This window comes from Salvia miltiorrhiza, chromosome 7 (genome assembly GCF_028751815.1).
Source record: "Salvia miltiorrhiza cultivar Shanhuang (shh) chromosome 7, IMPLAD_Smil_shh, whole genome shotgun sequence".
NCBI classification, from domain to species: domain Eukaryota; kingdom Viridiplantae; phylum Streptophyta; class Magnoliopsida; order Lamiales; family Lamiaceae; genus Salvia; species Salvia miltiorrhiza.
Genome location: NC_080393.1, coordinates 2,174,455 through 2,246,154, shown reverse-complemented (window position 1 = coordinate 2,246,154; position 71,700 = coordinate 2,174,455). Strand labels below are relative to the sequence as shown.

Sequence of the window (71,700 nt, the reverse complement as noted above, 5' to 3'; positions counted from 1 at the left end):
GCAATTTATTGTTGATGACATCACATATTGGTTCTTTGTTAACCTCGATTATCCTGCTATCTTTTCCAACTTATTTCACGTAATCTCTTATTCTAGTATCCTCATTTTCTTAATTCAGATATGTGGTAACAGAGAGAAGTACACTACACTACTGCATTTGTTACAGTCTGATGCACCTCAATCTGCCATAATTTTTCTTGGAGAGCAGGTTAGTGTCTCTTAGCCCTTTCAAGTATAAATTTAACCGATATCATTAAAGTATTTACTTTGGTTAGGATTTCTAGCATTGCATAATCCGAAGAAGTGCTGTCTTTGCATGATACATGTTATTAGTTACATGACCATGGTTATAGATGCCTTCTCTCAAGATAAACATGGATAGATGTCATGTTATCTGGTGTTTCTGATCAGGGATCAAAATAAAATTGCATCTCTCCGCCTTATACTTTACGTGTGTACCTGCCCAAAGTAGTTCCACCGGTTTGTTCATGGTCACCCAAAATATAGAACTCAATACTTGTTTGTGAGGTTGAACCTTCCGTGAATTTTTTTCTTCTTAAATAACTCAGTGTGCCATTACCTTGCCCATCTTCAAATGCTATGTACTGATCATATGTTAAAACTCTCAAGTACTGCAAGTAGGTTCTTTCTAACGGTCCACTATCTAGTCTAGATGAAATTAGTCAACCTCCTCTACATAGCAATAAATATTAAAATATACAGGCTTTGATCATATAGATTGCTCTTGATTTTGATGATATCAATGCCAATGATGGCTTTACTGCATCTTGCTTGCAATATGCAGTCTGAGAAGTCAAAGAAAGCTGGAAATGCTCCACCTACAACTCTTCTAATTGAGTTTCTAAAATCATCATATGGAGGATGCCTAGAGTTAGTTCTGTTAGAGGAAGACATCAATTTTAACCAGCGAGCTACATCCATAACTGTAAGTTCATCCATATCTCAGTTAAGGAAAGGACATTTGAGATCAATCCCTGTGCTGACTGCTATCTTACTGATTGTTTCTGCATTTTGAAAATAGGACCTTAAGCAATCCGGAGGTTATCTTCTTGTTGCAACAGATATAGCTGGTAGAGGAGTTGACCTGCCTGAAACAACCCATATATACAACTTTGATATCCCAAAAGATGCAATTAATTATCTTCATCGGGCAGGAAGAACAGGTAGGAAGCCTTTTTCAGACAGTAAATGTTATGTCACCAGCATTATATCAGCAGAAGAACGCTTTGTCTTGCAGAGATTTGAGAATGAATTACACTTTCAATGTGAAGAATTGTTCTTTTAGAAATAGTTGTCTATTCTCACATTGTACACAATTGTATTCTTTTTTTAGCTTCTAGTTGTATACACTTTCTGTTTCTTTCTCTCATTTATATCTCAATTTTTTCAAGAACATATTACAACAAGGATAACAAGGATTGAGTTCCTTCAGTTATCTAAGAAAACACAGTATGCTCTACATACACTTTTGGCTAGCTGCCTGATGTTCAATGATATTTTTATCAATTCATGTCGCGAATAACTTTTGTCCAGATTGTTCCTGATAATAATAGTTGATTATATATGACTGAACTTCTTACAAGCCACATATCAGCTAGGCTTCTGTCAGTTTTTTTAAGCCTTTTCCTTATGGTGAATATTTATTGATCAGATATAATTTATGTAATAATGGTGAGAGATCATTGAGACTTTGAAACAGTTGTAGAACTCTACATTATAGGAACAAATAAACAAAATGGAAATGTAGCTCTGCTGAAATCTGAATTCTGAGGATGAATACTTGCTTTGGCACTCTTCTTATATGACAGTATTCACCCCGTCTGAAGAGAGACAAAATTGTTATATCACTGTTCCATCTTTGATTATTGCGTTTTTCAATATTATGGTAACTCCCGATCGGATGTAAAATCCTTCTGAAGTTCTGTCAGCCTCTTGTACACCCTGCAAATAATCAAGATGTGGTGAGTGCTTGGTCAAGAACGTCAATACCTGCTGGTAAGTATTCTGAGAAAAAACTTACATCTGAATTTTCAATGACTACGTTTTTCCCAATTCTAGCATTCTTGTCAATGATGCATTCTCTGCATATGCAAAAGGGAGAAATGTGAGAACGAAAATAGTGTGAAAGAACTTTTGAGGATTTACTCATAAATAAAATTGTCTGTACTTGATTCTTGTATTCTCTCCAATTCCTAAAGGTACTTTCCCCTTTGATAAGGCAGAGGCAATTTCTGAATCAGTTTCATAGAAGTCAGCCCCCAGCATCACCGTATCCTGCAATAACCTCAAAGCTTAGCAAACACTTCATATGGGGACAAAATTACCAAAATCTTAAACAGGTTACATATGCAATTGATTTTTTTTCCCCGGCTTCATTTATTTATTCTTCAGAGTTAATTTTGGGAAGGCTGGCCTGCTAACTACTGTTGATTGCTGTTTTCTGATGTTACCTATGGGTAAATATGGTAGAAACCATGTTACCTTCAAGGGTCCTCAAATTGCCAAGTAATATAAACATCTAAAGTATTTTCTACACTGCCTGGAGGTTTCGATAATCTTTCATCATTGATACCACTGTCACATATGGTCTAGATGTGCATTAAAAAGGACACCTTGCACCCTTATATATGTGTTGCTGCTCTCTCTCTCTGTATATATATATATATATGAAGTTGAACTTCTCCAGACTCTCTGTATCTGACTTGAATATGAAAGACTGCTGTAAGAGTAGCGTAACAAGCCTGCCAGGTGTTCTGCTAGTCTAACCGAGGTCATTGGTGAAAACCAGAGATTATCAAGAGCTTGAATCAATTCCTATTCGACTTTTAGGATAGAACCATATCAAAAGACTAGGTAGAGTTGTACTTAAGGAAATTCACTTAGGGCCCGTTTGTTTGGCATGGATTCTGTGACTATGGAGAAAATGACTAAGAGGAGGAGAAAATGAGTGGGCTTAAAGTTATTCGGCCCTTTTCAATATTCTTATATTTTTTAATTGAGATTCTATATAATTTTGTTAGTATTTTCTAAACACATGAAAATAAATCTCTTCGATTCATTTTCCTTGGAATCTTATTTCCTAACAACTTTACTTTCCTTCCAAATAAACGAAAATTTAGAATACTATTCAGAAAAGTGTTGAAAATTCAGAAAAAGAGCACTTCTAGCAAACCTTTAGGTGGGCATTGGAGTTTATGCGTGAACGGATACCAATAACACTGTGCTCGATTAAGCAACTGGTCAAGAAACTACCATGTGAAATTATAGAATCAACAATCTGCAAAACAAAAATAAGCTTCTTGAAGATGATAAGACAGAAGAATCTCCATGGGGTGGCATTTGAAAGTGATGTGATATGCATTTTTAAGATTCTCAGTAATGCTAAAAGTGTGATAACCTTGCTGTCATCTATCTTTGATGGTGGCAAGTTTCTTCTAGATGTGTAGATTGGCTTTGTAGCATCATAGAAGCTGAATCTTGGTGGCTGAAATGACAAAGCAATGCAAGAGAAAAACATCAATATTATTTACAAATGAACCGTGAAAGTTTCTATCGTTCATCCTATCATCACCTGCTTCCAAAAGAGAGCTTAAGTGATGATAGCATCTTAAAAGAGTGAAACTTTGCACTATAGGAACCGTACCTGTTCTGTAAGGGCTAGGTTTGCTTCAAAAAAGGAACGTATTGTCCCAATATCTTCCCAGTAGTCGTTAAATAGATAAGCCTGCAGAAATTTTCAGTATGTCAAAAACATGTAGTTGTGAAATTGTACTCTTGAAGAAGTTATCATGTCTTGGTGAAAAATCTTTAGAAAACCTGAATATGGAACTCTTTAGCTGATGCAGGGATTATTTCTGAACCAAAGTCATTCGCAGTAGGGAAACGCCATCTCAAGAAACAGAACAAAAGACATTTACTAAGTCTTCACATATTAGATAACACAGATATTTGTATTCGAGTGGGTTTTATATTTACCTTAAAAGATTGAGAAGTATTTCCTTCTTGAAGACATAAACTCCCATTGAAGCTATATAAGGCTTCTTTTCTGCTTCTTCTTGCGAGAGTCCAAGAACTGTTGTGTCTACTGCCTGAAATATACCACTGTAATTGCTTCCATCCTCAATTTAGAAAACAGTTGCTGGGAGTAAGTATGTATATCCACAATTACCATTGCCTTCAACTCATTTCCTCGTGGTTTTTCACTGAATGAGAGGACCCTCCCTTTATTGTCAATTTTCATCAAACCAAAATCTGAGGCGCGGCTATTATGAAAAGAGATAAATTTCATGAAATATTTATGTGTTTGTATACAAGGAAACACCAAAGCTGACAGCTACGATCTAATACTGTGCTTATTATTTTTATACTTTCAATAGCTAGACATGAAGGACTTGTTTCTGTGTGAACAAATGCAATCACCCTTTCCATATTTATGTTATCTTTTATCTTACTATTCTCTGCATTTACCTGCATCTTTCTTATGCTATTCTTTGCACAATAAATGCTAATTCACAATCAATTTATAGTGATAATAAGACTTGCTGACAGGGCATAATGCTTAAAATCCACTCTCTTGTTGCAAAACTGATATACCTTTCATCTATAGGTAAAGATGATAAAGTAATATCTGCTCCACTTTGGCGGTGAGACTGCAGAAAACAAAATCTTATGTATTGTTAATGCTATGAATACATAGATTTGAACTGCAATAATCTTGCACTTAATCGTTCTATTGTAACTTACCTGAACAAAGTCCATATAGTCCATCCTGTACAAGTGATCGCCAGATAGAATGAGAACATCTTCAATATCTTTACTTCTTGGATCCTGTGGTGCATGGAATTGGACTCTTCTTAACGTCATACATTTGCACGCTAATATGTTTCTATGTTTACATGGACTTGGTTGTCTTTGCATCCGATCTAATGCTCTATTTACATTATTGTCACAAAGCAGAAATCTCATACCTCAAAAAGCCAGTGGAATTGCCGCACAGCATCTGCTGTGCCTTGAAACCAATTTTTACCTGCCTGTCCTGGAGTTTGAGTGGCAGCTAAAACCTGCCATAGTAAGTACTCATCAGCATTATAACCGATCGAATTCATGTGCATTTTTCTTCCGAAACATCTCTCTCTAGTGTTGGAACATTTACCTCAACATAGCCATCTCCAAACGAGACACCACTTCCGAAATTATAAGCTCGTGCAAGATGCCTGTTGAGTGATGCTGAGTTGAATTGAGTGAGAATGTACACTTTGTTGATCCCACTGTTGATGCAGTTACTCATTGGCACGTCGATCAGCCTATACGCTCCTCCCATGGGAACCTGAATCATCAATGAGCAGCATAAGCCATCTAAACTATTTTATGACTTGAAACTATGCATTATCATAACTATTGATAGTTATTTATTTGACTATAGATGCAGTAGAATTCATTGTTGAGGTGCAGAATGGTGTACTCACAGCTGGCTTGGCACGGCGCTTTGTGAGTGGGAACAAACGAGTCCCTGCTCCTCCTCCGAGAATGATGGCAACGACAGTCCTCGGATCCCTCTTCTCCATCTCCAGGTCCCTCAACTGTGGGCACCAAAATCATGGTATTACTCATAAATCAGTCCCATTAACCACTTTCTTCAACAATAATGTATTCCTTGAACTGTATCTTGAGGCTTTACAGGAGGATACAGTTTCATCGCGTTATTCGATCAAAACCAAGAATCTCACCTTGGCCTCACCTGCCAAGTCAGCTATGAGTGTGTTGCAGACATGGCTCCTAATAGCATTCTCACTCTTCCTCTGCTGAATTGGTGCAAACTTGAGCTTCTGTCCCATGAGCTCTCCATTGCCGAACTTCACTAGCCTCCCGCTTCGAGCGTAAGATCTTGCGGGGCGGCGCAGCTGCCCCGTGGCAGACAGGGCGACGCGGCCGTCGGCAGTGACTGCCATTTTAACAGGCTAGTTTCTGCAGTGGAGGTGAGGTTTTCATGTATATATGAAGAAAGAAGAAAAGGAAAGAAGAAGAGTCTTTTGTTTGTGTGTTATATTGCTTACATGGATTGCATGCCATTGATGCAGTTTATCCATATTCAATTGCGTCCACCAATTTTTTCTTTTGTATTCATGTGAATCTTGCCAAAAGAATTTGGAAGTTTCCTAATTTTGGGTTAATATTTAATTTAATTGTGTTCGTGTTGTTTGTAAATTGCATATGTAGTATATAAGTTATGAAATAATAATCTGTAGTTTAATTTAATATACCAATTGTAAGTTTTGAGGAGGATATTTAGGTCGACCAGAACGAAGAACATCAATAGGGTATATGCTGTTTCTTTAACATATTCGTATACTTTCTTTAAAAATGTTTTTATTTCCTCTTATATAAATCTTTATAATTAGGTTTTATATTAAACAATTTATTATACTTCTTTCGTCTACCAAAAGTGTGTTGCGATTTGGGGATACCATTGAATAAATGGTCGTGAAATGTGTAAAAAGTAGTGAAAGAGATTCTCGAAAATTGATTTATTAAACAATTTTTAAATGATTTGTTAGATGATTTTTTTTGTAACTATTGAATATGAAAGAAGTTGAAAATATATAGGTATATGTACCAAACTAATAACACCTTACTTATTATGGACGAATTGAAATAATTATAAAATATGCTTTTCGCGAAAAAAAAAAGAGTAAGTGATTATAAATGCATCACTTGTTATTTGAATACAACATAATACTATTTATATAAAGTTGTAAATTTAAATTAAAAAAATGCAATAATAGTACAACATTACAACGATCAACAAACAAACCTAAATAGTGTGCGTGTATTGACCTAGTAGTAAGTGATTAATATCTAAGGTCTGAGGTCCTGGATTCGAATTCACCGTTATGCAGTCTTTATATTTCTTTATTTACTTGTATATAATTTATATATATATATATATATAGGAGGGCTAAAATAAAAACATTTCTTAAAATATAAAATATAAACAATTTCAGCCCTTAATTGATCAAGATCTACGATTGATTCGTAATCCTGTTGGATGAATTCGTGGTCCTGAGTTTTGGGAAAAATATATTTATGTTTTTATATATATATAAACATATTTTTCCCAAAGCACAAACAATATAACAAATTAACAAATAGAAACAAGCCAACATCAACAATTCAACATGATGCTAAAAATACAAATCTTGATTCTAACTCCAAATCTCAATGGTCTATATTACACACAACACAATATAATAAGAAATATGGAAATAGTCAAATCAATAAATTTATGCTAATTCATCCGACCGCGATATCGTTTCCGTCATTTTGGTTTGTTCACGATATCATTTTTACTTCCATTTATAGAAGTATGGTCCGCGATATTATTTTCACTTCCAGTTGACTTTCACTCATAATAATAGTGGGACCCAAACTCCACTCGCTACAATATTCATTACTATCTACTACTCCCTCTGTCCCATTGGGCTTGTCCCATTTGGTTTCGGCACGGTTATTAAGGAGAATATTATTAGTGTTTTAAATGTGTAGGTAATAAAAGTATAAAATTGATAAAGTAGGAGATGGAAGGTGATAAAGTAGAAGAGAAAATGTAATAAAGTAATAAAGTATAAGAGAAGATGATAAAATAGGAAAGAGAATGTAAAAAAATGATAAAGTATGAGAGAGAATGTAATTAAGAATTTTTATTGTTTAGTTAATTGTTACCATTTATAGAAATGGGACAAGATCGTGGGACAAACAAAAAATGAATACGGGACAAGATCAATGGAACGGAGGGAGTATTATTCACCATTTTTCTTAAAATCCGCACCGTCCACAATATGAAAACGATATCACGGACGGATGGAGTATAAGATTACATAACAATCAAAAATTCAGAAGTCCAAAACATCATAAATTCATGCTAATGCACTATTGACTAGGAACACCTCCACTCATCTTTTAAGACCAAGCTCAAGTTGAACCAAAATCGTTAATTTTCTTATTTTTAAAGTCTAAGGAAAATATTTAGCGCACGTGTATGATTTAAGTTTATATTATTTAATAACATTAAATTACTCATTCATTTCAAATTTCTTTTTTGACTCAATTTTAGGTATACCTTCTTCATTTAGAAGAAATTTATCTTATAAGTTAAATCTCAACCAATCCTCAACACATCATAAAGCCTCCATCGTATTATGAGTTAACGACTTCTAAATTGAGATAAAACACGACCCCTACCTATTAATATAAGACAACAACTATATACATCCTTGATTATGTTTAATTCGTCTATGAAAACCTTGCTATTTTGTTATTTCTTTAATGCATCCCTACAATTCCAAAACTAATCAGTAATCACCATAATATAAGATAACAAAGATGATGATGTCAATGCACACTCCAAAAAAATAACATGCTGAATATAATTATTGTTGGTAGATTGTTGCCCACCATAAATTCAATTGAAATGCTCCTAGTAAACAATAATAGACAAACCTATACTTTTTTTGTTTCTAATTTTTTTTATTCATTTTGTCTACTCTAAATTATATAGAAATTTTTTTATTATAATTTTTTCTATTGATACAATTTATCAAATTTTCATAATTTTTACCGTGTAGTTCTTATTTATATATACATATGTATTTTAGTACTATATATATTTCAGTAGAAATTTTGTATAAATTATTTTAGTATAATGTGTATATATTATATCACCTTTAATATAGATTTGGACGAAATTAAAAGTTAGGGCAAATTTTAGAATGGGCTAAAGTTTTTATGTATTTATATTACAACTTTATATAGTTGAAAAAAATACCAAAATTTACTAATAGTTTGTAGATTTACAGTCAATTAACGCTTCAAAAAAATATGTTGTGAAATGTAAATCAGTAAAAAGTAATTAAAAGTTTCAAAAACCCTTTCAAGACTAATAGAAAATTTGAAAAAAAAAATATCTAGATATTTTGGTGGAAATTTTAAATAAATAATAATAATTATTTGATAAAAAAGTTTTGTCAAGATCTTGATCATTCAATTGATACACATTCGATTATAAGATGAAACAATTTCATCTTCATTTTAATGATACTATAGCTATTTTATACTCCCTCCGTCCCAGCCAAGACGCTACATTTGCTTTTCGGCACAGGATTTAAGGAGTTGTAGATTAATGTTTTAAGTGTGTAATAATAAAGTGATAAAGTAGGAGAGAGAAAGTAATAAAGTGATAAAGTAAGAAACAAAAGGTAATAAAGTGATAAAGTAGGAGAGAAGGTAATAAAAAAAATACTTAATTAGTGTTAATTAAATGTTTAAAATTCATTATTTTTGCCAAATATAGAAATGTAGCATCTTTGTTGGGACGGCCCGAAAAGGAATATGTAGTATCTTGGGCGGGACGAAGGAAGTATAATAATATAAGTAGCTTATAGAATTTTATTTTTTAAATATAATATACTAAAAAATATAATTTTTTAAACTATTTTAATTAAGTAATGAGTCTAATCTATACTAATAGTAACTACAAAGCAATACTTCTGAGCACAAAAATAGTAATTACAACATCATAGTAAATCACTTGAAGTGAGCATTTAATATAAATGAAGAAATTTATTCTATTATGAAATAATGTGATTTTAGAATTATCTTTTAAATGGAAATGTATTGGTTGTTCTGGGTGTACTACTGTGCTAGTATTACTCCCGTAGACACTTGCAGTAGTTGTGTCTTGAAATGGAAAAGGGCAAACGAATCGAGACCCGATTGCTGGAAGCCATGATTCAGCTGATACAGTCTTGATGTCAAAATCATCGGTAGCCGAGTTCTCGATAGTTGCAGTGAAGACCATGCAAAGGTATCAAGACTCGAACTTGAATATCCAGAGGTTGAGGCTAAAGGCCATCTATAACCAAGCAAAGATATCAAGATCATGCTTATCTCGGGCCAAAGGCCATATATAACCAAGCATTCTAATACATAACACCAAATGAGGGCGAACTTCATAGATACGATAACGGTATTAATAAAATAATAATAAAATAAATAATTCATTGAAAGATAGCTTTAAATTCATATATGTGCTTTTGAATGGAGGTAGTAAATTTGAAGCAATATGCTTTAAATTTACATGTTTCAAAAAAAAAAAAAAACACGAGGGTCCAAATATGGCTCACGAACCTTGAAATTTAAAATAATTGGTCTATTTCTACAAATTCGAAAAAAATTGACCTATTTTAACCACCCTAAAATAGTGGCCTAAAACAATCTAAGTACGACATCAATGTCGACCAAAGCAAATCAAACTTACCAAATATTAAAATTGCTCGTAGGACTTGTTTTCACCTCTTCAAACACTCATGAAAATAAAAGCAAAAATATAAGTTAATCTTAAGGCGAAAATCAGGTGAAAATTAGTTTTGATCTTTGTACATTCGATGTAATGTTCTTACTTTCTCATGATAACCCAAACTCTATGCATGTTCTTCATTGCAAATGCATGGTTTTGCTCTTGCATGGATTGCATGCATCAAACCTTTCTTTTTTGGCTTTGAGCTTTTGTGGTTCGGGTTTAGAATGGTTGGTCTGGAATTTTTTTAGAGTTCTGATGCGCTAGGCTCTGGTTCCGGAACAATCTAGCTCTTTCGATGGTTTCTTTTCTTGAGTGGGTTGTGTTTATCAATTGCTCGTTCTCTTTGCTTCGTTCGTTTGTAATAGACAGATACTGTTTTTTCTTTACCGGTGTTATCTCAACGAGTTTTTCAACGAAAATACTTTGATAAGGCTCGATCTTTAGTTAGCGTTTTTGTGCAATCAATAGGTTGTTAATTAGTTTTTCTTTTTCTTTTTTTTATTCAATAAAATTTTAATTAATGTCATTTGTACGTATTTGCTAAATTTATAATTTGAAAGCACATAACAACAAAAGTATACAATAATAGGTATCAGTAATGAAGAAAAAACTGTTTCTTTAAAAAAAATGAAGAAAAAACTGTTGACAAATGTAAGATAACCAAGTTAATTAATGCATGAAATAACTATCTTTATTGATTAGTTAAACTTGAAGTAAAAATTGTAATTACTCCTAAATTGATGACAACGTTGAAAACGAGGAGCAAACTGTATTATTTACGTTCTCAGCAGCCTAATGTCAACTTAGACTTTTATATATATATATACAGGGACGGAGTCAGGAATTTAGTTCGGGGGGGCTGAACCTGTACAGATCGACCGCCCCCGAGATTTTTTTTTTGGGCATTCAGTATATTTAAGGTATTTTTTTATTAAAATACGAGCATAATACTAATAATAACGAACAATATTTTCATAGATTATATAGTTTCAATATATCACAAAACTTTTTTTGGAAATTCCGTATATTTAAGACATTTTTTATTAAAAGGCAAGCATAATAATAATAATAACAAACAACATGTCCATAGATTATATATTTTCTATATATTACAAATTAGTTTCAATACATTATAATTTTTTTTAGCATTTCATACATATTAGGCATTTTTTTATTAAAAGACAAGTATAATAGTAATAATAACAAACAATATTTCATAGATCATATAGTTTTAAAAAACAAAATTATCCTTAAATTAAGTATATATGAGAGAATATAATAACCAAATACTCTTTTATAAAACAAAATTATTTTATAATAGGTATAACCGTATAAACATATATCTATATATTTTTTAAAATTATAAAAATAAAAATAAAAAAACTCAAAATTTGGGAGGGGGCTCTAGCCCCCGGCTCCGTCCCTGTATATATATATTATTACAGTCTCAAAATCAAGTGTTTAACTGCATATATTTGTAGGCATCGATAGTTTTCTTGCGCATTGTTGATTTGTTATTTATATATTTGGAAGGTTTCTTCTATACATAATGTTAAAATCAATTTGGGAAAATAGATTGCAACCAGTCAAAGCTAGGAATTCAATAATCAATAATACTATACGACTAATGAAATTATTATTTATAATATTTTTTGTAAATAAAGAAAATATATATAATGAAGTCTAATTTAAGAAGAAAAGTCTTGCCCATTTTTATCTAAATGTGTAATTTATTAATTTTTGTCATATATATATATATATATATATATATATATATATATTTTTATCTAGACCTAGAAATTATTTAAGAAAATCACGTCACCATTGATATCAACGCGACCTTCCCATAAATTTCTACGAAAGCTCGTAATGGAAATGAAACAGCCGACCAAGTCAACAAAATTCTACTATATGTATTACACAAATCTAGAGATAATATTCCAATCAAATTAATTAAATAATCCGAGCTTACTACTAAAAGATAATTATGGCATCTATTATTCCATCTTTGCTGTTTCTCTCTCTACTCTCTCACTCCCTTCTACTCGGCAAATGCAATGGTGAGTAACTGCCCATTTGATTCATCTCAATTCTTGCATGATCATGTTTGTTTGATTTTAATTCTTGAATCATTAAAGATGGATATATGAAGTGTGTTGAATAGATATAATTAATTGATTTCTCAAACTTTTGTTTGTGCGTTTGGGACCCATATGTGGAGATAAATTAATTCATTTTCTTTCAAGATAGATTAAGTAGTATATATATATATATATATATATATATATATATATATATATATATATTATTCTTTTCATGTCAATATATCCTGGTTTTGAAACACCTCACTTAATTTGGTAGAAAGATTTGATATGAGAGAGAGAGAGAGATTTCATGAGAGTCTATGTGATGGTTGAGCTAAGATTTGAGAATTACTTTTAGATTAAATATATTTCAATCTTTATTCATTTGATTAATTTTATTTCAATCTTTAGAAATTATCAAGTCTATTTTTAATATTTTCGAGCTCATCTCCGAAGATTGGATCGTGATGTGGCACACAACACGATTCAATCGTTGGAGATGAATTTTAATGATAAAATAAATAAAAATTGAAAGGTTGAGATAAAAATGATACTACATATTCTAACGATTGGGATAGAATCGATAAAATGAGTGAAAATTAGAATGGATATAATTAACATTCTCAAAATTAAAATAAAAAATTACTATAATTATCATTTCAAACTTTTAAGACTCCCCTCTCTCTCTCTCTCTCTCTCAAACTTTGAGTGCTTTAGTATAGGATTCACGATTTTTAGGCTTATACCTAATCACAATTTCTTTTAATATCACTCATAATTAAATAAAATATTAAATTCCTATTATTTGTGGTGCAAAAAGAGTTTTTTTGTGTGTGTGTGTGTTGTTGTTGAAATTAAAAGAGGTGTTGTTTGAAATATCTGGGTTTGAACCTTGAGAGTTGTATGCACGTAAACTGCAATTGAAAATTGACATATAGTTTATGATTCCTTTGTATATTTATTACCAGTTGCATTTTCTACTTAATCACTGCATCTCTCAATTCTCATCACTTATTATTTTGTTTATCACACTAAATCATATATGCATTAATGTTTCTGGGTAACGCAGAGGATGATGATCTTCTCAAAGGGATCCAACAATACAGGGCCAACTTGAACCTCACAGCTCTGGCCACCACCACCGTCGCCGAATGCATCGCCGATGAAATCGCAGATACTTATCAGAACCAAAGCTGCACCAACGCAACGACTTTCAACGCGACGGCTTTCAACGCTACGACCTTTCCCAGCTATGCCGCCATCATGTCGAAATGCGTTCTGAATGCCACCAACGCCTCCGGCAGCAGCCAGATCTTACCCACCTGTATCCCCAACCAGCAGAATCTCGTGGTCTCCGATTTCACGTCAAAATACGCGACTTACCTCAACTCTACCGGCTACTCCAGCATCGGGGTTGGTTCTGAAGATGACTGGCTTGTCGTTCTCCTCACCAACATCACCGGTATTTCCCCCAACGGGGCTTCCGGCCTTACCCTGGCCGCCATAGGCCCCGTCGTGCTTCCACTGCTCTGCCTTTTCATGTTAGTTTAAACTAGAGTGATTGGTGGACATCAATCTCACTGCATCTAAACCTCTACACAATGGCAAAATAAGCAATGATACTACTAATAAATTCCTGCAGAAGCAATAGCTAACATTTATTCATTACAAAACAACAGATTATACTGGAAACCTAGAAAAGCAATACATGTAATGCATCTTGATGTATACAGATTTGATAACACAACAATATTCAGTTTATATACCAAATTTTCATGACAATATCTATATAACTTTTAGATTTGACTGTTCATCGAAAAGAAAAATCAATGACTGAATCGAAAAGGACTCCGAACTAATCACAATGAAACAATATGAGCAGGACATTTATCATACAAAACTTATCCTAAAAATACATTGCTTTATTTTCCCAACAATGCATCTAATCATTTATACGCCTTCAAACGACAAACAACAGATCCAGAACACAATCTCCGAGATTGAAGACGAAGATAAAACCAAGTATATTGACAAGAAACATTGGGTGGGGGCTTACATTGGTTGCAGCAGCTAACTCAGACTAGGACAATAGAGTCATGTCCGCACCATCAGATAAGAAGTTTCCTTAATGTTATTGAAATCGGATTCTGTCATGTTGGTACAATAAACTAGGATCAACTTGTATGTCAAAGTTGAGAATTTGGACGTTTTCAATCTATTACACTCGACAATATTTTTCTATATTATAGACCCTAAAAGTCTCATTTGTTTCATATTATTGTACTTACCACGGTGAACATCTCACTGATTCACCAAGATTTCTTCAAGAACTCTTTAAGTTGGGTCTCGTCAACATAAACCTCCTTAGTGCGATCATTAGGACCCATGTGCTCTTCGTAATCTTCTCCTTTATCATCAATAGCAGTGCTGAGGTCAGGACTGTTTTCAGCATTTGTGCCTGCAGCCCTTTGAAGAAGCCGAGTATCCCTTCTCTTTCCCAGATAGAACAGAGAGTTCCAGTGATGGAGTTACGGGGCCTCGATTGACGCTTACCATCTTCACTCTCATCTGATTTTGCTGACTGAATCACCACTTTACACCTGTGCATTATCCAGATGAGATCTATGTTTGTAAAGAAGCAGTAGCATCACAAACTAAAATAGATAATAATCTATGAAATAGGAGGTCCTTGCATTAACGTTCATGATTGCAAGCCCCACGGAGGAGGTTAAAAAGTGTTTACTGATGAGGAGGAACGGAGTTACGAAGACAGACATTTACCTTATAGCTGGATACGTTAAACAGGTAGCAATACACTTCGAGACTGCACCGTAAGCAAAAGCGGAGAAAGCAGAAATAGCTTCTGGAGATGACACATCATCCCTTTGTTTCTCCATATTACTCTTTAGAAGCCTATTTTTTAACTGATCAAATACTGTATACTGCATCGCATTGCAATTAGCATAAGAATTTGTTTGACCTGTATAACAAATATTACAAAGCGACAGTTCGAAGAGAAAGCAGAGATACCTGTATAGACGGATTTGCAGTAAGTAGAAGGGAAACTCCTAGACCTTCAAATGCATCACTAAAAGTGCCCTCTGAGAGAGATTGCCACAAGCCTTTTGATTTTCCAAAATCACTTGTTTGCATTCTTGAAGATGCTGTATCAAGAGGCTGTAAAACTAAAATTAGGATGTTGGGATAGACTACAGGATTCAGACTGGTGCTGTTGACAAAGAACATATTGATCCTCAACAAGCAGGGTCATACAAAGAACATATTGATCCTCAACAAGCAGGGTCATACAAAGAGTTTAATAAACCAGCAATTTTGTAGTATGCATTTACAATCTATACCCTGCTGTCAATATAACAACAATATCATTATAAAAGACAGTTAGCTCCAACATTCAATACAAAATCTGAACGTGAAGCTGTGACTTGCCTGTGTCGCTATGGCTGTGCATGTACCAGCAGCAGCGGCAATTAATAAGTTAGCGGCAGTTCCTATGGATTTAGATTTGCTTTCTCTCAAGTACAGCCTCTTGAAAAAGCTATACCCATAGAAGTAGATAAATTGTGAAATGAAGGACTGCAAGTTCTTCGTGCCCAGCCCCTGGTACAATGACAGTACTTGACCTTTGGATATTGCTTCCCACAGAACATCTGAAATATTCCTGTTATCACAGGAGAAACAATTCATAATGCCCTTTTGAGAACTGACACTATATGCATCATGTAATTAGTTACATCATGTTGCTCAGCCAGATACTGGAAAAGACGAGATAACAAGATTTTAAAGATGGGCCATGATCTTCATGCACCAAAAGCATTCAAGTCTGGCAAAAGGTGTGTTTAGATCACGCTAGAAAAAATGCCAAAAGGACATATCTTACACGAGTTTAACAATATAACACAAGAATGCATCTCCCAGGGATTGTCTGAGACTCTCTGTGCTTGTGAGTGGTACATATATGCGTGTGTGTGTATCAATCTCAAGAAAATGATGTCGCATAAGACACCAAGAATGTGGAAGCTAGGAGATCAAGTACTCAAAGTACTCTTCTCATCAGAAGCTCATGCACTTGTTGTTACCATGTCTATACTTGTTAGCACAGACAAAGCATTGCAGCTGAAGTGTCAAGAGCCAAGTGTTGGACACAAGACACTCCTTAGGAATAATATTCCATATTTAGCATCAGTTGAGTCACAAATTTATCTTCTTGATTGAGGTCCTGCATTTATCTAACAAAGTCATTCTAATTGTCATGTGTATATATTATTAGTTAAACATGCATTGAGTTATACCCCAAGTAAAATGCATTTGTAGAACCAATATAACATTAAAACTTCTATTACCTCCTACTTCATTGGCTTTAGTGAATTGCTTTATTTTAGCATTTGTTGTTTGTATGTGATGGTAACTTTGTAGTCTAATAATCAACTAATCATACGCAAATTAACAAAATATTTGTAAAACAACCAAAGTTCATAACTTTATTGTCTTATTTTATCGAATCTGTAACGTAGTTAAGTTCGCATCTTTTTTAGTTCTCAAACACTGATTGTGAATAAATTTTATAGCCAAAATGCAGTTTTTTTTTTTAGAATTACAAGAGCCTATTTTAATTTCTAAGATTTCAATAATTATTCCGCATACCAATAAGTCTTGCATCTATTTTCCTCCCAATCATTCAAATCTCTCGATACATTCAAGATTGAACTTACAGGCAAACAACGGTCCAGCATAAGGATCAAATGAATTCGACACTGCTATTATAAATAATTCAGAAGGTCGCATCAACCAGCATGATCCATAAACGTTCACTTAAAAACAAGATCAATTTTTTTTTAAAAAGAAGAACTAGACATTCAAAAACACCACGTCAAAGTACGAATTAACACGGAAAACACACACACACACACCAACCTGTATCTTTGGTGGTGATGAGCTCGATTCTCAGCTTGATACCTAGTTTTACATGTGTCGAGCGGATACAAGATGGTGGTGCTGACCAGTGCACCTACCGCACCCGATGTCGCCTCCACTAACGACTCCATATCAATCGCCATCGGTTAATCCCAACCTTCTGAGTTTTCCACACACAACAACCAACAAGAAACAAAAATGAAGGAATTAAATCACTAGAAATTAACAGTTCTGAAAAATCAGATCACTTGTTCCGCCTATCAGGCAAAATTCTCCGGACGAATAGTAAGGTGAAAAACAAACCTCGAGTGTTCCGCGAACAGCGGCGATGGATAGATTCGCCGGCGGCGGCGGCGGCGGCGGAGAATGATGAGAGAGGTGGTGTGATCGCGGTCAGAGCTGAGCTGTCTATTAAATCGTATTGGGATTTGGAAAGTCTAGTATGGGATATTGCCGTCTAATCCCCTACTGCTTTAATATTGCTATTTTTTATTTTTTTAGAGTCTATTTTATTATTTTTATTCTTTTAATATAGAGGTTTTTCTCCCCTAAAAGAAGCATAGAGGTTTTTCTTCTTAGGATATTTTTTTTTTATTGTCTTAAAATGATTTATATTTTATGTGTATTTTGGACGAAATTTTAAATATGATTTTAATATATATATATATATATATATATGGATGACCAATTAATGCTTTTTTATATGGATGATCATGTATATATGATTTAATATGCTTTTTTACGGTAATGAAAAATCAATTTGCACCCCTTGATCTTAATTAAATGGATGATCATGATTCATGATTGATTTCCATACAAATTAATTCTTTTTTATATGGGTTAAGTTAAAATAAAAATTCATTTTAAGATATAAATTAGAAACAATTTTCAATTCTTAAATTATTTAATTTTACGGTAGATTGATCACTTTATTAGATAGATTTATGGTATTGGAAGCAAATTTATTACTATCTTTTTAAACATTATCTTAGCAGAATTAATATTCAAAAAATCAACAGTAAACATTGATTTCATTATATTTTGCATTTATTAGGAAATTAACAAAGTGTTATCTAACGAGTTGTTGTTGTTGTTGTTGTTATTATTATTATTATTATTTTTGAGGAAAAAGGAGGATATCTAACGAGACGTTCATAATATGTAATCATTTGATAAATTATATGTCAGTTTTTATATTTTTCTTAGTCAAATATATTAGTCTTATCAATCTAATATTTTTTCATATCAATATGATGCATAAATGCCTAAAAGATATGATGTGTAAGTGTAATTTTCCTATAATAATGAATTTAGTTTCCATTGTCAGTCTTTCTTAATGATTACCAATTTAGGAATTTATATTAACTACCTTCAAATCCAGATTAAGTAATAATGTCCAATGCCATTATCTTCATTACATTGTATATTCATATATGACATTTCAAATAACATATTTGAGTGAATCATGTATATATATATACACAGAGAAAATGGATCCAATGAAAATAAATAGATTTCGTGAAAGAATAAAAATATATGAACAAATTAATGAAATTGGATGTTTAAATAAAACTTGTTCAAATTTTTCGTTCTAGTTGAAACGCGAAACACGTTTATTCCTAGAGTCCACTAATAAATCTAATAATATAGGTTAAGTTGTATTTAGAAAAAGTAGGCAAATAGGCAAATGTGATTGAACTAATTAACGACATAAAATATGAGATTTAGCTAATTAACACAAATTTGTAATACCCCATGCTCAAGTTAGATTTCAAGAAATCCCTACAAAAGAAAGGGAAAACACAGGTCACAAAACACACACACAAATGCAAGTAAATTATTCGTTCCTTTGCAATACCTTCTTAAGTGATTCAGACTGACTCGTTGCGTTGGTTGAAAAGTGAAATACCGTCTTACCAATTGAACTGCATTTCGTCGTCAAACTTATGTATAATCTGTTGTAACGGAAGAAAAGAATATATCGAGCCGAAACACTTACCTCTTTATGGAATAACATTCAACGATGGAACCGCAATAACCAAAAAAATGGATCATAGAGTTAATTGGCATTTCTGTTTATTTTCAATTGTTGCTATTTTTGATGAGATTGGAAGTGTGAATTGAAGTATAAGTTTTTATGTGAAGGTATATTGGGGGAGTGGTGCAGAGAAGCAGATGGCATAAATTAATATTTGGCGTTGCATTATCCAAATTAAATTGTGTCCACCAGTTTTTGGTGTCAATTCATTTTCTTGAATCATAAAAAAATTCATGCTTTTCGTTCTAAGAAATTATCAAAATTACAATGAAAACTTAATATAAATATGTAACTAAAATTTTACAAGTTCACATTTCATAAATTTGATTTTAATTTTATCAAATTATGATATGTAAAAAATTAAAATTGTGGAACGAAATAACTAAGTTACAATATTGGGCTTCTAAAAATATCTTGACAGCCCACATCTAAAATTATAATACTGGGCTTGAAATGATCTGTAGGGATTGGGCCTAAGCCCATGAATATAGAGAATCTAATGATAGATTCTAAATTACGTTGACAAATTGCTGAAAAAATCACAACGGCTCCTTCCTCAAATATTTTCAAAAGTATATGGATCAAAATGAAAATAACTAAAACTATCGGGGTCGAAGCTGTATTTAGCTCACTATGTTCTTCCATTATTTTATTTTTCAAACCTTCTTTTTCCCTCCTCTGTCTTCACTTTCTTCACTGAAATGAATTGGAAGTCATAAACAAGCCCTAATTTTTTCTCTCTCACTACACTAGTATCCTTGGTTTCTCTCGCTCTTCAATCCGTATCTCTCCGGCGATGCAGGATTTCATCGGCTCTGTTCGCCGATCTCTGGTTTTCAAACCTCCCGGCGAAGAATCGGCCGGGTTTGGGGGAATTGTCGAGAAATTGGGGTCGAGCATCCGGAAATCTCGAATCGGTATTTTCGCTAAGCCTCCGGTTCACGCACTGCCGCCAATTGCGACGCCGCCGCGGAGAAACGCGAGAGCGGAGCCGTCGGTGGAGGAGGAGCAACTGCCGCCGATGGAAGGATCGACTGAGGATGAGCCGCCGATAACTCGGGGCAGAGAGGACAGAATGCTGACGCCAAAATCTATGAAAGAGGAAGAATCGAAGAAGAGGAAGGAGGTCAGTGTGCCGCCACTGATCCGGTGGAGGAAGGGGGAATTGATAGGGTGCGGTGCGTTTGGGAGGGTTCACATGGGAATGAACCTCGATTCCGGGGAGCTACTTGCCGTGAAAGAGGTTGATTCCGTTCACTCCTTCACATTTTCGTGATTGTTTGTTTTTTTACTGGGATTTAATGTGTTGATTGGTGTCCTTATGCTTGTTGTTGTATCTTCACGAATGCAGGTTTCAATTGCGGCAAATAGCGCTTCAAAGAAGACACAAGTAATGTCGCTCTCATGAGCTGATTTTAGTCTTGATGTTCAACTATTTTTGTGTATTTCAATTGATTCTAATTCGATTGGAAAATTGAATTTAATGGATCATTGGTCTACTGATTTTTTCAGGAATATATAGGGGAGCTTGAGAAAGAAGTCAATCTATTGAAAAATCTCTCACATCCAAACATTGTGGTGAGGCAACACATCTTCTGCATTTTGATTGATCAGTGGGTTCAGCTCAACCTATGATCTAATTGCATTTTGTTTTGTTGCTCAGAGATATTTGGGAACTGCTAGAGAGGAGGATTCGCTTAATATATTACTGGAATTTGTGCCTGGTGGATCCATTTCATCTCTCTTGGGAAAATTTGGGTCTTTCCCGGAATCTGTAAGTTATTATGTATCTCTGCGTATAATATCTTGAAAGGACTGAGATTTTAGTTGATTTGCTTTCTAGACACCTACATCAGAGTTCTTGAATTAGTCATGTTGATTTTTGTGTAGCTTTATGCTGTCAACTTCTTGAATTTTATGCATCAAAGCTATAATTTATCATACTTCTCTTATCCTCTTTGTTTAGTAAGGGCTATCAATTTGCTAGGAACTTAAAAAGTTGTGGAGCCTCATAATAATGTCCACAGTATTCTAACTTCTACTTTCATTGTGCATTCAGGTTATCAGAAGGTACACAAACCAATTGTTGTTAGGACTAGAGTACCTGCACAAAAATAAAATTATGCACAGGGATATCAAGGTAATTTTCCTCATATTATGTAAGCATGTGTTTCTGAAAGACCTCGACTCCTAATTCAAGCAATTATAATCTTATCAGGGAGCAAATATACTTGTTGATAACAAAGGATGCATTAAACTTGCTGATTTTGGAGCATCCAAGAAAGTTGAAGCATTGGTATTCTTTCTTTATTTTATAGAAAATAATCTCTTTTATTTCATGTTACTGGAAGCTATATTTGAACTAACAATTATTGTGATTGAAGGCCACAATGACTGGGGCCAAGTCAATGAAGGGTACTCCATATTGGATGGCTCCTGAAGTTATTGTTCAGAGTGGTCACAGCTAGTGAGTAGAAAACACGTTTCTCTTAAGTATTAATTTTTTTTCATCTATGGGGACAAAATCATTTCGATTCCTATTTCTCCTTAGCAGATATTGTATCAAAAGCGCTTCTTGTACAAAGTGTGTTGCTGTTGCTTGTTCTTAGAGAACCTTCTCTACCCAAGAAACATCATTTTTTTTCCTTTTTTGGCCATGTAGATTTTGTAATTTTACCACTTGAAGTCAAGCTAAGCTCTTCTCTCTGGATAAAACCTTGCAGCTCGGCAGATATATGGAGTGTTGGATGCACAGTTATTGAAATGGCCACTGGAAAGGCTCCTTGGAGCCAGCAGTATCAGGAGGTGTCTATTTGTATAATATAAAACATGATGTTATTAAATTTAAACTCAACTATTTCGATTGTTATGGGTTCTAACTTTTGCGATCGTTTCAGGTTGCTGCTCTCTTTTATGTTGGGACTACTAAATCTCATCCACCAATACCAGATCATCTTTCTCCTGAGGCAAAAGACTTCTTGTTAAAATGTTTACAAAAGTATGTCTGGTGTATTCTTGCGTTTACTATTGCCTATTTTCATTTTCCTGCAATTGGCAATGAAGAAAAATCAAACTGAGTGTGGGGTTCTTTTATTCTATGTCATTTCCCTTTACTTGATTATTCATATTTGATTTCATAAATATTTGTAGGGAGCCAGACCTGAGGGCAACTGCATCAGAGTTGCTAAAGGTAGTATGCTTTCTGTGTGAGTCATGCGCCTGGAATATACACGACAAGTTTTCATGCTTCTGTGAAACTCCATATTTTTCATTCCATACTTGAATTGAGATCTCGTGATTGTTAATATGACACAGTTCTTTGCTTGTAATCTTCAGCATCCATTTGTAATTCGAGAAAGTCAGGACTCCCATCTTGTTCTTCGCTCTTCGCATCTGGTTAGAAAATGCTTGTCTCTTGCTATATATGTTCTTCACAGTTTTGGTGTATTCTATATTATAAGCTAGATATCTAAATCAACAGGAAAGTTCTGGAAAACGGATGGCAGCACTTGGGGTTGAAATTAAGAAGTCGTAAGTATTCCTTTGGGAGAATTTCTGTTATATCTTGTTAATAATAATAATTTAATTTTAAAACTTGAGGATGTATTCCTGCTGCAGAATGAACCTAGAGGCAAGGAGGTCATGCAATGGTCTGAAGGACGTTGGTGATTTGGGCGGTGCCTGTTGCTCAACCGTCAATTCTGAGCAGTACTCAGGAGGATCTTTGTGGCGTCCTGTCAATTTTGAGGATGATGATATGTGTCGAATTGATGACAATGATGATCTTGCATTTGGCACATCCACGAAATTCAGACATAGTCTCCTTTCTAGTGATTGTAATCAGGTTAAGAAGTAGGATATAAGATCGTCTTGAATTCCATATATTCTCCTAAATGTGAAGTTGATGTTTTCACCCATGAACGATGCACAATTGATTTTCTGCCTGGTCTTCTTCGTACAGAGTTTTAATCCAATGTGTGAACCCAATGATGATTGGGCCTGCAAGTTTGATGAAAGTCCTGAATTGACCAAAAGTGGAATGGAGATTCTTCCTAGTCAAATTGTTGAGCCTGGAAACAGATCTTTAGGTTCTGTTGAGGTGGACTGTGGCTTTACATTTCCAAGGCAGTCGGGGTCTGAAGATGACGATGAATTAACTGAAGCAAAGATCAGAGCTTTCCTGGATGAAAAGGTATTTACTGATGAAATTGTGCTCTTACAACTCAGCCTGCCCAAGAAAATATGAATCTGAGTGTCACAGATTGTCCAATTTGCCTAGTTTGATTTTGGCATCTCCTTTCTGTACACCAAAAACTAGAAAACTTCATTTTTATCCCCCTCTCCCCTCCCTCCCACCCTCTTATTTTCTCGGAACGAGGAGCAGATTCTTATATGAATTTCTACTGTATCTGCAGGCTCTGGAACTGAATAAGCTGCAAACACCTCTTTATGCATTCTACAATTCTTTGAATGTTGCTGGTCCTCCAAGTCCTGCTGGTGGTGGTATTGGCAACAAGGAAAATGTTTCAAGTATCTGCAATCTACCTCCTAAAAGTAGGTCGCCTAATAAGATGGCTAGTAGGAGATTTTCTACTGCGCTTGATGTTGAGTACAGCTTGAGTCCACGGAATTTCTCCAGACGTGCATCAAATATTGGTGATGTAAACTTTCGAACTTCTCAGGGTGCCAAAGAGCTGCCCTTTGATTATCAACCGGAGCCACTTACTCCAAGGTATGTAATATTCTTTAGCATTGTTATTCTCAACTTTCTTTTTCTCCTTCCAATTTCGATACTAAGAAACAATGTCTACGTGTAGCTCTAAGTTCAGTGATATACAAAGGAAATGGAAAGAGGAACTTGATGAAGAGCTTGAAAGAACCAGAGGCAAGTTGCATTTAGTTTCCTGTGTATATTAGAACTGCAAGTACACCTCTTCTAATGTGGGAGTCATTATCTTTGAGTTGTGTGGGGAAGCAATCTCTCAGAATGTGAAATGCGTTTTCTTTAAGATTTTACTTTTCCAAATTTTATTAGTGTAGTTGCTCTTCTTCAGCACAGTTGTCTAGTTGAAAAATTGGTGTGCTAAGAAGAGCTACAGTTAGGTGCTGCCAGATGACAACTGAAATCAAATGTGCTTGTTCTCAGTGCCACAAAATATTGTTTACAAGTCGATACTGATCACAGTTACTTCCTTCTGAATCTAAATTACCTGTCTTCTATAATTAAGTAGCTCATGTAGCCATGCTCTCTTTGAAGCTATATACTAGTTTTGGTGACTTGGTGTCAACGATCAGTTCAGTAACTCAGTAAAACAAGTCAGCAGTCACGTGCTTCTAGTACTAAATTGCTCATGTTTTACATGCCGTTTCTTGTATTCTTACCTCCTTGATTATACCACTGACCCGTGGTCTATCACATTTTCTACAGAACTCATGCGTCAAGCAGGCACGACCAAGACATCATCACCCAAGGATCGATTTATGAACCGACAAAAAGATCGGTTAAAGTTTGCATCTCCTGGGAAATAAATGTAAGTTTTTCGATAGTCAAGAGAGCATGTTCGAGTTGCTACCATCTCTCCTTCTCTCAAGCATATTTGCAGTTGGGGAGACGTTGAGAAAATGGCATGTCTGCCTGCCCTAGGATACATAGATCTCTTTTGGCATGAGTTTGAAAATGTCTAAAAAGAGATAACTATGCCTCTTAGTAAAAAAAAAAAAATCAAAGTCAAGGCACGCTACTTTATGGTAAAAACTATATCATCTCCTTGTTTATTGCCATATTTGTGCATAGAGCTGGCATCTTTGGAAAAAATTTACACTATCATCATACTACTATCATGTACGAACACTTGTGGTTCATCTGTCTCAACATATATATGAAATAACATGTCATTTGTGGTTCTTCTCTCTCTCTCTCTCCTTCAAGCTTGAGGTGTTGTCTTTATCTTGTTGCAGAAAACAAGAATTACAGAAGAAAGATTTGAACGAGGCAATTGTGAGTTTGTGATTTTTCATGTTTATTTTTTTACAGAATGAATGAATGGGCAATGTGTACTTTCTCACTATCCAATATATATGATCTGATTTTGGCTTGAATCTATTACTTATGAGTTATGATGTTTCTCCCAAATCAACCAACTACATAGCTTGAATTTCTAGGTATTTTTTCCTTTTGCCATTTTTTTTTCAAAATCTTCAAATTTTGAGATTCCAGCACTTGTTTCTACTAGCTAAAATAGCTAGAAGTTATAGTTTGTGCTTTGGAAAATGCCAACATTTAATTTGAATTTCCTTAGTTTGATTTTGATTTAGTGGGCTTTATTGATGTTACAAGATTAGGAAGTCAAGTCTCGAAATGGGCCGTAATTTTGCAATGGTCCTCTGTTCAGCCCAATATGTTGGGCTTATCATTTGGACCAAATGTTGTTGCAAGTATTTTGAATTCAAGCCCGGTTACTATTAATCTGTCTACCTTAGCCCAAAGGGTTATTATTCATTGAACATGGAAACAATCTTCCTACTTATTTTGTTTTCCATTTCTGGCCATCAATAAAAAAAAATAATGATAGGCTCATGGATTTCTTGATATAAATCCCACCAGCCCCCAATTGCACGATCTCGAGAAATATTGATTTCAAGTCTTATTCATTCATTTACTTTACCATGATTGATGCATGTGAAGCCAAAATTGGGTGTTTGGCTGAGCTTATAAGCTCTTCAAAACAGCTTATAAGTCGTTTGAACTCATTTAACGTGTTTGGCAAAATAAGTTTATTAACAGCTTATAAGCTCCAAGAGTTTATAAATTCTTCAGAAAATAAGTTTCTATATCCCAACTTATTTTTTCCATAATCTCATGTGTAACAATTATTTTATAATATTATTCAATTATAATTATAATTTGTATGTTCATCATATACACTCTCTTCGATTTTCACCCTTTAACTAAAAATTCTTTTTCTCTAAAAAAAAAACTAAAAATTCTTTCTAGACCTTATATAAATTGTTAAAGTGTTTGGATAATTGGTCTATATGAAACTACATCTTATAAGCTTCCGTTTAAAATAAGCATAGTTAAACGCTCTCTAAATTAAATGTGCTAAGAGGAATCTATAGTAAAGGATTATGGCGGCGATGAGGAGGAGTAAATCATGGGATCTCTAAGATCATCACACGTGTTCGTCCACAGGGCTGAGGGTTGGTGCCGATCACATCAGCGCTGAGGGTAATAAAGTAATTCTAAAATAAGCCGTGTTGGGAACATCATGTGTAACAGGGCTGTAACACAGGAATGAAGCGGAGACGTGCGGATATGACAGGACTGACCTTTGACTTCGGCCATTGCTGAAGAAAACGACAAAAAAACCCGACAACTGCTGATAATTACTGACGCGTAGGTTTTCAGGGGCTGTTAGCTAGTACATGAGGGACGCGTGCTTTGTATAGGAAAAGACTGAAATACCCCCGATATGATCCCCTATATATATCCCTTCTATTTGTATTTCGGATTCAGGCAATCATAATCAATACAACCGTTTATCTTTCCTTATTCCCATCTCTCTCGGGTATCTGCGAACATGTGATTAACTCCATCATAAACCGTAGAATCTAAGCCTATTTTTCTGAACTCATCAAGCGGCATTCCAAGATTTACAAGATCTAATTATGCAAGACAAAGCCTAGTTTTCAAAATACTAGATTATGGCCTATTGAGGAAACATACACAAAACAAGCGAAAACAACAAGGGAAAATGATGAGATATTTTCCACTCGATAGACAAAATATTCTTGGGTTGAATTGTGTGTTTGAATTCAAAGAAACGCATGATGTTGGCAGACGGGAACGTCACTCAATCAACGCCCCTAAACCCTCTCTCTCTCTCATGTTTCCCAACAAATGTACACGATAAAACCATATATTTCGACACGAATGATGGCCAAGATTCTTGAGATTTGTAGGTAGTTGGTGCAAAGTCAAAAGAATATATATGTGTTTGTTGGGAAATTGATGCATCCTTTGAATATGGAGAGAGAGAGAGAGAGAGGCATTAAGGAAAAGTTGGCTTCTATAGTGTGTGATAGATTTGGATTGGTAATGGTGGTTTAGGTTTAGTTTTAGGTTTTCCTCATGGATGTTCAATGAAGTGCATGAAGAGAAGGTTGTGAAAGATGAGGTGTGCAATTCTTTTTTTCTTTTTAATTCTTTTTTCCTCTCTTGCCTCTTTTTTTCAACACTAGGGCAAGCTTTTTATTGGTTGTGGGATGACATGGATTTTAACCAATCTTAGTTGGGTCCATTTTATATTGTGTTACAAGCAAAAAAAGTTGAATAGAGAGACCAAAGCATCATGTATCATGTATGAATCTTGAAATTGATTGAATAGAAAGATCAAAATTGGAGAACTATTAGTTAGATAGGGAAAAAGGGTTTAAAAAAGAAGTATATATATATCATTATAGTAACTTTGTGCATATGTCAGAAATTGCATTAATGTACAAAATGACTTATTGTTTTCAAGAAAGATTATGTACAACACATGGATCTAGATCTTGTTTCTACTCAAGCCATGAATGTGGTTTCTAGGGCCTATTCGATTATTACCCTTTTGCTTTTAAAGCATTTTCCACTTTGTCAAATTTGGGTGGTATGATCTTGATGAACAAATTCCTCTCATTAAAGCAAATCTCCTTCAATCTCTTTCAAATCCAACATATAGTGAGCAATCCCTTTCTTTTTGTCATTCTCAAAGACAAAATAAAAAGAAAGTTTTATTTCTTAGAGAACAAGTGATGAGCCTCTCTTGCCTTTGCCCCATCTACATTATAGATCCAAATGGATAAGCATTAGCATTCTAGTGGACATAAGTGAAAACCACCTAATGCATAAAAATAAGCACATGCACAAACATACATCAATTGTACAAATAAAAGAGAGACAAATAATAATAAAAGAAAACCCTTTTTCTAATTTTCAAATAATAATCAAAGATAAGTCAACATGATGCATCCCAACTTTAAAATTATTAGTTTTTTCTCATTTTACTATGTCACCTATTTTTCGATCAAATTTAATGCTAGAGTGGCCATCTGAAACGATGATATCTTGCAAATCGACACTGTTTTAGTAATCATCAGATTTGAACACGTAGGATTTTCGACAGTCAGCACTATATTTGACCGAAAACTGTGAAATCATTTCTCTACTCACGCTACACTTTACAGGATTTTTTAAAACACGCGTCGTCCCATACTATGCATATTTTTATGGGACGGAGGGAATATAAAGAAAGTATATCATATGTATGTATTAATATAAGATCTAGAAAATGGGGATATAAAATAAGGTTCACTAATTGGAGAAGCAAAAAGATGAGGTTTTGAGAGATGTAAGAAATTTGAGAAAATTGTGAGACCACCACTCATTTGTTTTATTCTTTTACAGGCAGGAGAGATTTTGTTGGCTCAGAGAATTTTCTGCAAGGATTATACGCAATAAAGCATAATCTTTCTTGTTTTGTCTGCCATTGCGCATGTCAATTCATCTATACTATCTCCTACAATTTCGCACAAATCATTTTTTCTTGCAAGTCAAAATTGATATCAACAATTCAATTTCTTTCCCTTGTCTCTTGGGGAGAGGCTATGGATACATCTAATCACCTAAATAATTAATTATTTATCACTCCAAAAGTAAGTGGATTATTTAATCGTTACCTCAATTATATATAAATTTATATAGGGTTAGGTTACAATGAAAAATGACCATCTTCGTGAGAAATGAGAATAACGACAGTATATAGTCTTGAATAAGCTGCTTGTAATACATGAATAGTCGCATGTTCTAGGATTCGAACCACCCAAGTTTGAATGGTTATTCATGCATTACCAGCAACTTATACAACCCTAGATATATATTGATTTATTCATATCAATTTCTCATTCTCACAATATATGATCGTTCTCATTGAAACCATTTCCGATGTATAATTAAATGAAATATGTCTTCTTGCCTGCAGTGTCTTTTTTTTTTTCTTTGGATACAGCTTTTGCTTTGTTTTGTATGTGCAACTTGTAATACATATATACCTCATAGTATTGCTTTTACAGTTATTTGTAGATATATGTTACTTTTGAATATGTAAATTTCTGAAATGTTATGGAGAATAAATAAATAATAATAAAAATAAAAAGATAATACGTGAGTTATAAAATTAAATACTCAAGCTCAACTTGGCATTTGGCATTTTGTTTTTGAGAACTAAGGTTCAACTTGCTTTCGAAATAATATAAATTGTGTTTAATTTCTTTTTCTACCAAGCTCATGTTTGGTCTCTAAAATTTATAATCGTATTGCTTAATAGTCAACTTATATTATTAATCAACCTCAAAATAATTATCTCCAAAAAGGAAAATCCTCTCTAATTTTTCTTAGTCACAACACACTATTATACAAATATCTGTTGCATGTATATATATATATATATATAGCATTAATGGTTTCGCATGTAATCCACCTAATATTTATCCAAAGCTTATTTTACACGTGTGCAACCGTACAACAAAGAGTTAAGGGGGCCTCCTACTCCAATAAAATTCGACAATACTTTGTCTATAATTTTAAAACACACACACACGCACTTATATTATATTATATAATATATAATATAAGTATAATGTGTGTGTGTGTGTGTGAATATTGAATGTTGTTTTCAGAAGCTCATCTATTTGGGCCTTTTAGTGGGGTCCAAGGAAATTTGATCACTTTGTATAGACAAATTGCTAACACCTTTTTTAAGTGTCAATTGCCATCAAGGCAAATGTTCGGTATTTCGAAAAACAAAATAAAAAGTTTTTATTTCTTTATAGATTCAGATCCATACTTTATGTTAATGTTTCCTTAATGACATATTCCCTCCGTCCCATATGGGCTGATTGGGATTTTTACAAAGATTAAAAAAAATTATTGGAAATGAAAATATATAAGTAAACTTCCTAATATGTTCATATTTATTATTTAATGATATATTAAAGATAGAGTAAATTAAAGAATTAAATAGGGATACAATAGTAAATGAATAAAAAACATTACTTTTTATATAAATAGGCCTATATAATTGGGACATCCGAAAAAGGAAAACAAGCATATATATAGGACAGAGGGAGTATGTATATACTCTTGCGTATCTGCATATTTTTTGATACGTTCCTTAAATTTATATACATTTCCTTATCCTTAGACACTATCTCATAAATAATTTTTACAATTTTATCATTATAACTTGTAGTACTGTTTACCTATAATTTATTTAACAATACACTTTATGTGAGACCATTTTCTTCACTATCAATACTCTAAACAATCTTTCATTAAAATTCGTCTTAGAAACACCTATGTATAATATATTTATGGGGGATGGAGGAGGTATATATTTATAGAGAGACAGAAATGATCAATTGAGAATTCACAAGTAATGTGAAAATTGAGAATTCGTCTGAGCAGTCGCAAACGAGTCATTTCATTTTGATGAACAATCGCAATCATTTTTATGAATAAACATTTTAGTCCGAGATTCGAATCCTGAAAAAAGACAAGATATTTTACATATTAAATAGATACGTCTTTTATCGATTATATATTAGTTTATTCGTAAATGACGTTGTTCATAATCAGAGGTGGATCCACTTTGGAGTATGCGGTGCAGCTGCATCCCCCCCCCCCAAAAAAAAATAGTAATATTAATATTAATATGTAAATATTTTTAATTTAATTTTTGCATTCCAATTAAAATATAATTTCAAAGAAAAATATAAAGTTAACTTAAAAATAAATCTTAAACTTCAAAATTAAATAATGTTTGGAATATATTATTTTATCATCAAATATTTTTATATTTATGATTATATAATTATTTATCACATTCTTAATTTGAAAATTTTGAATCCGCCATTGTCTATAACAAGTATTATTAGAGTGCTGACCTAATGCTTTAATGTTCCTCTTTTTATGCCGGTCAAACTCCATCATTTGATTTCTCTAATCAAAGTCTTCAATCATGAGAATTTAAAAGTTTGGATTGAAAACAAAAATGGGTTGCAATAAAAATTGGAAAATTTTAATTGTAAAAATCTGAAATTAATTTATTTATTCTGATCATTTTGTCTGGTCAAAATTTGTGATTTACATAATAATCTATTTATTCTGATCAAGAAATTTGTGAAAAAAATGATGTGATGGTACATGGCATCAAGTCCATGTTTTGAGCAAAATTTAAGTACCAACTAATTTATTTCCCTTTCTTTCTTTATCAAACTTCTAAAATACTATAACTATACATACTATCGTGTATATTTACCCATTATTAAATTAAAATTTTACAAATAAAAAATAAAAAAATTTAAGCAACCCTTGAAAGCACAAGACGTAAACTAAGGGCTGAACCTTATCAAAATCTATTTAGAAAAACTTCAAAGAGAAAAATCTTAATTAAGAAAGAAAACAGTGTATATTTTACAATACTTAACCGGGATTAATATTCTTGAATCGCTAATAACAAAATTAGTGATCTCACTTTAATTACACTTATTTTTGAATATTTGTGTACGTAGAATTGTAAATTTATTTAATAAGTAGTCGTTTCAAATCATTCTATTCTTGAATTTGTTTGGTCACATTAATTGTCACTAATGACGTGTCTATGCGAAAATCACTAACTTTGTACCTAAAAACAAACAAAAATATCGAATTTTTGTTTAAATAAATCAAAGAAAAATATCAAATGTATATTATTGGAGATGACCATATCCAAATATGACTCAAATTGCTGTTGCTTACCTAAATGACATCAAGGCTGCTAACTGGCTTTTCAGATTCTTAATTTATATACTTTTTTATGTATGTTTAATTTTATTTTATACCGTGAGACGATACTCTATATGATATACATCGACCAAATGAAATATAGGATATATGTAGACCATACATTAAAAATTAAATATTGTATGTGGCTTAAATCATATCCTATAATTATAGCCTTTTTTTGTTTCTTTTTTGTGCCAATCTATTTTTAACCAATTAATTAACTATTTTACAATTATAAGTGTTGATATATCTCTTTTAGACGTTGAAAATCAAAGCCTTAATGCTGAAGAAGAGTTGTGGATAAAGACAATGTGTATTGCAGCATGGGCACTAGTGATGTTCCTTTAATCTAGAAAGAATTAATATCATTTTCTTATAATTTTTTTGGGTAAGAAAATAAATGAAAAAAAAAGTATTCAATTCAAATGGGGAAAAATGTCTATCAAACAAGTGCTTTCTAGTTAGTGGTTTCAAATATTGTTTGTTTAACTTTTTATTGCTACTTTTTTTTTTCGTTTCATTGCTTAGTTAGTAAGTATAATATATGTGCACACTAATTTGATGATAATTTCCAATCAATTAGCCCTTTTTCTATGGATAAGTTTAATCAGTCAGCTATTGTCTTATTTTGTCAAATACATATAATTAGCCCCTTTTTATAAATTAATTCAAGATATTAGTGAGAATTAAAAATCTTTTATGGTCTTTAATTTTTGTAATCTTGCGGTTCTAATTGTTTCACTCATTTATTATTATAGATTATGTAAATTCTATCAGTAAGGTTAAAATAATAATTTACTCTTGATCGTAAGGATATCAATTTATTATGAGAGCGTAGATCGATTGACCTATATAAACAAACAAAAAAAAGAACAATATCTTCAGTGTAATTTATTCTGAATTGTTCTAAGATAAATGATCCGACAATTTATTAGAACTATCGTAAAAATAGAGTGAATTGATCGGATTAACATTCTTGCAGTATTTTGTATTGTGATCTATAAAAAATTATTAATTATTAATATTACATATATAATTACAAGGTAATGCACACATATATTTGCCCTTTCCCTTTTTAACTTTCTTAAAAAGTTTGATGATTAGGCAAACATTAGGCCATTTTCGTAGAGCTATATTTCGACATAAGGGCTTGCAAAAGCATACCTTTCTATCAAATTTTCACAACTTTAAATATAATGATGCCATATTCAATTTGTTACTTCCGTGTTAGTTAATTAATTAATTAATTATGCAATTGTCCTACCAAACCAACCATGATGGATCTCTTTTACATGTTTTCCACGTGCGCAAATACATGTGGATAACTAAACGTAAGGTGCACAGGCCATTGATTTGAATTTTAGAATAATATGTATTGATATTATAAAATGTATTCATATCTATGCATTCACTCATTTCTAACTCAGATAACATTTATTTTTTGAGAAAATAACTCATATTGTTAAATACTCCATCTATCCTGAAAAAAATAGTATTTTTTTTATCATTTTGAACCGTCCACAAAAATTAATCAATTTCTATTTTTGACAATTTTTTTATCGCATGAGCTCATTCCTCCATTCAGAATAATAAATCATCATTATTAACACTACTTTTAAAGTGAAATCCTTCTTCATTCACACTACACTCAACTATTTTTATTAAAATTTGTGCCGTTTCCTTTTAGGAGTAAATAACCATGAAATTACAATATAGTTGGGGCACGTACGTATAAGGGCGACTTAATTCTTTTCTGATATAATTTAAATAGAGATATTAATAATTAGTTAGAATTATAAGAGGTATATGAATATAATCAATTAAGGTGTGTTCTACGTATTATATATATATATATATATATATATATATATATATATATGTTGTGATAATCCTTTCTATAATACTCCCTCCGTCCCAATTTTTAGTATCCATTTGAGAGTGACACGAGTTTTAATAAAGTGATTGGGTGTGTTGTGAGTGGAATAAGAGTCCCACCTTTTATGTGAGTGTTAAAATAATTAAAGTGGAGTAAGTGTCCCATTTACTTTTACTTAAAATAGAAATAGATATTAAAATGTGAAACGATCAAAAAAAGAAAGCTGAATACTACAAGCTGAGACGGAGAGAGTAATTAAATAAGAAAGTACTAGTAGTTACTCGAAAAAGAAGAAGAAAGTAGTCGCAATTTATTTTTTATATTTTTAGATAAATTTATTTATTAATGATCAAGTTGGTGAGCTACAAAGTGGGAGGAATATAAATAGGTAAGAATAAATTTGAATTAGCTGTAATGTATCTGGATTTATTAAAAATAATATAAATAAGGAGTTTGGGAAATACAAGTGTTACAGGTGATAGAGTGGGCTTGACAGGAACTATGCTCCACCACCCAACTCTACTTTGGATTATTTCTCCAATCCGTACATTATTTGGAATTGGTGGGGTGACTATCACACAACTAAATTCATCTTTATTTTATTTTATATTAAGATTCATCACACACATTGTTATCTATATTCGGATTCAATATTTTATGAATTTCTAGTACGAATCCGAATAAGTTACAAGAGGCTTGAAATTTATTCCTATAATCTAATATTTTATTCATGCATTACAAGAGGCTTGTTTGTATATTCATATCGAGTTATTTGTTATTGTTCTTTTACATGATAAATTTGAATAAATTAATATCGGTCATAAGATTTGAATATCTGATGCTCCAGATTTCTCACGACATTTGGCCCCCTTCCCCCAACCCCCCATTATATTGATGCTTAATTTGTGAAGAAAGTGCTATATCATCAAGAGTTTGTCTCCAGTGAGACCGGTCTCATGGATGAGACCGATTCTTCAGGAGAGTGTAGGGCGGGAGCCCGGCTTTGGTCGCAGAGTGCAAGACGCGAGGGAGGGCAGAGTGAAGGGTACGGCGGCGGCTTTGTCAAAGCCGCGACAATAATTATTTTTTCTTATATCAATGGTTACTTTTTATTACGACAATAATTACTTGAAAAAAAAAAGTATAAATTCTCGTGAGTAAAAGTAACAATTATTGTGAAAAAAAGTAACGTTTGACAAACATTACATTTCTTCATATCGATTATATTTTTCACTACAACAACAACTACTTTGAATTATTCGGCTAGTGACTCGCGACCCGCGCTCCAAGCCTCCAGCCCTGCCCCGACCCGTCACAATACACTCAATCTCACATGAGAATTTTACGTAATCATCAATAATTAGGATCTATTTAATGTAGGCCTCAATAATCTTATCTACCACAATAACTTCAGTTTTTATCAGAACGTCGTAAAAATCACATTTTTTTGTGGAAACTGAGAACCCAAAATAACGTATAAAATTACTGCATTCAACGTGAAAATAACTGCACTAAAACAAATGAAAAAAAAATCACATCTTTTAAGATTTAAAATTTTGTTATTGAGAGAAAGAAATATCTAGCTAGGTAGGGTAATTAATATAAACCCAAAAAGAGAGATGAGATGGGCAAATGGCAATGGAGTGAATGGACGATCTAAGTCCACGATCATCATCTGCCTTCCTCTTGTAGTGTATGTGTGACAACAACTTATACATAAATGGTCATTAAATGCCAAATTATTTGCATATCTAGGTATGGGTAACAAATCCTTACCAATTCAAGGACTGATAAAGACCTCAACATACCACTTTTTTCATCTCTCTCTTAATTCTACTGCTTTCTATAACAAGAAATCATAATTTAATAATCAATCAATTGAGATCTATACACGTCACTACACTTAAATTAAGCAACGACGTGGATCGTATCGGGATTTAATACTAAAATAATAAGTAACAATTTTTAACCTTTAGATCATCAAGATTTATTACGGTTGGTTAATCATTTTGTTAAATGAATTTAAGGTCATGTGTTCGAATCTCATAGAAAGTGAAAATTTTAATTTTCGAAATTCAGACGCTTACACGGTGAATTCGAGCGTGTTTTACATAAAATTCAGACATTTTTGTTAGTTTGTATTTTACTATATTATAATTAAGAGGGGTTTATAGCTTAGCTCAAACTTATAGAGTAGTATATGGCAGTGAAGCTTTCAATAGAATATTCTGGTATATCTAATCTTATTCGTTGACCGTGAGTTGAGGCTATCTATTTTTTAAGGTTTTAAAGGATTTTTTTAATGGTAAGAAGGGTATACATGTATTTTTTTTTAATTTAATACTCCTTCCGTCCATAAAAAGTAGATCTAGTAAGAAACGATACATGTTTTAATAAAAATAATTATTATATTGTGAATGAGAAGAATATCTCACTTAAAAAATATAATGATAATTAATTGTATACGAGTGGAGAATAAGGCCTACCATGTGATAGATATTTTTCAAAAATAGAAATTGATTAATTTTTGTGAACATCTCAAAATGATAAAAATTGACTATTTTTTATGAACGGATGGAGTATTAAATAAAAAAATATATAAGAGTACACACAAAATGAATGTTATTGAATAGAAAATGAATAAAATAAATAACGGTATATGCATTTTTACGATAATACTTCGATCATGATGTGAAAAAAGGAAAGAGAAAAAGAAAGTGGCATTTTACATAAAATACATATGAATTGTCCAATTTTTAGTGCAGGAATTACGAATCGATCTGAACGATTGATCTTTATATAATCTATGATTGTCATTTGAAAATAAGCTAATACAATGTATTACCTAATAATTATAATGATATTAAAGCCTTATAGTATATATATAAAAATTATTATTATATTTATTTAATTTAATTATCTATTTTTTCATTTAAAAGAAATATCGTAATTTCTCTCTCCTATTATATATATATAATGGTATTCTTTTCTCTTGTTTCATTATACACGGTTTATTTCTTAACATCGGTGTTCAAACCTTATAGCCTATTAAATTAAAACAAAAGAAACATATAATACTCCGTATTATGAAAACACACACACTACAATGATGAATTTCATAAGAAACTTTTTCTTCTCTTAATATTAAAGAACTATGTTATATATATATATTTTAATAGGCTATAAGGTTTGAACACCGATATTAAGAAATAAGCAGTGTATAATGAAACAAGAGAAAAGAATACCTTTATATATATAATAGGAGAGAGAAATTACGATATTTCTTTTAAATGAAAAAATAGATAATTATATGTGTTATGCTATAGATTCACTTTTATTTTAAGAAATGACCTATTAAAATACAAGATTCAAATAAAAAAATATTCCTTCCGTCCTAATGAAAGCAGTGCACTTTTTTTCGGCACGAGATTGAAAGAGAATAAGATTGCAATGTAAAAGTGTATAAATGTGTGTGAGACCATATTATTTGTAGTGTAAAATTATTATCAAAAAAAGAAATGCATCACTTTCGTTGGGACGGCTCAAAAAAGAATACGCACAGCTTTCGTTGAGAATGTGCCACGTAGAAAGTGTGACTTATTAATTTGGTACAGATGAAGTATGTAATAAATTGTTTGCACGCTTTATTATATAATTTCGTACATTTGTGCATCGCATGCTATCGGACCATTTTCTGCACTATCGCGGAGTCATGACATGACTTATGACGAATTGGAATAAACCACATAATTTTGGATTTTTTTTTTTTGTCATTATCCCAAATATTTATTACTTAATTTAAAAAAAAAAAGATGAAAAATGAAATATAACAAATTGTTCTGACATTCAAAGTTAGCAGAAAGTCGCTTCTTATTTTTCAATACAAATATTTTAAATTTCACAGAAGTATCGTTCTAATATTACGAGTTCGTAGCATTCACGGTAGTTGCTTAATATTTTGCAGTGATTTGTTATATTGTGTTATTTTTTCACCCCTTTCCCTTTTGAAATTAATTTTCAATTTTGAGTTTGAACACAACTCAATTTGATTAGAACAAAAATTCAAAAAATATGAACCAAACTTTAAATTTTGGTTCGATTCAGATTGTATATTTAAATTTCGAATATTTTGCGCACTCCTAACAAATTTCGTACAATCTATCCCTACTTGTACGATAAAAAAGAATAATCTCACATCCACACACATGACCATATACCACCGGAAGTGTCACTTCGTTTTCGAGGGTTAATTAATTATTATTTTTTAATAAAATCGTAATTTAATGAATATTCTTTTTTGCTACTAGCTACTAAAAGAGAAATTTTAGTACATCGAATGATTTTTTTTTATTAATTTTTTTTTACATCGAAAATTATACTACAATACCAAACTTATTAATGTTATTATTACCTTAACACGCAACTATTATATAATATTGCTTTGTGTAATATTTCAATGAGAAACATGATTGTGACTTGTGATTAATGATTATAGTCTATTAAAATTCTACTAATATTCAAAGAGCTATTTGGATTCCAATTTAAAGTTGATCAGGTGGGCGGCTTCCACCTATTTTTAGGACATAACAGGAATCTTGGAAGATTATTTTGTCTCCAAGAATCATTTGAGACAATTAGACAAATTTTATATATTCCCATCTAAAATGGGCCTACATCGCATGAAATATCATACATTTCCATGTTTCCTGCATTATTACTCACCAAACTTCTTAATTGAGGCAATTAAGCTCCCACACCTGCGGAATTAATTAATTAATTAACCCTTTAATCTGTTAAACTAATCACTATATATATATGTTTAAATCACATAATTAATAAAGAAATTTTAAAGACCGCGCGACGAACCCAGAATCTCAGGTTTTGGGCATTAACCTCCTACCGCTAGGTCAGCACACGCACACGTCACTCTAGATTTTTATGTCACTGTTGAGTGTGTTTCATTTCTCGACATAACTTAAATATGAAAAATCGGTATTGAGATTTTATGTAATATTTAAAATTTAATAAATTTAGCAATTATTTATGAGATTTAAGAGAGAGAATAAAATGGTAAATAAAAAATGGTGTGTAGCATATATATATATATCACTCATCTAAGTGTGTGTGCGTGTGTGTGTGTGTCGGCTTGAATTAACAAATTATTGAATCGAACATAAATCATGCTCCGCTGATATAGAAATTGAGCAAAAGACAAAAAAGTTGTGATGCAGACTTAATTAGCTAAATTAAGGAGGAAATGTCTAGGAAAAGTTGGACTTTTTCAGCACATTTATGTATCCTAAATTGACAAATTTCCCCGACAAAAATTAAAGAGAATTAAAATAAAATAAAATAAAGCTCCAAACGTTAAGGATCGGATTGAGGGATGTTTCACTATTTGGCTTGATGAAGTGTATTTGCGATAAAGTTGTCGCACTCAAATTTCAGTCACGTTAAATGAGTGTTTATCAAGAAATATTTGTCTCATTTGATGATACTATATATCAATCAACCAACACAAATTACAAGAAAATTTAATTTTTGAGTGGCTTGATTGGTAGAATGAGTAAAATCGTGATTAATAGGTGAATAGCATATTTAACACAAGTCTAATAAAAAAAAGAATTTACATCTCATAATGCATGCGAATAAATTGAATTCTAAATCTCGTCGCTAATAAATTGAAGTATGCATTGTTTGAATATCCTTTTAGAGACATTTCGTTAATACAAATCGCTAATAGATTGAAATATGTATTGTTTTGAATGTCCCTTTTAGAAATATCTCGTTATCTCAACATGTATTATAAACCTAAATATATAAATGAAATCTTGGAATCTGAAGGGAGCGATTTTTTATTTTTATTTTTTACATTTTGTATGAGTGCAATTAATTTCACGATGAATACAACAATTTTACACATCAGTACAATTAATGTTCGAAATTATCATTTTAAATTGTGATTTTCGCTCTAATCAACATATAATATATGCAATTTTAACACATCTAATTTTTTCAACAAGGCCCGTCTGATCAAAGTCATGTGATGTGGAATTGTGGATACATTTATTTGAGTTGTATTTTGTAGAATATCAAATATAAAAAAACGATGTGGATTACTTAGATGGATTATGTTTGTGTGTGTGTGGGTGTGTGTGTGTGTGTGTTTTTTTTTCAATGGCATGCAGATCCTAATAACAAACGAATTAATCAATTTCGATTATTTGTGTTTATTATCATAAAAAATTAAGAATGTTATACTAACAATAAAATGAAAAACAATATTTTAATTGCAACTATTAAAATGTCATATAAAAATTACGAAAGTATAGTAATAATAATTAAATCCAACACTTTTTATTTGAGAGGTAAATCCAACAATTAATTAACCCTTTATTTATTACTAATTATTATCATGAACGCAATCAACATAGATCTCTTACGCATACGAGTTTCCACTTCTTAATTATGATGTATTGACGGAGTCAACTCTCCGTCACCGTATTTTTGCCAAATTCATTTTATTTTATTTTTTCCAATTCGCTTTCAGTAAAAAAAAAATGATAGATTTTAATTTTTAACTCAATTTAATTATTCATGATGTCATTCTTTGGTTTTTAGTTTTAGTTCTTTAATTTACTTCTTTTCTCACCTCTTTGGTTATTGTATGTTTTCTCGAAGAAACATATATACACATATATACTTGATAGCTAACATGCCAATTTCAAAAGGCAAGATAGCAACTTTTATATTTAATTATTATTAATTTATTATACACCACTAAAATTTGTGGACTATGTAGTAGTCAATTTTGGAAAAAATTATTTTTAGCCTAACGACTTTTATTTCTCAATAATTTATTTTCAACATTTAGCTTTTAATTACTACTAAATTATTCGTAAGTATCAATTCTTTCTAGGTGTTAGCTTGTTAGAGCCTCCGCAATGGGCTCGCGGGCGCGCCCGATCGACTCGCACCGCAGCGCTTATGTTCGAGCTAGGCGCGAGAAAAAAGAGAGAGAAAGTGTGTGAGAGGCGCTACCGAATATAGAAAAAAATAATCAGATCTCGCACCAAGATGGGGCTCGACTGCTGCAGATGCGTTCTTAACGTAAATGCACTGCAAGAAATTTTGTCGAACACCGACGGCATCGATGAATACATATTCGTCGTTGATTATTAACGATCTATCAGTCGATGGTGTTGGCGTGCCCGCAAAATTTAACGCTAGATGTTCGTTAGATATCTTGTAGTGATCAACTAGTTGAGATACAGCAAATAAAGATTTTGTAGAATAGGGTTTGAGAAAAGTATGTAAAGTTGGCAAAAAAATAATAAAATATTAATAGTGAGATTTGACTCTCATTCCCATTTGACATCGACACATCAGCACTGAAACATAATATTATAGAAATGCCTACAGTCAACAGAGGAGCAATTTAGTGTATACAATATGATGTAGTGTGCACCCAAAAATTAAAATAAAATATAATGTATGGAAGAAAATGGGATAGTATTTCTTTTTAGGAATGGAAAATTTGGTTATGATGGGCTTTTAGTATTTTTTTGAAGCCACACACAAACAGACCAATTTTGACTTTGCTAAGGCATGTCACCGGCAACATAATATCCTCACCGACCCTACTATGAGCATATGTTAATCAAGATCCAATTCTTTTGCATCACTTTTACTTCTTCCAATCTATATTTATACGATTGCAGCTTTTATTTCATTTGTTAAAGTTTTAGATATGTTATGTTTCTTCATTTTTAATGTTAGTTTTTAAGAGGAGATTTTCTACCTATTATTATTACTAATGTCTGTTAACTGATGGTCATGCATGCGGTTGGCTTGAGCAAATCGAATTGATGAGTCAGGCGATGCAAGCCCTGCAACTCGAGGCCCGACTCATGCATGCCAACGAGCTGAGCTCATCCGGTGTAAATGATGGGGACTGTATATTACACACGTCAAACTTTAAAAATAAATAAATTTGAAAAAAAAGGCAGCAACGAACATCGACGACTAAATGCTGATATATAAACTACATCTTCCACAAACTTTATTCACATCAATTTTCTTCATTTTTTCTTCAACTTTCATTCTCTCTCTCTCAAAATGGATTCACTTTACTCTTCTTCTTATTCGTCTTCTTCGTCTGATTGGGAGTCTGAGAAAGTAGTAGAAATGGTTTTCAAGGCGCAAAAGATTGTTCAAGAACCAAGCACCCCAAAGAGCTATCTCCAATAGGGGATTCGTGAGGCCGCCCATCAATGGCTTCTTCAAGATTATTTCAAAGATGATACAATGTATGGCCCAACCTTTTTTAGACGCCGTTTTCGAATGAAGTAGGAGTTATTTTTGCCCATTGTTAATGGTGTCCAGTGGATTGATTCTTACTTGGGGCACGATGCTATGAGCGGGCTTGAACTCGCTCAAGATAGTTTTGACGAGTATCTGAAGATTGCGGAAACTATGAGCTGGCTATGCCTCAAGAAGATTTGCAAAGCAATTATCAAGGCATACATCACCGATTATTTTGGAGTGCTTCAAGCTCGCTGGGGAATCATTAGAGGTCCAACCGAGAGATCATGATGGCATGTATCATCCTGCACAGCATGATTGTGGAGAATGAAGAAAAATGTGCTCTAAACTAGAGAGATGGCGATTCGGGAAACAAGACGTCTAGCAATGGCTCATCCGATGCTCGCCAATCACTCTCACCTAGCTTCAAAGACTATTTGCCTAGAGATTCAGTTATCAGAGATAGACGGTTGGATGCATGACTTCAATAAGATATGATCGAATACATTTGGCCATAGACCTCTTGGACCAGAATAGTTATTTACTTATATGTTTATCTTAATTATGTTTAGTATTTTTTTTTGTATTTTTCTTTTTTATGTTAATGTAATTGCATGGTATTTCAATCAATGTATTTTATGAATTTAAATCAAATGAAAATTCAATAAATCAAAAACTAATTCATATGAGTCAACATGATGAGCCAACCAAATGCAATACATAAATGGGCCAAAAGCATGGATGAGTTAAGTATTGACTCAACCAATGTGGATGCTCTAAGTGCGTATAATGATACTATAATTATTAATATATATATATATATATATAGGGGAGGGCTACGGTAAAAACACTTCTTAAAATATAAATATAAACGCTTTTTAATGTACGAATTTTATCCAACAGGATTACGAATTCATCAAACATAGTTACGAATTATGAAAAATAATTTTTTGCTACCTTTGGGATTCGAACCCTGGACCACGAATTCATCCAACAGGGTTACGAATCAACCGTAGATCTTGATGATCTAAGGGCTAAAAATCATTTATATTTTATACACTTAAGAGTGTTTTTATTCTAGCCCTCCCCTATATATATATATATATATATATATATATATATATATAGGGAGAGAGAGAGAGAGAGAAAGAGAAAGAGAGAGGATCCGTTGAGAAAGCAAATACTAGTTTTGAACGTATTCATAATTAGGATATGTGATAGTCATATACAAATATTTCAAATAAAAATTATCTTAACATAAATAAATGAAATATAATTCCACCAACATGTAGTGGTTTGAGCTAACAACTAACCTGAGTTAGTAATATCTAATTAAATTATATTAACAATAATATTTTAATAATTCATATAAAAAATATGAGAAAGGACCTAAACAAACAAGCTATCACATACAAAAAAAATCATAGAGAATTAAAAACGTAAATTAAAAGTGTGTTTGTAAAGAATTCTACATTTAAACTAAAATTTTACTAGTTTCTTCTGAGTCCATTGCAAAAATACCTTACAAAAAAATTTAATTCAAGCTCCCATATTAGATAAAGAAAATTAAGTAAAATTATAAAATAACAACAAAGTTATATTAAATAACATTATGAGAATTTTGTTGTAGAAAAAAAGAATTCAAAAGGAAAGTTCATTATATACATAATATATATATATTTTTTTTTTTATTTAAATTTCAGTGGACCCCAGAGTCATTGTGTAGTGTATATACATATATAGCACATCTATCATATAAAAATTTAGAATTCATATGCATAAATCATAATGAATAGAAGATACATACTTGCATTCAAATTTTATAGTATATATATATTTCTTAGACTATTCGAAATAGAGGATTCAACATGCATGAGAGATTGATAGAGTAACCCCTTTCAAATTATACAAAATTGAAAACTTTATAGTATTTCTTAGTATGCATGGTATAATTTGTGCTCCATCGAATTTATGCTTGTGGAGAACCACATATATATTTATATATATACATGCTTTTGCAACCCTAGCTATGCAATAAATTAAATACTCTTCATTTATTTAATTATGAGAATAAACGCTTAAAAGTAATTGAGGTCAACTTCCTTTCGTATTGAAAGTGACATCTTCTATAATGCAATATCAATTTCAAGGTGGAGCTTAATGACATCTTTTTCTATTAATTCAATTTCTTCAATGTGTAATCAAAAAGCTGAAAAAACAAATTGTCGCAAAGTGATGTCACACGTAATCGGGAACTAAACATTAAATGAATGTATCATTTAAAATATTAATTAAATTTGGCAGGTGGCTGCATGCACTTCATTCATATATCTCTCAATATATTCTTGAATTTATTGTTATATTCTGTCACACCAATTTCCATTTAATGCCATTTAAATGAAAATTGTCATTCGAAAAATATTACTACATTAATTAATTGTCAAAGGGATTTTTAGCTAGGGTGGTAAAAACATGCAAGATCATGTCCAAACTCCAATGTCCAATCATCACAAATGATTGCCAAACCACACCCCATAATTCCAATCCACCCCAAAATAAAAAGCCAAAAAAAAAATTAATTAGGAAAAAAAAGAAGCTCAAATCCACCCCCCAAGAAAAAGATCCAACAAAAGTAAAATTTGTAGATCCAAAAAATCTTAGAAAAATTAGGTAAAAAAAAATTATTTAATTAGGAAGTTGCGACCCAAAGCGTTGCAGGTTTCCAGTTACTGCACAGTTCTTGGCTTCCATGGCCGCCGCCTTCTTTGCACCTACTAAACCTCTGAAATTTCTCCAACAAATTCATTTCCCCATCCAATTCCTCCTTCTCCGATTCAAATCCGATTCTGGGCTCCTCAATTTCGCCCTCCGCGGCGCCGCATTCGGCCGCCTCATCACTTTCCTCCTCTCCGCCGCCGCTCGCGGCGGCTGCGGCGGTGGTGAAGCAGAGCTTCAGCCTGCCGTCGCTCCTCTCCGCGTGGAGGTAGGAGTTCCTGAACGGCCCCTCCACCGCGTCTATGATCAGCCGGCCGCCGTCGCTGCGGCGGCGCACCTGCAGCGAGCTCGCGCCGCTCATTGTCGTCAGCGGCGGCGGGAAGTTCTTGATTTTCCGGCAATACTTGTCGCCCGTCGGCGAGGTTCTCATCTTCTGCCTGCAATCGTCGAGCGCGAAGGCTCGGTGATCGTCGCCGGAGCTGGAGGTGGGGCTGAGCGGCGGCGAGGCGGAGAAAATGCTGCTGCAGTCGGAGAAGGTGTCGGAGCCGGATTCGCTCCCCAAATTCTCGGTGCATAATTCTAGGGATTTAGGGCTCAATTTCGAGTTCTTGGATAAAGGGTGTGTGTAGGAGCAATCTTTATTCATGGGTGATGACGATTCTTGAAGATTGTTTTGGAGAAAACCCCAGCTTCCGAGCTCGAGGTGATCGCCGGCGGCGAGCCTTCTGCACGGCTCCAAGGCGGCGGGAGGCGGCGCCGCCGCGACTCTGAGCTTTAGGGTGGTGGTGGTCTCGGCGAGCTGTGGCTCGATGCAGGAGATGAGATTCTGGCAGATTATAGTCGACATGTTGGTTTTGTAGTGAGAGAAAAGAGTTGAAATTTATAGTGTTGTGGATGATGAACTAGGTTTGTTTTCTTGAAATTTTATGGTGAAGTTTTAGTTTGTAGAGAGAGAGAGAGAGAGAGAGAGAGATGAGAGAGGTGAAGTAGAGAAGATTGGACGAGGGATAAGCGAGGGATGGGGGCCAATTTGTAGTGTCGAAAAGTGCTGTGGAGATCTTGTGTTTGTGCTGTGTGTGTGTGTGAGATAGGGGGGTAGGGGGTAGGGTGGGGTGGGGGGGGGGGTGCTTTTTGCACCACTTGAATTATACAACTATTAATATGCCACGAACAAACATTTTGAGGGGGAAAATAAGGGGAAATCACTAGTTTGGAATTTGGGACTATGAGAAGAAGTAATATTCCTTGCTCTCCATATAGTGATATAACTATATTTGTGTCACTACTCAAATATTATATATATACATATATATGACTTTGTCTTCATTATTGTGTACTCACATTCCACATTCTTTTGAGCATTGACTAGCTCTATGTAGGACATCTAAAATGATCATGTATATATGGAAATTATATATATATTTGGAGAATTATGATAGGGTCAAGATCCGAATATAAATTTGTCTACTAATATATTTCACTCATTTCACGGTGAAATGGTCTCATGCACACAAATTTTTCGTATTTTTATATTAACGCACGTATCAGATGCTTCGTCTGTCATGTTTTTACACTTCACGGGTGCGGAGTTTACATAGTAGTCATCTTCATTATAACTTGATTGTTTTTATTAATTTGAGAAATTAAGGAATAATATTAAAATTATGAAATGATAATGTGGCAATGTTTTTGTCATAAATTAAGATGCAGCTACTTTTGAAAGTTTGTGTTGATTACAATATAGTTGGGAAGATAATGAGGTGACCATAGAGGAATTATTTTGTCAAAATCGAAGGGGGCATATCACATATACAAGTCCTGAATACAGTGGCGGATCTACGTGGGGCAATGGGGGTACCACTGTACCCCCAAAATTTTTCCTCTTTTAGTAGTAATATTATATCCCCAAGCCCCAACCCACTAGTGCCTTAAACTTCTCATGAATATATGTTTGGGATTTGGCCCACTAATTAAAGTTTAAAACCGCAACTGCTATGATAGGGTAACAAAGATAAAAAGAATTACACACATCAAATTTGAGAGAAATTTACGAGATAGAGTAATTATTGATTTTAAATTCATCATGTCCTCTATCTAGAATTTGATTCTTTCATCTAATTATAAGGTATTATATATTTTTTTTTGTTTAAATTAGGGGTAGTATATAATGCATCTAATCTATTTGATAAAATGACTTTGTAAATTATATTATTGCCTATTTGATATGTGAACTCACTTATGTTTTTGAATAATTTTAAATTTATTATTTTTTACATTAAATTAAGTATTTTTATATTTATGTTTATGAGATTATTTTTTCGTACCCCCAATTTAAAAATCCTAGATCCGCCACTGCCTGAATATTGTCAAAGATCTTTTAGGGGCAAGTATGGATCCAATGTGAAATATAGGACAAAATATAAGTTCCTTATTATTCACATGATATTTTAATAAATACAATAAATTTATATATGTGAAGGATCTTTCTATATTCTCAAGTAACGGTTGATACTTTTCTGGGCCTAGAATGAGTAGCGTGCAATATTAATTGACGACGCGTATTCTCTTTTAATATGGATAGAAAATATAAAGTTAACAATTGTTGTAATTTTATCACAATTGAGATTTTTTTTTTCAAAAAAATCAAATTGATATTGTAATTCAATGGCGTAAATTTTCATACTCAAAACGTCGTAATTTTGAGAGGTCTTGGGTTTAATCTCGCCTCCGTGCAAGTAGTTTTTTCCACTTTTACGTGAGTAGTTGTATTTGTCTCGTCTGTGTGCAGATTGCTTATCGGATTATATAATAAATAACTCTTGTAATTCTCAAAAAAAGTTGGTGTATTTTTCTACTAATTCCAAAGGTGGTGTACAAAATAAAAAATAGATCAAATTTGGATAATTTTATATGAAGAGTGTTTTATAATTCACGTACTACTCCGTGGTTCATCAACTTTTTCACATTTATTTGATGATTAAATTCTAGCGATCTAACCAAAGAAACTAAATTATTTTGATGGACATCTTAGCATTTTTAAACATAATATTTTATTTTAATATCTGATCATAAATTACTTTGAAATTTCAAATTACATAATAATCAAAGTTCGATCGATTTATTCTTTTACAAATGTATGTAAAGTTAAAGGCAAAAATGAATAAATTAATTAAACCTTGATTGTCATGTAATTTATAGATTTGATCGTGTTGATTATATGGAGTGTGATTGTGATTAGATTAGAACTGGTCTATAAATCTGGAGAAATTCTAGTCAGATTAAGGTTATGCTTAATTATTAGGATTTTTCCCTTCTTATAAATAGATTTAATATCTTCATTAGAAAATTTCTAGTGAAGGTAATTCTTGCCTTAGCAGTGCATCTAGACGTAGTCTCGTAGAGACGAATTGAGTAACTAATTCTCGTATGTTTTATCTATTTTTAAATGCATTAATTTTGAGCTTAAGTAGCCTATTGGAATCATGGGTGTTGTATACAACAATCAATGCAAAAGATAGCATTGTTATTGTTGGAGAAATTTTAATCAAATTAAAATTATGCTTATTAGAATTTTTCCCTTGTTATAAAATACAAGCAAATTATTATTTTTTTGATCAAGAAAAGAGTAATAAATATATATCTCAAAAACAAATAGTACCAGAGGTACCAAGCCAAAGCCTTACAGCAGTCTGTTGATAAGACGCTTCTCATCCAATCAATAGGTCGGGGGGTTCGAGCCACCTAGAAGGATAGAGTGTGAGTGTGTGTTTTTCTTTTCTTTAAGTATAACAATTTTTTTTTTAAAAAAAAAAAAACCATGCTCGAGAACGATGCTAAATGAACGTTTATACCGAAAAGCTATATGATGTCTAAAAAAGGAATAATGTTACATGTATTCAATTATAAAGCTAAAAAAAGACAACTAAAAAAAAGACAACTCAATATATCAATATAGATCCATACAAATACTATTTAATTTATTTTATATTATATCGTAATATACGAAGGGATGGAGAAACCACGTTTTTGTCCGGAAAATAGTTCATTTATCATCAAAATAAAAATAATAATTATGCAAACGAGAGCGACATTTTATTTATTTTCCGCTTTCTAAATTCTAATATTAGACTTTAATAGAAACCATGAATTAGTGGTAGTCAAAATCCATTTTGGGTGACAATTATAAAAGGAGTAAACATCGCAGCCCACAAATATTGAAAGGTTGTGAATTGACCAAATTAGACATTAGTCATGCCCTCCGCCACGCCGAAATGACGTAATTGACCCTATCAACCCAGGCTGTATCGAAATCGAAATTTTATTTGTGTTGAAATCAAATAGATTTATATATATATATATACATGTCTTACAAATTTGGTATACGCGGCAGATTTCGGTAATGGATGTCGATATTGAGAGATAAGCTTAATTTTTAATTTTATCTCTCGTGACAGTTAGGTTGGATTTTTTTTAATTTTTAAGGTTTTTAATTTTATTTTTCACATTCATACTCAAAGATATTAGATATGTACCCAAAATATCAACAGCTAGAGTGATTGACCACCGCTAAGAATAAAAGATTTCTAATAGTGCTAATTTTAATTAATACTATTAACATTTGTACCCTGTGTAATGCACAAAAAATATTTTTATGTTTCTATATATAAAAATTGATACCAACTTAATTATTATATTTATAAATATAATAAAAAATTACTAATATTTACTGAATAGATTTGAACTGAACATTGAAATAGTGAAAAAAATAAAGAAGAAATTACAATGATAAAATTTGATATTATGAAAAGGCAAAAAAAGGTTAAAAAATAAAAATAAAAGTAAAATAGAATTTAAAAATAGATTTAAATAATAAAAAAAAGATGAGAGAGCGGAGATAATTTTTTATAATGTTAATCTTTAAATAAATATAACTTTTATATTTAAAATCAAATATTTACATATGCATATTAAATCTTTTATAATTAGTCGAATTTCACAACTTTAGAAAGAAATAAAACAAAAAAAGGAGGTAAAGAAAAAGGAAATATATATATACACACACATATATATGATTTATAAATAAACCTTTAATTTTATTATAAGTATAAAATTGCCACTCAATTTTGAAATCAATTTGAAATTGATTTCAAATTGAAATTTTGACTTTTAATATAGGTGAGATTTATTAAAGCTAAAAATTATAAATGTAAAATTTATGTGGTAGCTGAATTAAGGGCATTCACGTCATTTCATCAGGTTTCTTCGAATTTGAAATGCTATGATAATTATATATAGATTTAATTATATCTTGTGGTATGATTTGGGGACCGGGTTTCAAAAATGGCATGCCTTTCAAAGAACATAAAAGAATCTCGATCTTTTTCATTGATTGGCATTTCAAATATGATCAAGTAAAATTATAATATTGGGATTTTGCGTTAGCACGTCGAAATTTCTTGTGTAAATTTTTTCGCGAGAGGTATCGGATTCAATCCCGTCTATGTACGAGTAATTTTCTCATTTTTGTGTGAGTAGTATTCTCACCTTTGTGTGGATAGTGATCGTATTTGCGTTAGATTATTTTCTCATATTTGTGTGGTGTAGAGGTCCCACTTGTGTGCGAGTTGTTTATTTGATTATATATTATATAGCTCTTGTAATTCTAAAAAAAATTAAATATGAGATCGAAAATGTGTGAAGGATTGAAACTATATTTATATAGGGGTGGGGATGTCATTATAACCGAAATTCATGGAGATGGCTATGACTGAAATTTTATAGTTCGAAAAAGTTCCAATCATAATGAATCGTAATCGAATAATCCGACGATAGAATAGAGTTGGCACGAAAATAGTCCGAGTCTAATATTGCTGACTGTGAAAATTAATGAATTGCCTGATTAATTGAAAACTAGTGAATTATCAAAGATCTCAATTTTTTATTTTATTTTTATTAAATGTGGACTTCGAATATTTGATGTGCATACCTAGACTTACGACAAACTATGCAAATCTATTATTGGATGGATTTCTTGGTGCAGAAAATTTAGGGTAGTGAAGTGGAATTATATGAAAAACAAGAAATGACATGAAGAGTGCAAACTATAGAACATTTAGAAATTTGTCTGAATATAAATTTCAAATTGGCATAGACTAATTTTTTACTGAAAAAAAATATTAAACAAACTACATTTAAAGGCTATTCTACTATTTTCTGTTTCAAGATGTGTTGTTCCCTGCCCTGTTCTTCCCCAATTAATTCTACTATACTGTGCTTGGATTTTTATTTTATTAATTAATTAATGATGAGGAATATTATTGGCAGAACAACTAAAGTATATTATAAAATCGTTAAAAAAAGGTCCAACAATATATATAATACTAGAAGGACCTAATGAAATAAAAAATATATGTCGTATCGAAATTAAAAAAAAAAGTTCGAAAACCTCTAAATGGCTTCTTTGCCAAAACATTACATTAATATTTAGTAACATATCAGAAAACTTATTACTTATAGTGATTTATTGAGGTACAATATGTTTGTAAATTCCCAAATTATTAGCAAAATTTGTTTTTTCTCCAAATAAATAAAATTGGTGAGTAAATATATATCATATTCCAAAAATTTACTCAAAATGACGTCATTTTTATTGTTGAGCTCGCCACTTCGTCTATCTTCGACATCACCTGGAATTCAAATTGGTGTATTAATATACACAAACTTCATAGATTTTTAACAAAAAAAAAAACTTATAATTTATTAATTATTTATGAATTTAAAGCCAATTAAACCTTATATAAATTATATTTGTAAACGACACTATTAAAATCTTTTACAAAAACTTATACTCTTGCCGTCCCACAATAGTGCATGATTGTTGGTAGTATAGATGCGAGGGACCCACTTTTATTAGTGAAAAAAAAGGATCCGCGAAAGAAAATTGCACTCTCGTGAATCGTACCAAAATGATAAAAAAAAATATACACTCTTATGAGACGAAGAGAGTATAAGATTATCTGATAGATCGAATTCACCGTATGCGAAAAAATATATTTGAAAATTTATACGACGTTTTATAATATTTGATGAATCCAAGTCATAATCCGTTTGATATAAGATTCCCCAAAAATGTGTATATGATGCAAGCACTTTATTGCCGTCGGTTTTAATTATGAATTCAAAGCATGATGTATAAAACTATTATTAACATGCATATAGTAAAATGTTGTTGTAATAAACACAATAAAAAAAGAATAGAGAATCCAACAGCATCACAAAAGGTTTCCCACAATTGATGAAATCATCCCCCACTAACCGAAGCCCCCCTTTTGGTTTGTCGGCTATGTGTAGCTTATGCTTATCAAAAATCTCCTCTACACCTATTATCAATAGTACTATGCTAGCTAATTCCCTTTTTCCAAATAAAAAATAAAAAAAAATTATTATTCTAATTATTCAATTAGAATTTCTCAAAAGAAACTTTTTTATGTGTGATGCACTCACTTTCCATTAATTTTAGAATCCATGTGAAATGACCTACCCTAGGTCTCCTACAACTTGGAACACCACATGAATTTGTACTCAAATTTTAGTTCCAATTATAGTAATGCTTAGTGTGTCCATGCCTTGGAGCATGTACAACTTACTAAAAGCTAAAAACAGCATATATGTGGCCATCATTATATATTCATTCTACTAGTACCATATATTGTCCTTGTAACATGGAAATATATTCATCAACACACACTTTTTCTTGAGTTTTATGTTCCAACTTCACAACTTGTTCAACTTTCTACTACTCCACTTCTTTTGTGGTAATTGCCTCTGGCTGGCATGACTTGTCCTGGATACGTTGTTAGATACTGTATTATTATTATTTTTTTCTGCTTTTTCGTGCCAGGTTTATAAGGTCAAGTTCGTTCTTCTGATTCGGAATTTTTTTAGTTTGGAATAACAATATTTGTGAATATTATAAGATGTGGGCATGAGTTGGGAATATCAAATATCCAATCTTTTTTAATCTAAATTTCATTCTTGAAATTGGGAGTTTTTGTGTGTGTGTGATAGTTAATGTCGTTGTCTAGGAGATAATTAGGTTGGATCGGTTGAGACGCTATATATGATTTAGTGTACTGCATTTAGCTCTATGTTCACATCAAACATTGTCACTTCATGTACTTAGATATCATATTAGTTAATTTCACCCCAATTATTGGAGAGAAAATAGAATTAATACACTAAGATATTCGTAGATTCCTTTGTTCTAATAAGATGCGTCGGATTTATTTACATCTTGATAAGATTTAAGAATGACCGTGACCAAAAAAAAAATGCACAAATAACATGCATGAGCATATAAATTTTTTATATATAATATAAAAAATAGTTTCCATATGGCGAACTAACATGAGAAAATCTGTGGTGTTCGATTTCTGTCATATGCCACGAAAGGCAAACAAGGCTCAGGCTGCATACGAGTTAGATAGATTGGCTAATAATTTCAAGATGTAATGATCTAAAAGCATGACTTCCCGTCATAACTTTTCGATATTATTCATTCCGATATGAATTAATATAGTATGATTTTCCCTTGATAATTTTTTATATAATATAAAAGATAGAGAAAGGGATCTTTAGTGAGAAAATAGTTGCCGCAAATGTCAATTTTTCGTTAGTCAAGAGAAAAGAAATATAAAGTGGGCATTGAATTACGTATGCATACACCCAAGTAAATTACCATTTTCTATATATTTTTAGTCAATATCACACACCCACAAAAATGTATGTATTATTTCTCGACATCATCATGTTCAATTATCTATTGCACCGTGAAATAAAACTATTTAAGTGCTTTGATAAAAGCACAAATTTGGTGTTACTATACAAGTTGAATTAGCTGTGCTATGAGATAAGGAAGCTGAGTATATGCTCAATTTTAATACATTATTTGGGTGCTATATATATCTTAGCCAATTTAAATACATACATCTTACACAATTTCTTGGAAACATATTTCAAAACTTCTACACAATCCATGAAGTTTCTACATTTATATATATTACAAATCATGTGCAACAAACATATTTAATTTGTTGGATAAGCCATGTGAATTCGTGTGACAATTTATGCATAATATTTGTTATTCAAGATTTAATTTGTAAATTTAAAAAAAAAAATCAAATTGAATTACTCGATACTTAACTTGAAAAATCACAATATGTTACTCAAATAAGTTGATAATCATGTAAGTCCAAGTGTAACTTTTGAGGCACAAACAAAATTCGAAATAATAAATAATTAAAAATTAAGAGCACACAACATAAACTAAATTAAATTTGTGCAAAAAGGTTAATGAGAGTGAAAGGTGGTGGTTGTTCATAAAAGCATGTGAAAAGTATATATTGATGAGAAGGACCAACACTGAAAAATTTAATTTCAAAGCTAATAATAGAAATGTGGTCCTATCCACATTCCATTAACATTTTGAAATAAAATAAAATAAAATAAAATAAACCCAATTTAACCTTTGGTGACTCTAAACGAGCATGCTTTTTTAGTTCCTTTATTAAGCAAGGTACAAAGACAAAAGCTTTTCATTAGCAAGCTTAAGCATAATTTAGGTCACCCCACTTAGAGCTAGATGACAATTTAATTAGCATCAAATACCATCTGTCTTTTGCTTAATTGTCTTTATAATTTTAGTACAAAGGAACGGTTAAAGGAGTTTGCGTCATGTTTTTATTCATCTTTTTTATATATAATTAATAGCATAAATTGTGATCATCACATTTGAATTTATGTCATGCAATCAAGAGGGAAGCCTCCTCCCCTAAGATAAAGTTTTGCTAATAAGTCAAATATTTAATAGGGTTTTGTGTAAGGTGGTCTCACGGGTTTTATAAATTTATACGATGAGTCGGGATTTCGATTCATTTAAAATTGAATATGAAGAAAAATGGATCAATTAGACTTTCGATTCAGGAGAATCCTTTTATAATAAAATTAATAATTAAATTAAAAATAAATAATAATTATTAATACAATTATAATGTAATTTGGTAATTTTCAAATACATACAAAGCAATGATGGATAAAACTTTGCAAAGCGAAAAACTTTAAATATAGAATTAAAAAAATGAATATTTAGAATTCACGCATGATATGCATAAATTAATTATGTGTTCACTTCATCAAAATGTCGATTCAACTCTAAAACTTGATAACGGCGAAGATAAAATCATATTTTTTATAATATATTTATAAAATTACATAAGAACCCCTACTCCTTTTGAAAATCTCATGGAATCCAGTGACCCGCCCGTCCATCCCCCAGCTTCGCCCCTATTAATATTATTCAAATTAATTATTCATCCATCTCCCGAATTTCGACATGTAAGGCAAATGAATTTTCGTGTACATTCAAAAATCTCGAAGTCGCCTCTAAAAGAAATTTCTATATGAGCTAGATCTATTTTTTTTTTTTCAGAATAATGTAAATTCAAGTATATACTTTGTAACGAATCCACTAGGATATTTTGCTTGCTTTCGTATGATCTTGAACTTCTCCCCATTTTCTATTTTTGGATAAATTTAATTTATTCGACATGGAGTCAGCGCATATTATTTTTTTTCATCTATTTTTGCATTCAACAATACCACTTAAAGTAGGAAAACATCACCGTACACAGGTAAATTGAACCCAAAACCTCTCACAAAAGAAAGTCTTTGGGTGCCTCAGCTTTGCCACTAGAGCAAGGCCTCATCGGCTCAATTTTTGCATTCAAATTTAGTCTTTAAAATCATTTTAACTTGGAAAAAATAATTATTTACCAACTCAACAAATATCCATAGAAAAAGGAAAAAAATACATCCATCTAATAATGACATGGAACAAACTCATATGGATATGGACATGTTACATTAGGATTCATCTCAATTATTTTTCATAATATTTTAATTTGTTTAGCTCTAAAGTTATATCACATGGAAGAATATTTAAATTAGAATACGTCATCTCGGCGTTGCAATTTGATTGGGCTCAGAAAGTTGGCAAATTGAGATTTTTACTTTGTCGGATTAATTATATTTTAATTAACAAAGACAACAGAATCCAGTTCATGCATCTTTTTGACCACCATGTTACTGCCGTTTTTCTCTTTCTATTATTAGTAATCTATTTTCACATTATATATATTTTGAGACCACCTATACATAGTGAAAAAATAAAAAATAAAAAATAAAAAAATTGTGTATGATGCTATTAATATTCAAGTCTCAATGATCGAGCAGCATATATCAATGATATAGAAATCGGTATCTATAGATAGTAATAATGTAGTGCCAAAAATAGAATTAAATTCACAGGTTTTTTTTTTACCTCTCTAATGTACTTGGAATATTTACACAATATATTATTAAATTAATATCTTACTCCCCTAACTATTTAGATATCTTATTATATCATATTAATTAGTTATTGTTATATTAACTAGCTACAATTTTTTTTCAATCTTTATTAACAACTATTGTATTATCGTGGCACATGACTTAAATATATATTTTTTTTCGTATACACACTAACACACATCTATCACTTATTATTATATGTTTTTTATATATATTTTTTTAAAAAATTACAAGAGGTATCTAATATATAATTAATCAAATAAGCGAAAGGTGAGAAAATAACCGCACACAGACGGAATCACTATCCACACAAAGGGGGAAAAACTAATCGCACACAGGCGAGATTGAACCCCAGACCATTGACAAAAGAGAATCTTTAAGTGCCCAAACTTTACAACTTGAACTAAACCTCATTGGCATCTATAATTATATTTATTAACAACAATTTGTGATATGTATATATATCTTTACCAATAACCTAATATACTTTATGTTATACTACATACACGGTAATATCATTCTAGAAATTGATTATGGATAGTTAATTACAATTTTCTGATAAAATATAATTTTTTAAATAAGTACACGTATGGTGTAAATTATATACTATAACTCAACATGAAACCCGACTCACGTCACTTAATAATCCACGTAAGATTCTATGATTGGATATAGATTAGAATCAATGTAGAATCGTCATCTATATCCGAATAATTAACCTTATGAATTTTTATTATCATTATTTTTATTTTTTAGGAGAAGTTTTACTAGCTAGTTCCTTTCAATAAATACCAACCTCACAAATTTAAGCAATATTGTAGGTGCTTACAAATGAACCTCTCTCTTTTCCTCAAAAACAAAAAAAATAAACAAAATGAACCTCTCAAATCTAACAGTCATTATTTTATTTCATTTTTACTTTTATCTTCTTCTTTTTACAAAATTACTTTTATCTTGTATCTAATACATAAACATTATTTTAAAAAAAGTGTCTATCTATAAACTAATAAAAAAAAAAAACGGCCAAATGAAAATTTGCGACTCCTGTGGAGATTGAAGAACCGCCTGTTTGCGACTGTTAATGAAAAGTTTGGGTACTAATTCTCGAGCCCATAAAGTAATTAATTAATAATTAATTATAGTTTAAGGAATAATTAATTAAGACAAGTTGAGATTGAGGTACTAGGTTGTAGCTTTTCCAGAATTAAAGACAGTTCACGTAGACATACTTTCAATCGCATCTCTCTAAACATGGAATATTAATCATCATTATCATCGGACTTAACTCTGTCATTTTCATCCCACTTCAAATTAATATTCGCAATTAGATAATAATAATTTTTATTTTATTTTTTATCCATAGTTTTTGTCAAATTTTACCAAAAAGCGAACAGACAAACGGAATCTCCAAATAAAAGAGAGGAATTAAGCTTGAGAAAAATAGATTAGTTTAATGAGAAATTAATTAGAGGCGAAAATAAGATGCTGGTGTAATTTATATATATGTTTTGCTTTTGAGCTAATTATGAGGGAATGACTAATTATGAATTTAATAATCGGGTGATTGAAATTTCATGGAACGTTGGTTTTGAATCAAACTTTTTGTTTAGGGGAAAGTGATTATATCACAAATTCTATGTTATCTTGTTGGGACTAATCGTGTTTGTTTTTTTATTCTTAATTAGAGCATGTAATACGACATGCTACGTTATGGCATATTGCATATTTAATGTGCAAAGATGAAATACAAGAAAAACACAGTGATTTAGTTTGATAATGTGATTTTGTGATAGTATTCTTTAAACTAGTCATTAGGGTATATTAATCAATTTTACCAAGGAAAAAATCGGCGCCGAAGAGCATAGTTAGCAACTGAAGATCACTACAATATTTTGGTCGGTCACCGACTGAATATTCTGTCGGTATTCGGTGAAAATCCGTAGATAAATTGAGATACCAATGGAATACCGATGATGAAAATAGAGAGACGTTCACATAGTATCGGTAAAAAAATTACCGACGGATAAACTAATAATTTGGGGTAGTTTTAGCCCAATAAACTAATACTAATATTTAAAAAAAAATAAACATATCTTTTTATAGAACTAAAACCATCACAAAGACATTATTAGGCTAAACTTTGTATTTACCTTAACCCAAAAATAGCTAAACTTTATGCAAATATAATATATGAGTTGAATAGTGTACATTAATATATTTTATAGGGCTAAAACTATCACAAAACTAATTCATTAAGTAAACAAATGTGTTTTCCCTACTCGAAAATGAGGCTAAACTTTTTTATTTTTTGGAGGAAAAAGTCTAGCTAATTAAATTACTAACCCAAGAAGCATAGATTAATTGGTTTATCTTAATTATACTTTATTTATGCAACCATCCCATCTTGTTGGTGCATAATTCATTTTACCATTTGTGGCTAAGCCCCATCCAAAATGTACATAAGAATCATTTTTTTTAATAAGTAACTAATTGAATCATTCACAAAAAAATAATTTTAAGTGAAGGAATGTCAAACACTTAACAATGCTGGGAATACTAGTACAAATGTTGTAGTATAAATTAGATAAAGATTTTGAATGGTTTTTTAATAATCAGTCCTTTACAAGAATAAAGTTTTCAATAAACGAACAACTTTTCTATAGATTTAATTACCTTGATTATATAGAAAGTTTAATTCCATGTCATAATTACTAATTTTTATATATAAACTACTACATCCATCTATAAAAAATAATTACTATTTTTTATCATTTTGAAATGTCCACGAATATTAATTCATTTCCAATTTCGAAAACTTTTTATCAGATGATGAGCTTTTTTCTCGACTCACATACAATTAATTATCATTATTAACACTATTTTTTTGTGTTGAATTCATTCTCCACTCACATACACTGATTATTTTTATTAAAATTTGTGTGGTTTTTTTTACAATTATTTTTATGGACGAAGGGAGTATAAAATTTCAAACCTCATAATAAAAAAATAAATTAATGATTAATTGTTCACCATATACCACATCCAACACTGACATCTACAGTTGAAGATTATGGGCTAGAGCTAGACCAACTTGATCCTCTCCTTACATCACCTTATTATTAATTTCAACTTGAAGAAAAATAGATGTAACTGAGAAATAGATAAAGATTCTATGTTCATATCCATATACTATAGTTAGTTAATTTGGGAATTCTGTTTGCAGATTGCAAATTCCGATAACTTTGTTTCCATGATATCCTTTCTTTATTTTATATTTGTTCATTTATTAATATTTTACTTTTTTCTATAATTTGGCGGAAAAACATGGGATGATGATTTTGTTGATAAATTAAAAATTAAATAATTAATTAAAAAAAATATAAAGACAAATGTTGGTATGCAGACATTTTGTGTTCGATTTATACGAGACATGTTTAGAATAAAAAGTGCGGCTGTGTGCACGCGCCGTTAATCTCTTCCACACCAAAAAAAATGTGGATAGGAATAGGATTTTTAATTTGCTGATTAATTTAATTCTTTTTAATACTATATATTTTCTGCCTTGTGGTTGTGGAGTTCTTGAACTGTTGGTTCGTTTGTAAGCTTCAGACTTTATTTTATGTATTTTATTTTATTTTTCAAATTTTTGGATATATTAAGACATGGAATTATTCCTTTTTCTTATATGAGGCCAAACAGTTTTTTGATGATAAGTGAGGGCAATTTGCAGCCGTTAGTGTCTTCTTTATACATCAAACATTTTTTTATTTTAAATACAAAATACATATTAAATATATACAATTAAATTAATACCAAATTATTAATATTTTTTTACAAATCACAAATTCTAAAGCTATTCACATTTATATAATTTTAAAAAAATTATATCACCCCTATATTGCACGGATGTAAATTTAGTAAATTTTGTTTACTTATGTAATTTATATATATAAAAAAATAGTATACGTGAGAACCCAAATATAAATGAGTAGTTCGTTTAAAATTGAGTATGTGCCACTAAATATAAATTAATAGTATGTTGGCGAAAATTATTCCAACGCCTTTGACTCGAGAATTAAAGAATTCGAACAACTATTATCCTTCTATGTTGATTTTAGTTGAAAGGGAAAATTCCCTTTTGATGTTCTTTTAGTTTCTTATCAATTTTGGTGTACTACATGTCTTAAAATTAAAGTACTCCCTCTGTCCCACGAATCTTGACACGTTTGGTTTCGGCACGAGAATTAAGAAATTATAGATTAGTGTTTTAAATGTGTAGTTTTTTTTTTTTTGATCGGTCAAAGTCATGTTAGATGTTAGTAGTTAGTTCCCCATCCACTCCAAGAACCACCTTATCTCTCCATTCACCAAACTCCACCTTATATCTCCAATCACCAATTCGTTCCCAAGAGGGATCGAACCCGGGTCACTTCACTTAAGTGAGGACCCGGTGGCCAGTGGGCTAAGCCCCCTGGTTAATAAAGTATAAAAGTGATAAAGTAGGAGAGAGAAGTTAATAAAAGTGATAAAATAAAAGAGAGAATGTAATAATTATTACCTTATTTGAAAATGTGTCAAAATTCGTGGGACAAAGGAAGTAATTTCTTAAAGTTGATGTTCCAAAATTTATTTTCATACCGACACTATTATGAAACTCTTGTCGACGAGTTCTACAAAAGTCAAGTCATATTAACTTTTGTCATTGAATTGACATAAAATCTAACTATTTCTCAAAATTGAAAATCCTTGATCGATGCCATATTGGCTTCAATAACCCTATATAGTTTTGAAATGCGATATTGAATTTACATCAAGATCTCTATTTAAAATCATGTACACATCTTATAATATAAAACTTCATCAATCAATTTCTCAGTATTTTAGTGTCCAAATGAAAAATTATAGGTAACATTAAAAAGTCCATGACGAGCTTTCTAAAAATATCTATATTATTGGATATCGTCACTGAAGATGATACCCAATAATATATATCGACAAAAGGGAGTTTTCAAATCGGGCTAAAATTCTATTGGGCCTAAACAAGTCATAGCCCAGTCCAGTCAATATAATCAAGAGACATTTTAAATATTTTATTTATATGTTTTAAATGAATTTTCTACTTGAACTTACTCAAAGTTAATTGGTGAATGCTTCTATGTGAACTTAATCTCCCACTTGAATCCTATGAAATGTATAATAAAAATTTCAGAAACTTCTTTTAATTGAAAAAAATAACTACTTTTTGTTGTAGATGGTTAATGGGCTTTCTTTATATATGAGTACGTGGAGTCATAAATCAAAACAGATTTTATTTTCTCATTTAAAATTTTATTTTGGAAACAAGCAAATGAAAAGAAAAACACATAATCCATAGTTTAATAATTGTAAGTTGATAATGCTAAAAAAAAGAGAGTAAGTTGACACATACAAATCATCATTCTATTTTACTCGGTGTGTTCGAATTCGAATTTTCATCTATAAATATAAATAAAGTAGTCATCAATTTGAGTGATATAAATTATAATATATAAATCGAGGGATATTACAAAAATCACGTTTGAATTTTACCAATAGTTTATTATTTTATTTCCAAATCTATCCTTTCAAACTCTATTAAAAAACAAAAAAAAAACACCCAAAATAATTAATACTGTTTAGCCCACTTCTAAACAATATGCCCAATTGAGATTTGAGACCTTTGAGGGTTGGGCTTATACATATAGATGGCCCAAGATGTTTGTTCTAACACGTTCATGGTGATTAATTATTTTTGTCAAAAAATGACATCTTATAATTAAAGTCAGTTACAAATTAGTTACTCTTATTTTCTTGACCCAAACCCCTAGTTCTCTACTAGTTTTCTCTTTGGAGATGTTAAACAAATTATGTATATATATGTGTATATATTAGGGTAAAACCCAACCTCATTCTCTCAAGTCTTAACTATATCTACACAAGCATATTATAAAATTTAGAAAGTATCATTTTCTTAAATATTGTTTTATACGTGAAAAAACATTGTCATAGAGAAAATATTATCTTATACATGAAAAAAAACCTTGGAAAATCAATCTTGACTATCCTATCCATCAATCGAATCTATGAACTATATTGATTTCTAGTTAACAAAATGACGACAGTTATACATATAGATGAGCTCGAATCATTCCCAACACATACATTAGTATAATGCTAATAATTATAAGCTAAAAAAAATCTAAACAAAAAATTACTATTATCAGAAAGTCGAAAACTAATACTACTTCAATTTTTACCTAGGTCTATTATGTCACAACACCCTAAATAGAACTCATCCTCAAATATCAGGCTATCAAGGAGAAGGTGCCTAAGGTGTTATAAACCACACCAATCAGCCCATACTTAATCGATGTGAGACAGATCATGACATCCCTTCCCCCAATTTTTAAATTTAAAATAGGTAAATATTTTCATAAAATGTTAAAACATATTTTACTCAGCAAATCAAATTTTATATTCAAGTAAAAAAAATAAAACGCAAATTTACAAAAGGCGAAGGGCAAAAGCGAGAATTGAGCAAAGATGAGGGCAGAGGGCATTTCCGTAATTTCGGCCCCCAAAACTCGTGAGAAAACATAAAACCCCTTTCGCGCAAGCGTATAGAAACCCTTATCTCAGAATCGCAAAATCCTAAAATAATAGACCAAATCAAAAAAGATTTAAATGAAAAAAATAAAATTATTATCCCCCACGCCCGAATCGATCGATTTCGGATTCTAGATCCGCCAAAACAACCCGTTACAAATCAGAACTCTTCACTCCAATTTTTTCAAAAAACTGCGGCACGACGCCGTTTTCCTGCTCCCGCCATGGTCGCACAGGTGGCGGATCCCCAGCCATCTGCGCCCCAGCAATTTCAGGCCGACCCCGACCCCCCGCCGCCGCTCGCCAGCGCCAAGACGCTCATCTGCGCCCTCAATTTCCTCTCCCGCAATCTGCCCCTGCCCCAGCATGTCTACGACGCCGTTTCCTCCATCTACGATGCCGACGAATTGCCCCTTGATGAAGTTGATTGTGACGCCAGCAACGGGGACGGGGGGGCTTCGCCGCTGCCCAAGGTTGGCGAGCTAGTTTATTGTGCCTTTTTTTTTTTCAAAAATGCGTGAATTCAGTTAATTTTGGGTGGTGGGTGATAATTGAGCTGTCGGATATTGTGTTTCTTGTTTGAATTGCTGAAATGCGTTTGATGGCTGTAGCTGAAAGATCACAGTTTTAGGTTGATGTCGGCTGCTCTGGTGCTGTTGCGTTTTGTCTCTGTTGACTTTTCTCAAAAAATTTGTTTCTTGTGATATTGTGATGAGGGGTAACTGGGCAGGCTGCACATAATGTTTTCATTGGTGATGGCATTCTGTTGTTGTTCGAGATTTTGGAACTTCTTGTTTTATCATAATTGGTTCAAGATTGTAGCTTCTATGTTGGTGGGTCCCCCTCCCTTCCCCAACATAAAATTTTAAGAATTTGATAATTAGGGTAGAACTCATCGTCAAAAGCCAGGCTATCAGGGAGAGGGTGCCTAAGGTGTTATAAACCACATTGCTCAGCCCATACTTAACTGATATGGGACGGATCATGACATGATAACAATTGGGTAATTTGATAAAAACTAGTTTTAACAGTAAGGGTTTCTTTTTCTTTGTTTATATTTCAAATTATTTGTAATTACCTCTAAATTAAACAAAAAAGAAAAAAAATTGAGGATTGGGAGGAGTTTATGAAAAGGGGTGGAATAGAGTTTAGTTTAGGGTAGCATTTGATTTTCAAATCACAAGGAGTTTAAAACTATACATGTGTCAGATTTACCTTGAGGTCGAAGTTGTCCCTTCGTAATTTCTGTGCTAACTTAGTAAAATTTTATTATTTCTTCGTCAGTCCACACATGCACACACACACACAGAGCTAAAATAATGCTTAATGACTACTTCTAAGTTTCTAAGGCTAGTAGTATTAGTATAGGGCCATGCTAACTCAAGAAAAGCTCCCTGAAGAATCAATTTAGGCCCACAAGCTCTGGGATAAGCTATAATTATTACATCAACATCTCTATCGCTAAACTAATGTCAATTTATGGGGTTTGATATAATGACGTATAACTTTAATGTGATTAGTTACTACTTTTATTCAACTGGCTATACCTTCCTGTGATATGCTTCTTACAAGCCTACTTTATTTTTTACTCCCTCCGTCCACGAAATGAGTACCCATATTTCCTTTTTCGTCCGTCCACGAAATGAGTACTCATTTCCCTTTTTGGCAAGTGTACCCCACACATCTCTTTAATTAATACACTAAAAAAGTGGGACCCTTAAACTATTCACACTACACTCCATACATTTCTTAAAACCCGTGCCGTCCACAAATGGGTACTCATTTCGTGGACGGAGGGAGTAATTAATATCTTTTGTTTATCTGATAAGATAATATGATTGATCTTGTTATAATGTTGCAGGAAAAATTTGGTGCTTCGACTTACAATGAGTTAATGTTGGATTTTGAGGATGCGGTGTTGAAGCAGAGATCAGCTTGTTTGCCTAGTTCTAAACTGTCAGAACTAAAGGAGACCAGGTTTCAGAGCCAAATTAAGCATCGCTTAACCGAACTTGAAGGTAACTTTTCCGGATTATTCATAGTCCATGTTATTGCTTCTATTCCTCTTGTGTTATTTGATTGCCACGGGTATATAGAAGAATCCCTGTTAAAAACACTGACCATGTATTTCCTGATAATACACTGCCATGGCAAAATTTTATCTTGTTTGGCCTATTTTTTCAGATGTTATTTGTTTCCTTTGGGTTCTTATTGATGTTGCCCTAGTTTGGCTATCTTTGGCTGCTTCTATGTTTATCTTTTCTTGCTTTTTGCACTTATTCTTTATTTTACTATTTGGTTGGTCCACATGCATATGCACATTGCTAAATAGCTGCTCATTCTTTACACATCTTGATTTTCTTTATTTCTTTTAAAGATGTGCTCGTAAAATATGTTTATTTCCCCTTCTATGAAAAACAGAATTACCTACAAGCAGAGGTGAGGACCTGCAGTCCAAATGCTTGCTTGAACTCTATGGACTCAAGGTACAGTTTCACTTGTTTGCTACAAACGTATCTTGTGAATCTATATTAAGAAAAGTTATGATATTTAAACAAGGGTGAAGGTGGGATGGAAGTGGATTGATTATTGTCTTCACGTCTATGGACTAAAGTAGAGTTCATTCCGTTTTCTGCAAAAGTATATGGTAGAAAACACCTCTACTAGGTCTTCCGCTTGTAGGAAATAACAAAATGATTGACTTTTGTTTAGTTCTCAAAAGTAACTTATTAATTTGAAACATCTCTGTGGTTGTTTTTCTGTTGATTTTATCAAACTTTACTTTCATACCAAAGTATATCAAAATTCCTTTTCCACAATTTGATCAATGTTTCTGTGTTTTTCTGTACCTTAATGTCAGCATATGATGGTCTAATTATTGCTTGGTGATAAATTTCTTGCTCCTATCAGTTAGCCCAGCTCCAGAGCAAAGTCCGCTCTGAAGTGAGTTCTGAATATTGGCTTCGTCTGTATTGTGCAAATCCTGACAAGCAACTTTTTGATTGGGGAATGATGAGATTGCGACGTCCTTTATTTGGCATTGGAGATGCCTTTTCTATGGAAACAGATGATCCATTGAAGAAGAAACGAGAGGCTGAGGTGGGGGTTGTCCCTTTTGACATTTCACACTTTTTAGGTTCTATGGGAATGGATGATAGTAGATGAATTCCTATACAAAAAAAAATTGGTTGGATTATGCAATTTTATTGGTCATTTTGCTGCAGAGGTTTTCAAGATTTGAGGAGGAAGAGAAGAATCGGATAGAGACTAGGAAAAGGAAATTCTTTGCTGATTTACTCAATGCTGCACGTGAACTACAATTGCAAGTACAGGCTGCCCAAAAACGGCGGAAACAGAGAAATGATGGTGTTCAGGCATGATGCTGTTTTCAAAATTTATTTTGTTATGCCTTTTCTAAAGCAGTAGTATGGCATGAGAATAATTAAGTATTATATGCAAGCTGATATATCAAAATGACTGAAATTTTGAAGATAATATTCTGATGTCATACTTTATTTGTTCATTTTCCCTGTTTTAATCACTGAATATTGCTTTCTAGTTTGAAACGGAAAGGCTAAGATACACTTTTTTAGTATTGGGGACTATGTTAGAGTCAAATTGATATTTCTATCATTTAATTGACCTTGTTCTGATTATTTTGTATTGGGAAACTGCAATATATGCCATATAGTTAAGAAAGCCTGCATTATATTTTTACCATGCTATACGTTGTTGAGAAATTAATCTATGAGATGGTTTAGTTCCCATTTGGATGCCTCGTATTGAAGTTCACAATTCTCAGGCTTGGCATGGAAGGCTGAGGCAACGAGCTACACGAGCTGAAAAATTGAGGTTCCAAGCTTTGAAAGCTGATGATCAAGAAGCTTACATGAAAATGGTTGAGGAGAGCAAGAATGAGAGATTGACGATGCTCCTGGGAAAAACTAATGATCTCTTAGTTCGTTTGGGAGCTGCTGTTCAACGTGAGAAAGATGCTGCCCATGATAGCATCGAACCCCTGGAAGGTTCCGATGCTGACTTGCCTGAGTTATCTGCTTCAAGGACTGATACACCAGCACAATCAATTCCTGAGGAAGATGAAGAGAATGATGATGAGTCTGATGATAAAGCAAAGACTGGTGATTTATTAGAAGGGCAGCGAAAGTATAATTCTGCTGTACACTCTATCCAGGAGAAGGTAATCTTTTATCTCCTGACAATATTTGTAACTGGAACTGCAATTTTCCCGCATCAAATCCATCTGGACGTCTCTTGTGAGTTTCTTCCAGTAGATGTGTAATTGTCAGAGTCTTGCTTAGAACTAGCGGCTGAAACCTTTTGTTAAAGTTCTTTTACACTCATAGGCTTCTCATATATTTTGTCGACAAATGGGGTCTATAGTAATATTTGGCTTAATAAGGATGTCAAAAGAAAGCAATCCCCCCCTCCCCCCCGTTTTTTTTTTTTCTTCGATTGCTCTCCATATGCCATGTACTTATGTAGGAAGAGTACTTTGCAACAATACTAGTGCAACTCTGTTATGCAAATTTATCTGTTTAATCACATTTTTTCAATCCAGTATCACACGCACTAGATAATTGATATAACTATTAACCTTCGCTCTACTCCTCTATGCCGACCACATCCTATGAGGTTTCTTCCATAGTAAACTAAAATGATTACTCCTCATTTCAACATCCAACAGGATTCGTGGTTTAGGATATATAGATGGGTGGGTGTGATACTACTGAAAGTAGCCCTTTTGATGTTAAACTTTATTGTTCACATCTCCTCATAAATTTGTATATGTTGATCTAACCTGACAAGAACTCTTGTAGGTAACGGAGCAACCATCCATGCTTCAGGGTGGAGAGTTAAGAACATACCAAATAGAGGGGCTTCAGTGGATGTTGTCACTATTCAATAACAATCTAAATGGAATTTTAGCTGATGAAATGGGGTTGGGAAAAACAATTCAGACCATCTCTCTGATTGCTTATCTCATGGAAAACAAAGGTGTGAATGGGCCGCACTTGATTGTTGCCCCAAAAGCCGTTCTGCCAAATTGGGTTAATGAATTTACTACTTGGGCTCCTAGGTACGGATTGAACTTCCTATTGAACAAGTAATTTGTGAACGGAACACTTTGGTTCTGATGGAGATTATCTGTGTATCAGCATTTCTGCAGTTCTTTATGATGGACGCATAGATGAAAGAAAGGCCTTGAGAGAAGAGTATTCAGGAGAGGGGAAGTTCAATGTTTTGATCACCCATTACGATCTCATCATTAGAGATAAAGCATTTCTGAGGAAAATTCACTGGCACTACCTGGTTGTTGACGAAGGACATCGGCTTAAAAATTATGATTGTGTTCTTGCACGGACTCTGGTTTCAGGGTATGGTCTCTAACAACTTATGTGTATGGTAACTTTTTTGAGATACTATCTGTATAGTAACTTCAACAAATGTCCATGTTGTCGATTTATTTATCTATCTCATGTTTGTCTTGGAATCACTTTTACGTCTCCCATTTCTGCTGAGTATTTGCGTGCATGATTTTTTTTTTTTTTGCTAATTATGTTATGAAGTGCAATCTTATCATGAGTATCTGCTGATTGTCATTTGATCGTATAGCAGGGTTTGTTGATTACGCTTTTAGATGAAATAATTCAACCTTTAATGATTCTGTATTTGGTAATTGAATTTGGCAGTTACCGAATTCGGCGGAGACTTCTTTTGACCGGAACTCCTATCCAGAATAGCTTGCAGGAACTCTGGTCCCTACTTAACTTTCTCCTTCCTAACATCTTCAATTCAGTCGAAAACTTCGAGGAGTGGTTTAATGCTCCCTTCGCCGACAAATGTGATGTCAGCTTAACAGATGAAGAACAGTTGTTAGTCATTCGCCGTTTGCACCACGTATGACTTGATTCTTTATGTGCCTATTCTTATATGCTCGTAACTCACCTTCTTTTTCATTCATCTTTTTTCCTCCCGCTTGCATATCTGCAGGTCATTAGGCCATTTATTTTGAGGAGGAGGAAAGACGAGGTCGAAAAGTACCTACCTAGTAAAACTCAGGTCATACTTAAGTGCGACTTGTCCGCATGGCAGAAAGCGTATTACAAGCAAGTGACTGAACAGGGAAGGGTTGGTCTCGCTCATGGTGAGGACTTGTCTCCTTTTTAGCAAATTGATTCTATACATTTTAATTAATTTATTTTTATCAACTCTATAAGCGGTGTGCTTCGGCGCCTACTTCTTGTGTGGGTTTTTACTCAACTTATTTACAGTTGGAAAAAGTCCCGGGGGGGGGGGGGGGGGGGGGCTTGGTTTCCAGTTTAACATCTCCATGCAAATACCTCCTGCAACCATCGTGGCTTTCGTCTTTAATTGTTGTTGATTCTATTCCATAAGAATCAAGCTGCTGATAAAATGCATCAATTTTTCATCTATTCAATGTATTATCATATTCAGTGTTGCAATTTATTGATTTTTTGATATTAGTGTCAGCCTGATTTCCCTTCATGCTTTCTTTCTCGTCTTCTCCAGCATAACAAACATTACTGACAACATTTGGGTGCTAAATGTTTCTTATAATATGAAAATGCAGGTAGTGGTCGTTCCAAAAGTCTTCAGAATCTGACAATGCAACTCAGGAAATGTTGTAACCACCCATACCTGTTTGTTACGGATTACTATACACAGCACAGTGAGAACATTGTTCGGTCATCAGGAAAATTCGAGCTTCTTGATCGCCTACTCCCCAAGCTTCATAGAGCCGGGCATAGAGTCCTCCTTTTCTCCCAAATGACTAAGCTCATGACCATACTCGGAGATTATTTGCAGCTGAAAGGTTATCAGTTCCTTAGACTTGACGGCACTACCAACACCGGCGACAGGGGAGAACTACTGAAAAAGTTCAACGCCCCCGACTCACCTTACTTCATTTTTCTCCTAAGCACTCGTGCTGGAGGACTTGGTCTGAATTTACAGACTGCAGACACAGTTATCATTTTTGACAGCGACTGGAACCCTCAGATGGACCAGCAGGCAGAAGATCGTGCCCATCGCATTGGCCAGAAGAAGGAGGTCAGAGTTTTTGTGCTCGTCAGTGTTGGGTCCGTCGAAGAAGTTATCTTGGAAAGAGCCAAGCAGAAGATGGGTATCGATGCCAAGGTCATCCAAGCAGGATTGTTTAATACAACTTCCACAGGTTTGTCAATTGCAATAAAATTGATTGGTCATCTCTTTTTCTTTATTTTGTATAAAAGAGTATGTTTCCCCTGCAATAAAATGAGGCTATTAGAGTAGGATCTACAAAACCTTAAAACTTCTATAGTTTCTTCACAGACATATCCGCTTGAATATCGTGTGCTGTTATGGTTGGTTGAAGACAATATTGATGCCACTATTCATTTTGATTTACAGCCCAAGACAGGAGGGAGATGTTGGAGGAAATCATGCGTAAAGGCACAAGCGCACTTGGAGCAGACGTGCCAAGTGAAAGAGAGATCAATCGTCTGGCAGCTCGGACAGAGGAGGAATTTTGGTTATTCGAGAAGATGGACGAGGAGAGAAGGCAGCGAGAGAACTACAGGTCACGTCTTATTGAAGAGCATGAGGTGCCAGATTGGGTGTTTGCGGAGCCAGAAATAATCGGCAAGGGTAAAGGTTCACTAGACCACGACTTGCCTGTAACTGGGAAGAGGCACCGGAAGGAGGTGATTCGTGAGGATGCAATAAGCGATTCACAGTGGATGAAGGCTGTGGAGAACGGGAACGACGGGTCTAAACATGCTGCTAAAAGGAGAAGAGAAAATCCTCCTCCGCCCATCGAACTAACTATAAATAACGTTGCTGTGGAGAAGAAGGTGGTGGAGCTCAAGAGTGAGACGACGGCGTCCATGGCGAGTGAGGCCAAGAGTGAAGACGGCGTCTCTGGCTGGACCTCTCATATGTCCAAATCCGAAGCCGAAAGTTCTAGAAGAAGTGGATTGGAAGCTTCGGAAACTGGGTTGAATGGTTTGACATGGAAGGCACATAAAAGGAAGAGGTCGAGCTTGGTGTAGACTATGGTTAGACTGTTTCTTTGAAGCATTAGAAATTTTTAGGAAGTAGATTAGTTACTTTGATAAAATTGCAGTCGTCGTCACCCCATTGATATTTTCTTGCAGATTTGTTATGTATTTGAAGCTGTAAATCTACTTTTTCTTCAGCAGCTCTGCAAATTGAACCTCTTTAGTTGTCTTTGCTTAGTCTGCTTCTATGTGTTTCAAAACAATAAGAGATGCACATTAATATTGTTTTTTCCCTTACAAATTTCTAGTTTGTGTGCCACCCGTTCCTTAAAAAAAGGAAAACAGAAGAAATGATCAAGGAAAATTATTACTCCCTTCGTCCAGCTTTTAGTATTCAACTTTCCTTTTTTGGTCGTCCCACATTTTAGTATCCTTTTATTTTTGGTAAAAATAGGTGGGGCCC

The 71,700-nt window shown here is 32.6% G+C and overlaps 7 protein-coding genes across 15 annotated transcripts in view; 4 read left to right on the top strand and 3 right to left on the bottom strand.

Annotated features, from left to right (window-relative positions):
• The window catches only part of LOC130991527 (DEAD-box ATP-dependent RNA helicase 58, chloroplastic), a 4,254-nt gene extending 2,714 nt beyond the window's left edge, over window positions 1–1,540 (top strand). For all 3 annotated transcript variants that reach the window (XM_057915794.1, XM_057915795.1, XM_057915796.1), the window contains 3 exons: window positions 119–208; window positions 806–946; window positions 1,043–1,540. In XM_057915794.1, the coding sequence (XP_057771777.1) occupies window positions 119–208; window positions 806–946; window positions 1,043–1,306 (495 nt within the window). In that variant the 3' untranslated portion in view covers window positions 1,307–1,540. The remainder of the gene's footprint in view (window positions 1–118; window positions 209–805; window positions 947–1,042) is intronic.
• Window positions 1,541–1,660: 120 nt separating this feature from the next.
• Window positions 1,661–6,110, bottom strand: LOC130991526 (glucose-1-phosphate adenylyltransferase large subunit 3, chloroplastic/amyloplastic). The gene is made up of 15 exons (XM_057915793.1): window positions 5,748–6,110; window positions 5,487–5,600; window positions 5,174–5,347; window positions 4,989–5,081; window positions 4,765–4,848; window positions 4,615–4,670; window positions 4,190–4,283; window positions 3,997–4,109; window positions 3,838–3,910; window positions 3,665–3,745; window positions 3,419–3,505; window positions 3,194–3,298; window positions 2,189–2,295; window positions 2,042–2,102; window positions 1,661–1,962 (listed from the first exon to the last, which is right to left on the bottom strand). The coding sequence occupies exons 1-15, from the start codon at window positions 5,967–5,969 to the stop codon at window positions 1,861–1,863; spliced, it is 1,566 nt and encodes a 521-aa protein (XP_057771776.1). The 5' UTR covers window positions 5,970–6,110; the 3' UTR covers window positions 1,661–1,860.
• A 6,147-nt stretch (window positions 6,111–12,257) lies between these two features.
• LOC130991525 (uncharacterized GPI-anchored protein At5g19250-like) lies at window positions 12,258–14,241 on the top strand. The gene is made up of 2 exons (XM_057915791.1): window positions 12,258–12,435; window positions 13,529–14,241. Exons 1-2 carry the CDS (start codon window positions 12,363–12,365, stop codon window positions 14,008–14,010), a joined length of 555 nt encoding a protein of 184 aa, XP_057771774.1. The 5' UTR covers window positions 12,258–12,362; the 3' UTR covers window positions 14,011–14,241.
• LOC130991523 (peroxisomal adenine nucleotide carrier 1-like) lies at window positions 13,375–19,539 on the bottom strand. 6 transcript variants are annotated; one of them, XM_057915790.1, is made up of 9 exons: window positions 19,391–19,539; window positions 19,250–19,316; window positions 17,695–19,173; window positions 17,392–17,551; window positions 15,907–16,138; window positions 15,490–15,636; window positions 15,241–15,401; window positions 14,748–15,059; window positions 13,375–14,053 (listed from the first exon to the last, which is right to left on the bottom strand). In XM_057915790.1, the coding sequence occupies exons 4-8, from the start codon at window positions 17,532–17,534 to the stop codon at window positions 14,783–14,785; spliced, it is 960 nt and encodes a 319-aa protein (XP_057771773.1). In that variant the 5' UTR covers window positions 17,535–17,551; window positions 17,695–19,173; window positions 19,250–19,316; window positions 19,391–19,539; the 3' UTR covers window positions 13,375–14,053; window positions 14,748–14,782. The 6 variants fall into 6 exon arrangements, with proteins under 6 accessions (XP_057771773.1, XP_057771770.1, XP_057771771.1 ...); XM_057915787.1 differs by lacking the exon at window positions 13,375–14,053 and adding an exon at window positions 14,571–14,606; XM_057915788.1 differs by lacking the exon at window positions 13,375–14,053 and adding an exon at window positions 14,571–14,606 and having other exon boundaries at window positions 17,392–17,548.
• Window positions 19,540–20,085: 546 nt separating this feature from the next.
• Window positions 20,086–25,528, top strand: LOC130991522 (mitogen-activated protein kinase kinase kinase NPK1-like). 2 transcript variants are annotated; one of them, XM_057915784.1, is made up of 18 exons: window positions 20,086–20,672; window positions 20,781–20,819; window positions 20,942–21,007; window positions 21,093–21,203; window positions 21,489–21,569; window positions 21,648–21,725; window positions 21,814–21,896; window positions 22,153–22,234; window positions 22,327–22,427; window positions 22,580–22,619; window positions 22,766–22,825; window positions 22,911–22,960; window positions 23,048–23,273; window positions 23,391–23,621; window positions 23,845–24,161; window positions 24,247–24,314; window positions 24,858–24,960; window positions 25,388–25,528. In XM_057915784.1, exons 1-17 carry the CDS (start codon window positions 20,226–20,228, stop codon window positions 24,956–24,958), a joined length of 2,181 nt encoding a protein of 726 aa, XP_057771767.1. In that variant the 5' UTR covers window positions 20,086–20,225; the 3' UTR covers window positions 24,959–24,960; window positions 25,388–25,528. The 2 variants fall into 2 exon arrangements, with proteins under 2 accessions (XP_057771767.1, XP_057771766.1); XM_057915783.1 differs by lacking the exon at window positions 25,388–25,528 and having other exon boundaries at window positions 20,093–20,672; window positions 24,858–25,333.
• Window positions 25,529–44,886: 19,358 nt separating this feature from the next.
• LOC130991521 (protein FANTASTIC FOUR 2) lies at window positions 44,887–46,221 on the bottom strand. The gene has a single exon (XM_057915782.1). It carries the CDS (start codon window positions 46,031–46,033, stop codon window positions 45,161–45,163), a length of 873 nt encoding a protein of 290 aa, XP_057771765.1. The 5' UTR covers window positions 46,034–46,221; the 3' UTR covers window positions 44,887–45,160.
• Window positions 46,222–63,213: 16,992 nt separating this feature from the next.
• LOC130991520 (probable ATP-dependent DNA helicase CHR12) lies at window positions 63,214–71,538 on the top strand. Its single transcript, XM_057915781.1, has 12 exons — window positions 63,214–63,689; window positions 65,078–65,234; window positions 65,638–65,702; window positions 66,127–66,315; window positions 66,441–66,590; window positions 67,019–67,414; window positions 68,055–68,314; window positions 68,394–68,612; window positions 68,928–69,135; window positions 69,229–69,382; window positions 69,830–70,432; window positions 70,648–71,538. The coding sequence occupies exons 1-12, from the start codon at window positions 63,441–63,443 to the stop codon at window positions 71,286–71,288; spliced, it is 3,291 nt and encodes a 1,096-aa protein (XP_057771764.1). The 5' UTR covers window positions 63,214–63,440; the 3' UTR covers window positions 71,289–71,538.
• The last annotated feature ends 162 nt before the right edge of the window (window positions 71,539–71,700 follow it).

Bases quoted from the DNA above. Each gene is read 5' to 3' on its own strand.
- LOC130991526 (XM_057915793.1), bottom strand. From the start codon at position 5,969: ATGGCAGTCACTGCCGACGGCCGCGTCGCCCTGTCTGCCACGGGGCAG. The intron at 5,601-5,747 runs GTGAGATTCTTG...TGGTGCCCACAG, and splicing joins ACTTGGCAGGTGAGGCCAAG to TTGAGGGACCTGGAGATGGA. The intron at 3,911-3,996 runs GTAAATATAAAA...CTGTTTCTTGAG, and splicing joins ATACTTCTCAATCTTTTAAG to ATGGCGTTTCCCTACTGCGA.
- LOC130991520 (XM_057915781.1), top strand. From the start codon at position 63,441: ATGGTCGCACAGGTGGCGGATCCCCAGCCATCTGCGCCCCAGCAATTT. The intron at 65,703-66,126 runs GTACAGTTTCAC...TGCTCCTATCAG, and splicing joins TTGAACTCTATGGACTCAAG to TTAGCCCAGCTCCAGAGCAA. The intron at 66,316-66,440 runs GTGGGGGTTGTC...ATTTTGCTGCAG, and splicing joins AGAAGAAACGAGAGGCTGAG to AGGTTTTCAAGATTTGAGGA.
- LOC130991521 (XM_057915782.1), bottom strand. From the start codon at position 46,033: ATGTCGACTATAATCTGCCAGAATCTCATCTCCTGCATCGAGCCACAG.
- LOC130991525 (XM_057915791.1), top strand. From the start codon at position 12,363: ATGGCATCTATTATTCCATCTTTGCTGTTTCTCTCTCTACTCTCTCAC. The intron at 12,436-13,528 runs GTGAGTAACTGC...TGGGTAACGCAG, and splicing joins TCTACTCGGCAAATGCAATG to AGGATGATGATCTTCTCAAA.
- LOC130991523 (XM_057915790.1), bottom strand. From the start codon at position 17,534: ATGGCGATTGATATGGAGTCGTTAGTGGAGGCGACATCGGGTGCGGTA. The intron at 15,402-15,489 runs GTATCTCTGCTT...AATGCGATGCAG, and splicing joins CTGCAAATCCGTCTATACAG to TATACAGTATTTGATCAGTT. The intron at 15,060-15,240 runs GTAAATGTCTGT...GATAATGCACAG, and splicing joins TTAACGTATCCAGCTATAAG to GTGTAAAGTGGTGATTCAGT.
- LOC130991522 (XM_057915784.1), top strand. From the start codon at position 20,226: ATGCAGGATTTCATCGGCTCTGTTCGCCGATCTCTGGTTTTCAAACCT. The intron at 22,235-22,326 runs GTGTCTATTTGT...CGATCGTTTCAG, and splicing joins GGAGCCAGCAGTATCAGGAG to GTTGCTGCTCTCTTTTATGT. The intron at 22,620-22,765 runs GTAGTATGCTTT...TGTAATCTTCAG, and splicing joins CTGCATCAGAGTTGCTAAAG to CATCCATTTGTAATTCGAGA.